Below are 72089 nucleotides of genomic sequence, written 5' to 3'. Positions count from 1 at the left end.
TTATTGTCAATGAAATTATTACTGATCAGGAGTTTAATGTACTGTGTTTAACCGAAACATGGATCAAACCAAATGAGTATGTCGCATTAAATGAAGCTAGTCCTCCTGGATACAGTTATATACACAAGCCTCATCTAAGTAGCAGAGGAGGAGGCCTTGCAGTTATTTATAATGATAATCTAAGCATCATACAAAAACTTTTCTTTATACAAACATAACATATGTAGCCACAAAAAAAGTCTACCCAGTCTAGCGCACTAATTATTATCTATAGACCCCCTGGGCTGCACTCTGAATTCCTCTGTGAATTTGCAGATTTCATCTCAAACCTTGTTATTTCTTTAGACAAACCTCTAATCGTCAGAGACTTTAACATTCACTTTAACATTCATTTTGATAACCCACAGGATCCTCTGAGAACAGTGTTCGTGTCCATTCTAGATTCAGTAGGGATTAATCAGACGGTCATAGGGCCCACTCATAATGGTGGCCACACCCTCGATCTTATACTAACATTCGGATTAAATGTAGGAAGTATAGTCACATTTCCACAATCTGAAGCTATCTCAGATCATTATCAAATGTCATTCTAAATGTTTCTTAGTAATAATATATGCACCTCGCCACGCTATCGTAATAAACGTACGTTTACGCCAGCTACTACGCAGAACTTTATCAATAATCTACCAGAGTTATCAACCTTGATTGGATCACTGTCACACCCCACAGAACATGATCAGGCAACTGAATCTTTAGAGTCAACATTTCACAACACGTTAGATAATATGGCCCCACTTAAAAGGAAAATAATCAGAGAGAAAAAACTAGCTCCCTGATATAATGAGCACACATGCACCTTAAAACTTACCACTTGAAAATTAGAACGTAAATGGCGCCAAACTAAATTTGTAGTATTCCAGTTAGCATGGAAGGAGAGCCTCCTGAGCTATAGAAAAGCTCTTAGTACCGCTAGATCAATGTATCTTTCCACCCTAATAGAAGACAACAAAAATAATCCTAGATTTTTATTTAATATTGTATCAAAACTAACTGGGAATAAGAGCACCTCGGAAACAGGCACACCATCAATATACAGTGGTGACGCCTTCATGAATTTTTTCAATAGCAAAACTGAAAAAATCAGGCAAACAATTCAGACCATAAATTTAAAACCAGATAATTTGATAACTAACACTATAGATAACAATATAACTGTATCAGATCAGTGATTAGAATGTTTTACTCCACTTCAAGCGACCGAATTAACCTCACTAATTTCCTCATCAAAATCACCAACTTGTGTATTAGATCCCTTACCTACACGTTTCCTCAAGCAGATAGTACCAGTAGTGATTGAACCTCTTCTAAAAATAATCAATTCCTCCCTTAGCACTGGCTACGTAGCTAAATCTTTTAAACTAGCAGTTATCAAACCCCTAATTAAAAAAACTGACCTTGACCCCTGTTCGTTGTCCAACTACAGGCCAATATCTAACCTTCCTTTTATCTCCAAGATCCTAGAAAAGGCTGTAGCACAGCAGTTATGCTCATACTTACATAGGAATAACAGTCATGAAATGTATCAGTCAGGATTTAGGCCTCATCACAGCACAGAGACAGCACTGGTTAAAGTTGCAAATGACCTATTACTGGCCTCTGATCAGGGTTGTGTCTCCTTGCTTGTGTTGCTTGACAGTGCAGCCTTTGGCACCATTGATTGTTGGAGAAATATTACTCTCCTTTAAGATAACCACTGTAGCAACCATGATAAAGAATGTAACAATAATGTATTCATTATTATAGGGGTGAATCGATGTAATCGTTTATATTAACAGTTATAACTATACAATCCTTTGTATTGTAAGAAACATCAAGTTCTCATTGTTCAAAAAGAAGATGCCTGTGTGGCCCTTTAGGAGACTGCATGTGAGATAAGGATGGCGCCTCTGCCAGAGTGTTGTGGTCAGTCATAATATATGGAGAAGGTGAAATATTCCAGGTTTCATGATATATCTTACTCCACTACTTAGCAGGGCAGTAAATATTGGTGACAACGTATGCTAAAGGTAAAGGAAATAAACAATAATAAAGTAACATAAAACAGCGATGAGAGGGGTCTGTGAAGATGGGCCGGCAGAGGTGCCCCACATACAAAGAGATAAGGTAATGTGTATCTTTTTTTTTTTGAGAAAATGTGTATAAAAACCGGTGCTTTGTGAGAAGGTGTCAGTCACTCCCCGGGACCTTACTCAGTTTGTTGTAGGCCTTTTGAACTATACAATAAACTTACACTGCATCTGACTCAATGTTAGACTCAGTCTCATTTGGCCCAGGCTGAGAATTTCATCCATATTTGATTGGCGAACCAGCCAGGAGTGGCACGGGGAAGCCGACAGCTTGGACGGATCTGCTCCTTGGATCGACGGTGGCCACATAGGAAAGGTAAGCAGAGCCTTTTTCCAAAATTCTGCATAAAATTGTCGAGACCAAGAGCAGTGGATCCACCCAGGCCGAGGCATTATCTAGTCTCTCCTCTAAAAGAATCTAAATTATAGCAGAGTCCGATGCAGTAATTTGTGAGTGTGAGATTGTGTGTGTGTGTGACTAACTCCTTTGTGTTGTTTAAGTAGAAGCTGTTTGTATTACATGTGCTGAGGGCCTGGTGTATGGAAGAAGGTGCTTGTTTTTCTGTTTGGGTGCGCTTCCAGTAGAAGCTTGGTTGTTTCCCGAACATTTCACTCGAGGAGTGGAATTGTAGGGAAATTAACCCACTGGATGACGTTGACCCCTTGGAGTCTAATCCAGTAGAAGCTTGGTAGCTTCCCGAAGGGCTCTGGCTTGGTGTCTACCGGGCAAGAGCAGACAGGGGGGCTATCCGCTGGAAGCAGACTCCCACCCGAGGCTGTCTGGGAGGTGACGTATTGCACGGTACCTGCCTCCCGGGCCTCGGACAAGCAGACTGGGAAACCTTGCGGTGTTAACAACCAGTCTGCTTAGGTAAATATCCAGCCCTCTGTGATTCCCCTTGGGGCAACGCACACTGGAGGGTGGTCTGGGGCCAACAGACCTTAAATGGGGCCCAGTCTTCTATCGGTGATTAGCACCACTCACACAACAGCACACACAAACACCATCCTGTGGATACTGCTCCCACTGTGTCGAGGAAGTGTATCAGTGGGAGGCCTGCACGGGCAGGAGCCCTTCATACTATTCTCCTTGATAGACTAGAAAATATTGTTGGCTTAGGTCCTACTTGACTGATCATTATCAGTTTGTTGATGTAAATGGTGACTTCTCTGCACATACTGAGGTAAAGTTTAGATTCACGCAAGGTTCTGTTTTAAGCCCACTGCTTTTTTCTTTATATATGCTACCTCTAGGTAATATTATTCATAAACACGGTATTATCTTCCACTGCTATGCTGATGACACACAGTTGTATGTCTCAGCGAAGCCAGACGAGAGACACCAGCTTAACAAAACTGAAGAATGTCTAAAGGATATTAGGCACTGCATGCTTACTAACTTCCTCTCACTTAACTCTAAAAAGACAGAAGTACTTGTGCTAGGATCACATGCAGCTAGCAGTAAGCTTTCCGATAACATAGTAACTCTGGATGGCCTTTCTCTTTCATCATGTGCGGCAGTAAAAGACCTTGGTGTAATTATAGACTCCAGTTTTTCATTTGAAGCTCATGTAGATAACATTACCAGGATAGCCTTCTTTCATCTTAGAAATATTAACAGGATAAGAAATGCATTGTCATCTCAAGATGCTGAAAAATTGGTTCATGCTTTCATTACCTCTAGGTTAGACTATTGTAATGCTTTACTGTCTGGATGTTCTAATAGGTGTATAAATAAGCTACAGTTAGTTCAGAATGCAGCAGCCAGAGTTCTTACTAGAACCAAAAGATATGATCACATCTCTCCTATCTTATCCACACTGCACTGGCTCCCAGTCAAATCTCGTATTGATTATAAAATTTTACTATTAACCTGTAGATCACTAAATGGTCTTGCGCCACAGTACCTGCGTGAACTGCACCACAGTACCTGCGAGGATATTTGTTGGTACCTTGAGTTGTGATGGCTACAGCAGGGGACAGAGCCTTCTCTTACAGAGCCCCACAGTTATGGAACAGCCTCCCAATTAATGTTCGAGACTCAGACACAGTCTCTATGTTTAAGTCAGGGCTGAAAACTTATCTGTTTAGCCAAGCCTTTTGCTAACAGCTCTTTACCAGGGTAAAGGAGCAGATCTGGAGGGTTCTCGGGCATAGAATGTTTGGTGAACTGGGATGTTTGGATGCTGTCGCCCCCCCACTCTAACATGTTCACTCAGGTTTGTGGACGGTGGAGTGGGTGGCCGCCTTGTGTCCCAGAGTTTCATCATGTCCGTATTACCTTCTAGCTCTCCCTTTTAACTATGCTGTAATAGCTAGTCTTGCTGGAGTCTCTGCCTGCACTTGGCACATGATGTATATTTTCCCTTAACCATTATGTGGAAATGAACGTCTAATAATGTCTCTCTCTCTCTTTCTTTCTCTCTCTCTCTCTGTCGAGCCACACATGCTACTTGCCACACATGCTACTCCTGAGATACCAGTGATCCTGATTCCTCCCGCCCTCTGGACTGATCCATCCTGGTGTTATCATCTTTCATCCCCCTGTCAGCATCACCATCCCCTTTGTTCATGCTCCAATTTACTTGCAATTGTAACTGCCCACTGGGTCAGCACCTATTGCACACCTGTCTGGCCAAGGAGGGGTCTCCTCTCTCTGTGGTCCTTCTCAAGTTTTCTCCCATTTTCCCATTTCCCTTTTGGGTTTTAGGGGAGTTTTTTCTTGCCCGCTATGAGGATTAAGTCAGGGGATGCTGTCCTGTTTTGATTTTGATTGTTGTGGCCTGTAAAGCACTTTGAGACTGTAAACAGTGATATTGGGCTCTAAATAAACTTGAAACTTGAAACTTAAACTAAGCTAGCTATAATCATGTCTCAGAAGAAGTCTAAAGTATGGTGGCATTTGAAACCTTTGATGACAACCCTAACAAAGTTTAATGCAAACTCTATATGCAAGAATTTGCTTATCATTCAACAACATCGAGCATGGCACACCACTTGAAATGGGTAAGGTACATAGCTAGGCAGACCTTGAAAAAGAGACTGATTTTTCATCTTAAAGATTTCAAAACTTAAATTACAATTGTTTAATTTGTTTATTTATTTGTTTACACTTAGCCTAAGATTTATTTATTATGTTTAAAGAGAAATACAGTAGCCTAATAAGCCTATGCTGTTGAAGACGAGAGGTTATTATTTCATAGCGGGAAATGGCGTGAATTTATTTTAAATGGTTTGTTTATTTGTTTAAACATTTATAATGTTTAACATGAAAAAAAATTATAAGAGCTTATTTAGACAGAAATACATGTATGCTGCCTGTCTCATTCTTCTGACAAATCCACATGGTATCCCAACATTATATGTTGGCAATTCAAATAGGCCACAATTCAAATCTTGCATCATATGCAACTGTCTTATGATTTTTGTAAATGTTCAAAAATATGTTCCCAGGACTCTGTTGCATTTGACTATGTTAATGTGGTCAAAATCATCACTGACACTCATGGCAATGGATTTTCTGATTGCTGGATAGTCTATATGAAAAAAAAAGGAACAAATAGTTGAATGTTCGTACTGAACAGCCAAATCTGATTCAACTGACAAAATTCTAAGTCTGGTACAGCCCTACTCATCATACTGAGAGAGACTATTTAATAATAGTCTTCATTCCTCTCACTGTAAAGTTACAGGAAGAGCATCAGGGGAACTAGGAAGAGATGTGACCATCCCTCTCTCTCTCTCTCTCTCTCTCTCTCTCTCTCGCTCTCTCTCTCTCCCATAAGCCAAACATCACTATACAGTCCATCTCTATATGACAGTCTGATGGGAGGTTTTATTTTGCTGGATTGCTGCCGTCATTTTTCTTTAGGTGCTAATAAATACTGTAAAAAGTGAAACGTCCATTTGAATCCCTGTCTCTGTTACATTCCCATGAATAGGTCAAGCCTTTTAACCACCTCAAACAAGCAATTACATACAACAACATATATGTGCACATTTACATATTTACACGTGTTCATGTACACGCACATATCTACATGTTTATCTCAGAGTTATAAATCCAGAAGCTCACGATAATGTGACCCTGTGGGGGCCATTTTGGAGAAAAGAAAAGGTTGGGACTTAATCTCGCCTGACTCTTCTCATGGAATATTATTTTAGATACAAAAGCATTACAGTCACACAACACAACTCACGTCAGTTAAATAACACTATGAATGCAGTTTCAGTACTGCACCCAAGAATTTAAATGACAATGTTGTTTTAAAAATAGGAAAGTTGAAGGTGCTGACTAATAGTGATGATCAACTCATAACACATGAACATCAGGACTATTGAACACTGCAGGATTTTTCTCACGACTATATGGATGGTATAGGGGTGTGTGTGTGTGTGTGTGTGTGTGTGCGCACACATACATCTACTTTTATACAAAAAAGAGGAGTAAAAGGAAAAAAGAAAAAAGAAAACTGCAGAAACTTCACTTGTGAGATGGACTTCTACCGCCTCATGAAACCACTTCCCAAAAGAGTAAGCACATATCCAAAGTTAGAGAACAATATTCAATGTTAAAACTGACAACATAAGAAAAGGCAACAGAAGGTATAAATGTACACTAGCTTCCATAGGTTACCAATGCTGCAGATCTAACTACAGTAAACACACAATTAAGTAAGTTTTGAAAATATCTACAGGGTCTGAATATTTTTGCAAGGCACAAACTGTCTGGCCCTATGTAGAGATAAATGACATTATTAGACCCTCCACAGGACCCTTGTAGTGAGAATATTAGTGACAACCATTTTTAGAGCCGTACCAAACAGAAGGGCACACAGTTGCTCACCTCCAGTTTAACTTCATAATGACCATGACTATGACCATAATGTCTTAATAAGGCACGAAACAGCTTTATTCATGACCAGTGTGGAGCTGCTGCTTCGGTCACTAAACCGATCAGTAAACCATAATCTAAAACACAAAGAGAAATCATACACTAAATATGACTAAAGCATGAAACTGCGTGATAGTTAAGATTCTTCTTTGGTCTAAATGTCTATAGAACTGTCCACTGCGATTTCTTTTAGATTATCTGAGAAATAAAACTATGATGAAATGATAAAAAAAACACAGGCAGTAATAAGAGAACAACATTCAACTTAAATCATATTCTTAAATGAAAGACTCAAAGTGCATCGCTTAGAACCAAAATGTGAAGATTCTGCTTAGTTGGTCCTGGGGAGACCAGTGCTTCTCTCACAAAGACACATGTAAATTCATTATCATGGGATGAGGACAGAAGCCATAATTCAGAACTCATGAGACATGAAACTGTTCGCTTTATTAAGAGAGTTTATTTAAGAAGTCACAAAACTTTCTTAATGTTCAGTCTGGGACAGGAGGTTGAGATGCTAAAACAACTTGATCTCCTTTTTTCTCTATCTCAGTGTGTTCCTGTGTCTCTGCCTCATTCACTCTCTTTTTCTTTCCTTTTCTCTTCAGAGAGATCACTGAGCAAACAAGCCTGAGTGTTATACTATAACCTGCTATCTCTCTCTCTCTCCTTTCTTTTTCTTTGTCTTTCTTTCCCCTGTCTATGTTAGCCAGACATCACTCTATCAAGCTGTATCTTTGTATTATGTCTTGCTTTTCCCAACTTGTGGTCTTAATTTTTCTCATAAACTCTGTTAGATCTTTTATTTATATCAGGTGATCATAAAACACAGTGAGCAGGTGAAACATCAGTCTGTCTCTCTATGTCTGTAAGATTCCCATTGAGGTGTGAAGCCTTTAAGCAGCCATAAAAGAAAAAAGAAACTATATGAAAATTATATGCGTTTATGTGATTATATCAGAGTGATAAATCTAGTGGGCACATATTCGCCTAAACGTGAATATGAATGTGTGTCTGTATGGGTCATTGTGATGTCATCAACAGGTCAGGACTCAACATAATCCTCTCTCTTCCATGTGTACAGCATCACTTACGGTTCTAAAGGAGTAGGACTAATGAAGTATTCATATTTTCTAACATGTTTCTGATAAGTCATTTATATGACAGTGTGGCTCTGACAATAAGTGTGCAGAAGAGACTGAATGAAAATGATTGAAAACCCACTGTACTTTATGAAGAGCACAACTGAACACTAGAGGATTCATTTTCTAACTGTGTTGACCTTTACCTCTTTAGCAGTACAGGAGGCAGTAATCAATCAACGGAAAACAATTTTAAACTAGAAAAGAGTGTCATTCATTCTTGGGAAAATTCTTGATTTGTTTTCTGACTACTCCCGAGGCACCTGAGAATCCAACCGCTGAGGTGTGTGTTGCGGCCCCCACTGCACTCGACACAGCTCCAGTTTTTCCAGAGTGTGTGGTGACTCGTGCCCAGGCTCATAAGCTTGGTGATTTAAGGGACCTTTCCGATTCTTTTTTAAACACGCCTTATGATTGGGTTAGCCCCTCCTCTAAATTGAACTGTGTGTCTGTTTCTGTTGATGTTACGCCAGATGAAAAAGATTTATGTTTGCCGCTTTACAAAAATCAGCCCGTCAGGGCTCAGCAAGCTGATGTTTCGATGACTACCCGTTTGTCGGCAGCTCAGCATAAGACTTATCCGGTTGAGAGAGGTGTATTGGGACGTGGATGGTCCCCTGTGTCTGGGCTGGAGTGCAATGTGGGGACTCATGTAGTTGTACTGAAAGTGTGTCATCCCCCATGTGTTAAGCTTATCCCACAATCACAGCTTGTCCAGCTCTGGCCATTTGGGGTTATTAAGCTTACAATGGGGTGCTCCGATATTTGTTATGGCCAGTTCTTTCCCCAATTTGCCGAGATACTACTTTACGGTGCATCTGAGTTGGCAATATGTGATGTCCCCCCCCCCCGTCTGGTGTGTTTTCCCCATATGTCTCTGTATCTTTAATGTGTTCAGTTGTAGGTTGTTGCTGAGGATTGGTCCACAGCCTGACGGCACCATTTTTAAAAAGATCCTGCTTCTGATGCTGGTTGCCCTCTTTTCCTGTTCTTGTCTGACCGTGCTGTGAAGCAATTGCTGTGGTTTTGATTGACAATTTGTCTTTATATTTCCTGATAGATATTTGTTGTATATATCGTAAATCTGTGTGTTCGTTGTGTGCAGTGTCTGACTGATGTTTGTTGTATATATTGTAAATAATTTCATGTGAACAGTCCGGGTAGTTGTAGAGATGAGAAGCCATTTTTGTTCGTTCACCTTTTCTCCTGTTTTTTTCATTAGGGATGTAGGTTAGTTATCTGTATTTTTTGTTTCTTTTATTTTGGGAAGTAGGTTATTTAGGTTGTAAATTATAGATTGTTGTGCTGTCGTTTTGGCCCTGACGCACTTCACTACCACCCCTTTGTAAATAAATCACTTTTTTTGTTTTAGACTGCATTCGCTGGCATGGGTCATCATTGGGAGTAGGGAAAAGGGGAGTCACTTTTATGGTTATACCCATTAACCCCTAGGCAGGGCATAACACATCGCATTAAACATTAAACTGACAGAGAGGTGATGAATGGAAAAGTTTTGAGATGGTACTCTTAAAGCTTTCTGCTGTATGTGTGAGGGTAATGAATACACATGCAAATACATGAAAAGGTTCATAAAAAAAATCTTACCTCAGCTGTGAGACGTATTGCAGACATTGAAGGAAACTCCTCACTTCACTCTCTCCATCTGACCAGTCTCTCAGCTCTACTGGTTTCTTCGCTCTTTGGAGTTTCAGCACTTCTAGGAAGAGGGAGGCCTTTCTCTTTGAGAGGTCTATGTTCAAGACTGCAGGAGCTGACTGGTAAACTGACTGAAATGCTGCAATAACACTCTTGCCTGTTTGAGTCTCTAAATACTTCAGTTGTGAATACAGATCCAGTAGGAAATCACACTGTTCAGAGCATTGAGTGACACTAAAAGTATAAGAGCTGTAAGTGCACACTGATGTTAACAGCTCCAGTGTCTTCTCTCCTGTCTGTCTCTCACACTCTGCTGCTGCATGAAAAAGATCTGCCAGAAACTGGGCTTCTTTAGAAACTTCTCTGAAAGGAAGAAATCTAAATAACACAGATAAAGAAGTATTATTAGTTACTATCCTAGTGTAGTGGTGTAATATCTGTGCAAAAGGATTTAAAAAGAGACCAGCTCAATAACTAATAGTCATTACAACTGTGTATGAAAAAACAGTGTAACTGAATAGAGCTGAAGTTACATAAATGAGAGATGGATTTGATTCAATACAGTCAAATATGTGTCAAAGATGGATTTGATTAAATATAGTGAAATATGTGTTAATTATATTAGTCTAGGATGACATATAACAACTGTTATATAACAACTTATTGCAACCGTATAACAACCGTTTCAATAAAAATAAACGACAAAAGAATTTTCATTTGTGATCAAAAAGACAGTTTGAAATTAAACTTTAGCTTTTCTAGAAAAAAAAGCCAACCTTAAGAGTTGCAACGATCTTTTGAACTGTAAAAAAAATTAAATAGAACAGAAATGTCTTATATGGGCATGCTATAGAAATACTGAATGAATATTCAATGGCATCAGTGCTAAAATTAGAATAAAAGAAATGAGAAAAAATGGTTTAGCTGGTCTAGACAACCTAGACTAAGTCTCAGGGGGTAAATCTCTGAAAGACTGAACACTGAAAAGTAACTGAGTGAATGATAAATTGGTGATTTAATGAATGGTGTAAGTTAGAAAAAAGAGGAAAAGAGTGAAATGTTAGCCTTTAAATCGAACTGAGTAAAGTACTTTTAAAAACAGAGATACTTACTTCAGCTTTAAGATGTAGGGCAGACATTGAAGGAAACTCCTCACTTCACTCTCTTCAACTGACCAGCCTCTCAGCTCTACTGGTTTCCTCACTGTTTGGAGTTTCAGCACTTCTAGGAAGAGGGAGGCCTTTCTCTCTGACAGGTCTATGTTCCAGACTGCAGGAGCTGACTGGTAAACTGGCTGTAATGCTGGAAGGACACTCCTGCCTGTTTGAGTCTCATAGTCCATCACATGCGAGTACAGATCCAGTAGGAAATCACATTCCTCATACTGTACATATGACAGTAGTGTGTCTATAGTTGTCTGTAGAGTTTCTCTCTGACAGAGAGCTGCTTGTAGACACAGATCCAGTATGAATGATCTCACTCTCTTTTCCCACTCCTCAGATGATTCTCTCTGATTGTGTGGTGGAGCAAAGCTGTAGAAACAGTAAAGGACTCAGTATGGGATGAAAAGAATGAGAGAAATGATATGAACTACAGAGCTGAACTGGTGCCCTTGAGAATACTGACCCCTGAATGTGTATTTATTTTAGTGGACCGTTTTCTGGCCAATTTGTGTGTGTGTGTGTGTGTGTGTGTGTGTGTGTGTGAAAGGCTCGGACATTTCTGGGTGCTTGCCATTTTAGGACTCACTTTTTCTGGTTGCAAGAGATGATGTATATAATTTGCTAGTTCTTTCTGCCATTGTGTAAATGGAACGGGTGCACAGGTTCAGCCCTAACCACAGTATAATTAGATTTATCTTCCTGTGATGATCAATCATCTCTTATTTCTTCCTGTGTGATCCAGTTTGTGAAATTCGAGTACTGAGTCAATGACGGAATGTAAGTGCGTTTTTCCTTCGTCGCCATGTTCATATTTCGTAAGTTTAGCCATACACTTCGATGTATCTAGCGAGATAGGAGATCTTGCTGATGTAGTCGCGATGTTGTAACGTTGTAATTGATTTGAGAAATATTAAGTTAGTGCGTTCTTCCTAGTGGTGGGCAAAGCGAAGCGTCATGAAACACTGAATCGTTCGAAGTAATTGTGACGGAAAATTCGAAAAAGTTTCGAAACAATCCAACACTCGTCTCCACGGTGACACCTACTGGCCTCTTTTGCAGTCGTCACATCTTGATAATGCTGTGAAACAGCTATTCAGACAAGCGTTGACAAATTCTCAATCATTTCAGTTGCTTTGTGTTTCAGTTTCAGGTTTAAGCCATGGCATTGTAGGAAGATAATCTATTGACAAAAGGCTGCTATGTTTACTGGGTTTTGTGGGTTTGAGTGTACTTTGTAGCTTATGAAGTATAGGTACTTTAAATGTGCTTTCTTTGGGGAACATCAGTAGTGGTGGCATGAGAGCTGAAAACAGAGGAAGCCCAAACCTCACCTTTAAATCTATCATTAATTTCCACCTGTCCCCCGTCCACCTGTTTGATTAACAATAAAACTAACGATTCAGAGAATAAGCAACACCAGTCGCGGAAATCGAGTAAATGATTACCATTTCGTGATAGTATTATTTCTCTTTACTGAGCTGTGTAGCATTTGTTATACCCACACGTTCTTTTAATTTGCGGATAATTGAACTTTTTGCTCTCTGCCTGACGTATGGGAATATCAGTATTAAATGCGCTAGTCTGATGTGCGCGATTCTGGTGTTTGCTCGTGAAACGCCGTGGGTTGTTTGAAGCTTGTGTGCTATATATAGCGAAAGCTGCAGCGTGAAATTGTTTAACAAGGATTACAATTATTTGAATACATATGTCAAAAGTAATCCCTCAAGTGTTTTACATTGTAGCTTTATTGTGTTACGAAATTCAAATGTAAAAAACGGATAAAATTATTGAATTCGATGTCAGTTTCTGAGAATAAACTTTTAGATTAGAAAAAACAGGATCTTTTATATGTATAATGCATCAGCGTTGAATCCAATGCACAATAAAGTTTATCGCTAGAATTTGGGGTTTCCAAATTGAAATGATCCCACACCAGAGATCTTACATTGATTTTCCATCTTAATATAGCCTATCAAACTATCTACACCTATCAAATTTCTATACTATCTGTTGCTATCACTCTCTAAATATTAATGTCACTATATCTACCCTAACTATTGGTCACTGTCTGTCTCTCACTATCCACAAGCCGATCAATCAATATGTATCATTCACTAAATCGCACTGTCAATAGCTGTATGTCGCTTTCTCTCAAAATCTCTGTCCTCTCACAACAACAGACACACAGACAAACACACTCACACACACATTCATACCTAGGGGCAATTTAGTGTCTCCAATTCACCTAACCTGCATGTCTTCGGACTGTGGGAGGAAACTGAAGCTCCAGGAGGAAACCCACAAAGACACGGGGAGAACATGCAAACTCCACACAGAAAGGACCTACACCAAATGTTTACTTATCAAAGAGTGGTTAGGAGTAGACAACTACAAAAAAACCCTAATAAAACAAAAACAAATAAAAACAGAGAGAAAAAAAGAGACTTAATCTGGATTCAAGGACCAGTCATGAGTACCCCTGCATCAAATTTGCCAGAAGATCACAATTACAACATTTACAACATCATATTAGAAATTTTGTTAAATTAATATAGAATGTTTGGGTACGACATGACTAGCTAATCTGCACTACATTAGGGATGGTAAGATTCACCGATAGGGTGGGGGGCTGAAGGAGGGGTTCGCCCAGAGCCCCATACAACCACCACTGCATCTTTGAATCAATAAAATACAATTTATTATAGATAATTATTAGTAGAGGCCCTATTGCTTAATTATCTAGAAATGTGACAATAATTTGTGACCAATAATTTTATATTTAGATTGATTCCTCCTCTCTAAACTGTTTCTCAAGCGTGCTCTCTTATCTCCACTGCTGTCAGTGGCCCATTCTCCTCAAGTCTCTCGGTACGAGGCGCAGATGTGGACAAAAGTAAAGCGAAAAACGTGAGGGGGAACGAACTCTTTCTGCGCGAGAGAGATCCAGATACCCGGCAAGAGAGGTCCAGTTAGCCTGCGAGAGCAACTGAAACCCCGCGAGGGGGATTGAAGCCCTCTAGTGGCAGGTCCAATGCCCCGCGCGCAACTGGTCAGAGTGAAAGTAGCTGGATGAGAGGGATCCAATGAACAGCGCGCACAGTCTACTGGACTGCGGAGACTATCTGGGCGGATCACAGATTATCATGGAGTTGCAGTGCTGGGAAAACAAATGTGCGAAGTAAAAATGGTATCTTTTTAGTTGATTTATGACTTGCTGTCTGCTTAAGAAGAACCAAAGAAATAAAATCAATCTGTGCCATGCTGAATTACACAGTATCATGTTCTCTTGCATCACATCATATCGCGTTGATCGAACTGTGTTGAATCAAATCATGCTCAATGGCACTGCATCAAATAGGGGTGAGTAATATATCGCAATTGTAGTTCCCTCATATGTATCTTTAATGCATCGGATCGTTGGCAATGCATCAAGATGTGTATCACATCAGTGATGGAGATTCACATCCCTACGCTACACGTGCGTGTGTGTGTGTGTGTGTGTGTGTGTGTGTGTGTGTGTGTGTGTGTGCGTACGCCTGTGTGCGTGTGTCTTTGTGTCTGTGTTTGCATCTGCTCTGGTGTGAGTTTCCTTCAAAATCTTGAACCTTAGAGATTAATGAGTCTGTTTATAATGAATATTACGATCACATAAGTGACTTTAATGTGCATTACCCAAAAGCATTCAAAGGTCAGTATTTTCTGAATGGTTTTTAAGTTGCTTTATTTTACTATGTGAAGTACCTTAGAGGCAAAACCATCATTAGTTGATAATCCAACAACTGATTGAGTGAAATCAGCAAAAAAAAATTTTCGCTTTTCAGTCTGCTGATCTGATTTTAACATGTTATAAATTATAGAAACAAACAATGGCAATTTATTCACTCAGCAAGTGCGTGTGTGTGTGTGTGTGTGTGTGTTTGCATTTATATTGCACTGAAGAGAATTCACATCTGTGTGCTGATTAAACTAAATTTAGGATGATTTACATCTGTGCTGAGATATTTGTGAAGTTCTGTGGATTATGATTGTAAAATAATTAAAATAATTGTCATGTTTTACCAGAGCTTTCTTTAAATTTCCATTAGTCTGCTGATTGTTTTGACTTTGATTTCTTGATACAAGTAATTCTTGTGAATAAACATTTATGTTTGTTTGATGCTGTAAACAGTAACAGAGGGTTTGAGTATATACCACGTTACCAACTTGAACTCCAAAAAGAAAAAAATCTGCACATTGAAGTACTAAAAAGCCCTATGTACATGTACAGTAGATAAGGGCAGCTATTATTCAACATTAATTAGGTATCACTGACATCACTCATCATTAGGGCTGCCCCCTGAAAGTCGACGAGTGGAATCATCTGTCGGAGACCCGTCAGTCGAATGAGAGTCAGTCGAGCTGTCTTTTTTTTTTCTTTGTCAGTAGGTGTGCATTACAATAACAGGATAAAACAGATAGAAGCTTACGAACGTGCACAGACGTAACATTTAATGAGGAATTATAAATAAGGGGAATCATAAATATATTTTTATTTTCTAACAGGGCTAGCCAGCGCACTTAGAAAAAAAAAATGCACGTGACATCATGCACTGGTGGTGAACTGCTGAGAGAAGCTGAAACCTGAGGTGGAGCGGTTGGTAAACTAAGCTAGCTATGTCTCAGTGTAAAAGTGTGCAGAAGAGACTGAATGAAAATGACTGAAAACACATAGTGCTTTATGAAGAGCACAACTGAAATACAGCAGCCTAATAAGCCTATCCTGTTGAAGATGAGAGGTTATTATTTCATAGTGGGAAATGGCGTGAATTCATTTTAAACGGTTTGTTTATTTGTTTATTTGTTTAAACATTTAAAATGTTTAACATGAAAAAAAAAAACTATAAGAGCTTATTTAGACAGAAATACATGTATGCTGCCTGTCTCATTCTTCCGACAAATCCACATGGTATCCCAACATTATATGTTGTCAATTCAAATAGGCCATAATTCAAATCTTGCATCATATGCAGCTGTCTTATGATTTTTGTAAATGTTCAAAAATATGTTCCCAGGACTCTGTTGCATTTGACTATGTTAATGTGGTCAAAATCATCACTGACACTCATGACAATGGATTTTCTGATTGCTGGATAGTCTATATGAAAAAGAAAGGAACAAACAGTCAAATGTTCGTACTGAACAGCCAAATCCCATTCAACTGACAAAATTCTCAGTCTGGTACAGCCCTGCTCATCATACTGAGAGCGACTATTTAATAACAGCCTCCATTCCTCTCACTGTAAAGTTACGGGGAGAGCATTACAGTCACACAACACAACTCACGTCAGTTAAATAACACTATGAATGCAGTTTCAGTACTGCAGCCAGGAATTTAAATGACAATGTTGTTTTAAAAATAGGAAAGCTGAAGGTGCTAACTAATAGAGATGATCAACTAATAAGACACGAACATCAGCACTATTAAACACTGCAGGACTTTTCTCAAGACTATATGGATGGTGTACGGTGTGAGTGTGTGTGTGTGTGCGCACGTGCACACACACACATACATCTATGTATATAAAAAAAAACAACTTCTGTAACCTCAGTTGTGAGACTTCTAACGTCTCGTGAAACTACCTTCCAAAACAGTAAGTGCATAACTAAAGTTAGAGTACAACATTCCATATTAAAACTGACAACATAAGAAAAGGCAACAGAAGGTGTGAATGTATACTAGCCTCCATAGGTTACTAATGCTGTAGATCTAACTACATTAGACACACAAATAAATCCAATTTAAATTTTAGTAAGTTTTGAAAATATTTACGGAGTCTGAATATTTTTGCAAGGCACAAACTGTCTGGCCCTATGCAGAGATAATGGCATTATTAGACCCTCTGCAGGACCCTTGTAGTGAGAATATTAGCGGCAACCATTTCTAGGGTCGTACCAAACAGAAGGGCACACAATTGCCCATCTCCAATTTCACTTCATAATGGGCATTACTATGATCCTAATGCCTTAATAAGGCAGACAACAGCTTTATTCATGACCAGTGTGGAGCTGCTGCTTTGGTCACTAAACCGATCAGTAAAACATAATCCAAAACACAAAAAGAAATCATACATTAAATATAACTAAAGCGTGAAACTGCATCAGCAATAGTTGAGATCCTTCTTTGGTACAATTTTTTATAGAACTGTCCTTAAGATTATCTGAGAAATAAATTAAATCATATTATTAAATGAAAGACTCAAAATGCATAGCTTTGATCCAAAATGTGAAGATTCTGCTTATTTGGTCCTGGGGAGACCAGTGCTTCTCTCACAAAGACACATGTAGATTCATTATTATGGGATGAGGACAGAGGCCATAATTCAGAACTCAAGAGATATGAAACTGTTCGCTTTACTAAGAGAGTTTATGTAAGAAGTCACAAAACTTTCTTAATGTTTAGTCTGGGACAGGAGGTTGAGATGCTAAAACAACTTGATCTCCTTTTTTCTCTATCTCAGTGTGTTCCTGTGTCTCTGCCTCATTCACTCTCTTTTTCTTTCCTTTTCTCTTCAGAGAGATCACTGAGCCAACAAACCAGAGTGTTATCCTGTAAACTGCTCTCTCTCACTCGCTCGCTCTCTCTCTCTCTCTCTCTCTCTCTCTCTCTCTCTCTCTCTTCTTTCTTTTGCTTTGTCTTTCTTTCCCCTGTCTATGTTAGCCAGACATCACTCTATTAAGTTGTATCTTTGTATTATGTTCTGCTTTTCTGACTTGTAGTCTTGATTTCTCTCATTAATTCTGTTAGATCTTTTTTTATATTAGGTGATCATAAAACATAGTGAGCAGGTGGAACATCAGTCTCTCTCTCTGTGTCTGTAAGAATCCTATTGAGCTGTGAAGCCTTTAAGCAACTAATAAATTTTTCATATTTTCTAACGTGTTTCTGAGAAATCATTTACACGACACTGTAGCCCTGACAATAAGCGTGCAGAGTAGACTGAATGAAAATTATTGAAAACACATGGTACTTTATGAAGAGCACAACTCAACACTAGAGGATTCATTTTCTAAATGTGTGAACCTTTACCTCTTCAGTACTACAGGAGGCAGTAATCAACCAATGGAAAACAATTTTAAACTAGAAAACAGTGTCTTTCATTCTTGGGAAACAATCATTCTCGAGAATGATTTGGCTGGAGGAAACTACTCCCGAGGCACCTGAGAATCCCACTCGACACAGCTCCAGTTTTTCCAGCGTGTGTGGTGACTCGCGCCCAGGCTCATAAGCTTGGTGATTTAACCAACCTTTCCAATTCTTTTTTAAACACGCCTGATGATTGGTCAGCCCCTCCTCTAAACTGAACGGAGTGTCTGTTTTGTTGATGTTACGTCAGATGAAAAAGATTTATGTTTGCCGCTTTACAAAAATCAGCCCGTCAGGGCTCAGCAAGCTGATGTTTCGTTGACTACCCATTTGTTGGCAGCTCAGCATAAGAAGAATGGCTCACAGCCTGTGACTTATCCGGTTGAGAGAGGTGTATTGGGACGTGGATGGTCCCCTGTGTCTGGGCTGGAGTGTAATGGGGGCACTCATGTAGTTGTACTGAAAGTGTGTCATCCCCCATGTGTTAAGCTTATCCCACAATCACAGCTTGTCCAGCTCTGGCCATTTGGGGTTATTAAGCTTACAATGGGGTGCTCCAATATTTATTATGGCCAGTTCTTTCCCCAACTTGCTGAGATACTATTTTACGGTGCATCTGAGTTGGCAATATATGATGTCACTGATGCTTTTACTAGAATCTAGAAGGCTGTGCTTAAGCTGCTGTTGCTGTTCTTTTGCGGGAGGGTGATCATGGTGTCAATTATCCTGTGCTATTTTTCAAAGAAATTTAATAACATCCACTAAACTACACCACAATCTCTTGACTACCACCCATTCATAAATAAATCACTTTTTTGTTTTGGACTGTATTCACTGGCACAGGTCATCACTAGGAGTAGGGAAAAGGGGAGTCACTTTTATGGTTATACCCAGTAACCCATAGGCTGGGCATAACACATCGCATTAAGCATTTAGCTGACAGAGAGGTGATGAAGGGAAACGTTTGGAGATGGTACTCTTAAAGCTCTCTGTTGTATGTGTGGGGGTAATGAATACACATGTAAATACATGAAAAGGTTCATAAAAAAATCTTACCTCAGCTGTGAGACATATTGCAGACAATGGAAGAAACTCCTCACTTCACTCTCTTCACCTGACCAGTCTCTCAGCTCCACTGGTTTCTTCACTCTTTGGAGTGTCAACACTTGTAGGAAGAAGGAGGCCTTTCTCTTTGAGAGGTCTATGTTCCAGACTGTAGGAGCTGACTGGTAAACTGGCTGTAATGCTGGAAGGACACTCCTGCCTGTTTGAGTCTCATAGTCTGTCACATGTGAGTACAGATCCAGCAGGAAATCACATTCCTCATACTCTACATATGACAGTAGTGTGTTTATAGTTGTCTGTAGAGTTTCTCTCTGACAGAGAGCTGCTTGTAGACACAAATCCAGTATGAATGATCTCACTCTCTTTTCCCACTCCTCAGATGATTCTCTCTGATTCTGCTGTCGATCGAATCTGTGGAAGCAGTGAAGGACTTCGTTTAAGATGATAGCAATGAGAATAATTAGAGATTATCCTGATTACAGAGCTGATACAGAAAAAAACACAGTTCATATAAACTATCCTTATAATTATACCAGAACACTCAGAATTATATCTTAACTTATATAACTTCCAGAACCACTGAGGAACAATAATATGTTTGAAAAGTTCCAGAGTGGTTTCTGGAAACTACACAGCACGGAAACAGCTCTCCTATGTGTGACAAATGACTTATTACTGGCTGCCGATTCTGGTCACTGCTCTATCTTAGTGCTGCTGGACTTAAGTGCAGCCTTCAACACCATAGAGCACAAAATTCTCATTGAGAGATCGAAGGAAATGGGCAGGAATTTCTGGAGCTGCTCTAGAATGGTTATCCCCTTTCCTGGAAAACAGGAAATTTTTTGTTTCGATCCAGGATTTCAAATCTTCAACAGCTAGTATCACCTGTGGACTGCCCGAGGATCTATTTTGTGACCAATTTTATTTTCACTGTACATGTTACCCCTTGGACATATCATTTGGCAACACAACATCATGTTGTTGTGTGGATGATATACAGTTATACATCTCGTTTAAACCACATGAACTGAACAATCTAGCCACACTGCATTCCCGTTTATCCAGGGTCAAGGACTGGATGGCAACTAACCTCTTACAATTTAATAGCAAAAAAACAGAGGTTTTGATCTGGTCCAGAGCATCACAAACTATATATACAGTCCTCCCTTGGTTCACTTAGTTCCAATGTTAAGCCTGTGACAAAGAGCCTTGGGGTAACTTTTGATAGCCACTTATCGTTTGAGCAGCATACCAAAAACATCAGTCAAGCTTGTTTTTACCAATTAAGCAAAATCTCCAAGATAAGACACATGCTCAATTTAAATGACACAGGAAAACTCATACATGCTTTTATATAATCACACCTGAACTACTGTAACTCTCGCTTTGCCTACATAAACGCTCACTCAGTCTCAAAATTGTAACATATCCAGAACTCAGCAGCCAGATTATTAACTAAATCTAGGAAGTCCTGCAATATCACCCAAGTTTTAGCTTCACTGTGCTGGTTGCCCATTAATTTAGTTTTTACGTTTTAAAATTTTATTAATTACCTACAAGGCCATCCATGGTCGGGCTCTGGAGTATATTAAAGAACTTCTAACACCTTACAGCCCAGCCAGGTCCCTATGATCAGCTGATTGTCCCACTGACCAAACTGAAAACCAAGGGTTATCATGCGTTTTCTGTTATGGCCCCTCGTCTTTGGAACAGCTTTCCTCTCAGCGTGGGATCGGCAGACTTCACTGCAGCTTTTAAGTGCCTCCTTAAAACTCATCTTTACAAGATGGCAAACACTTAACAACGCTTTTTACCACACCATTTTTATATTTGCTTTTTATATTTCTAATTTATGGTCTTTTATTTCATTTTATATATTTTATTTATTTCATTTCATTCATTCATTTATTTCATTCTTATCGTCAATACAAAGTTTAATTGTGCTCGTTTTTAGCATCATCATTTTTGGATTATTATATGCCCTTCCATATGTTTGGGACTTTTATCTATTTTAAATTCTAGTTTGCTCTTTACTGGCATTCTGCTTTATAGGAGATCATCTTTATATTTGCATCTTATGTGTTCATATATGTGGTTATTCCCTTACTCAAATTTTACCTGCCTTTCATGAGCTTATTTCTTTGTCTGCATTTTGCTTATTTATATGTGGGTACTTATTCTGTCCTTTGCAGTTTCACTTCCAATCAGCACTCATTGCTATATATATATTCTCTCACGTCTTAAACTTTGAATGTCTTACGGGGGGGGCTTATGTGGGATTCTGATCATTTTTACTCTGTAAATCCTTTAACCTTGAAAGCACTTTGTGCTTAAGCTTGAAAAGTGCTAAATAAATAAAATTATTATTATTATCAAAATTAAAATTATTACTATCAATATAAATATTTAACATCCATACGAGTCATCATTTAGCCATCATGGAATTATGGGAAAATAACATATTATGCTGATAAATTACATACTTCAGTTTCAGTTTAATAGTTAAACATAAGGGCATTGATTTATATATATATATATATACATGTGTATATATATATACATGAAACATGATCACTAAGAATTACATTAATGAAACATGATTACTCAGAAGTTGAGCATTGACTTCAATTAATGGTCAGACAACAATACACACCTTAGGATAGATATATGTGGCAGACACTGAAGAAAACTCCTCACTTCACTCTCTTCATGTGACCACCCACTCAGCTCTACTGGTTTCGCCTCTGTTTGGAGTTTCAGCACTTCTAGGAAGACAGAGACCTTTCTCTTTGAGAGGTCTATGTCCCAGACTGCAGGAGCTGACTGGTAAAGTGGCTGTATTGCTGGAAGGACACTCCTGCCTGTTTTAGTATCATAGTCTTTCACATGCAAGTACAGATCCAGAAGAAATGCACAACCATTTATGGAGGATTTATCAATATTTGACCAAAGTTTGTCCACAGTTGAAGCATGCGCGCTGTTACTCTTTTGATGGTAGAGAGTAGTTTGAAGAAACAGATCGAGTAGAAATGACTTCACTCTGTCTTCCCACTCTTTGAAAGATTCCATTGTCCTCTGTGAAGGCAATCTGCACCAAAAAAAAAAGAAAAAGTGTAACAAGAAACAAGAGGCATGAACAGTTGAGTGACTGATGGTCTAATTTACAATATTGTCACAGAGCGAAACTAGGGCAGGACGCAAGTGCAGAAACACAGGATTTATTTAACAAAACAGAGTTCAAACTGGGGTTGTCATAATGTACCAGTATTGACGATAACCGTGACATTTACAAAAATGAAATATTGATACCATGTTAATAATACACTTATGATAATATCGTAAAGTAGAAAGGCACTCAGAGAGCGCAGACCTCCGCCAAGGCCAATAGTCTCCTCTTCTATGATATTCAAATCTGCAACCGCAACCACTATATATGTCTCGATATATTTGCAAACCTATTACAACTAAAAAATCAGAATCAATGTTTAGGAAAACTAATTTATTATAAGAAACTATTAGCAATTATTATGCGCCCTCAATAACCTTTAAGTACTCTTATTTTGGTCATATCGACTTGGAAAATAGACAGTAGGGATAAATTGGATAATGCTTATTTCTTACATACCTGCTGCATTTATTTCTACAGTGATGTTTGAAGTGGCTGTTATATTTTGTGGTATGTTTAGTCATGGCACAGCATTCATTGTAATTAAGACAATTTAGAACAAAAAAATTAGAATGTATCATTGTGAAAGCTAATTTGTTGGAAGAAACAATTTGCTTATTCCTTACATACAATCTAAAAAATGCTGGGTTATTTTTTCAACCCAAAAGCTGGGTTGAGGCTGTTGATCCTTTTGTTGGGTTATTGTAACCCATTCTGGGTTGTTCTCTGCATCCCAGCAGCTGGGTTAGTGGTTGTAGATAGTGCCCCTCCCCTCCTCCTCCAGATTTGACATAATCTTACCCAGCCACTGGGTTGCTGGGATGAAACAACTCAGCCTTTGGGTCACATTACATTTAAAAGCACTGTTTTTTCAACAGATCGTTATTTTCCCGGGAAGACGACCACTGGTAGGAGGGAAAACTACCATTACAAAGACTGAGGTTTGTAATATTATGCTGTACTTATATAAACTCACCCTACTATAAAGGCAGCAGAATGACATGCTAATCATTGATTCCCAGTTCGCTGCCATCTTTCACTTGGCTAATTACAAACATAGCCTATCAACTCCCAAGCAGTTGAACAATCTAGCTAGCAGGCATTACAAGCTAATGTTTTCTTTGCATTAGCTAACTTTGTGTTTTTCCTGCAGCCTTTGTATGTACAAAGATGGACAACTTTGTCAAAGACAAACTGATGGAATGGCAACTTTCAGAGCTCATATAATTTTGCAGGTAAGCATTTTATTGTTGAAACTTTCGGCAATGGAATTGTACAATACTTATTAACCATACTTATTATAATACTTATTATAATACTTATAATGTGTACTGTGTGTCCATGTATAAGGGCTGAGGTGGGAGTGTATAGCTGTATGATTTGTGCCATTATGTGAACTACAACACTGTTTTCTGTTTGTTTTCTGCGTTTCAGATGAGGCAAAAGATGAGGACAGTTTTCTTCATTTAGATGAGGGCATCATTGCAAGTCTAATTCTGCTTATATCTTTTTTTAGAATCTAAACTCTTTGTAATGAGATAATGTATGACTTATGAGAATAAGCCTGAGATTATTCTGAACATAATAACATAACTGGTAAATCGAATAAACTCAACAAAGAGGTCAATATAAACCAGTATTGGGTTGATAGGCAAGACCAATTTTCTGGGTCATTTTAACCCAGCATCCTTGTCAGAATGAACCGGTATTTGGTTTGGTTAAGCAACCCAGCTTGCTAGTTTAAATGAGCAACCCATCTTGCTGAGTTACTTTAACCCAACGTGCGTTCTGTCCAATATTTAACCAGCACCTGGGTTAAAAACAACCCAATGCATCGACTACCGGGGCCTCAACGATATAACCATTAAGAACCGTTACCCTCTTCCCCTCATGACCTCAGCCTTTGAACTGCTACAGGAGGCATCAGTCTTCACCAAGCTGGATCTCCACAATGCTTACCACCTGGTCCGAATCCGTGAGGGGGATGAATGGAAGACAGCCTTCAGTACCACTTCTGACCATTATGAATACCTGGTCATGCCTTTTGGATTAACCAATGCACCTGCTGTGTTTCAGGCCCTGGTCAATGATGCTCTCAGGGATACGCTTAACCACTTTGTCTTTGTCTATCTGGAAGACATTCTGATTTTCTCCAAGTCCCTTACTGATCACGTTTCTCATGTCTGCAGGGTCCTCCAGCATCTACTGCAGAACCAGCTCTTTGTTAAAGCAGAAAAATGTGAGTTCCATCGGGATACAGTTTCTTTCCTCGGGTATGTAATCTCAGCTGGTGTTAGATTGGCCTACACCGACTAACCATCGGGAGCTTCAGCGTTTTCTGGGTTTTGGTAATTTTTACCGACGGTTCATTCATAATTATAGCACATTGGCTGCCCCCCTCACTGCCCTAACCTCTACAGTTGCCAAATTTTTCTGGTCCCCTGCAGCAGAAACAGCCTTCCGTGACCTGAGGCAGCGTTTTACCTCAGCCCCCATCCTGGCACTGGAGGAATGGAGGCATTGGTTGGAGGGGTCCTGTGTGCCATTCTTGGTCTGGACTTATCACAAGAACCTGGAATACATCCGCACCGCCAAAAGACTAAACCCCCGTCAGGCTCGCTGGTTCCTGTTCTTCTCCAGATTTAACTTCACTCTGTCCTACCGTCCTGGTTCTAAGAATATCAAACCTGATGCACTTTCCTGAAGGTTCAGTTCTCCAGAGAGTCCCCAAGAACCAGATACCATTCTTCCATCTACCTGTCTCCTGGGCGCTGCACAGTTGGACATAGAGTCCACTGTGTGCGCTGCCAAGTTGAACGAGGCAGGTCCCAGCCAGTGCCCCACTAACCATGTTTATGTTTCCAGCTCTGTCCGCTCACAGATCTTGCAGTGGGGTCATTCATCCCATCTGTCCTGCCATCCTGGAACCAGACGAACTAAGGCCTTCATTGGTCAGCGGTTCTGGTGGCCCTCCATGCATGATGACATCCATAACTTCGTTGCAACCTGCTCGGTCTGTGCCCAGAACAAGACCTCCAACCAGCCCCTGCTGGCCTGTTACAACCCTTGCCCGTTCCCAAGAGACCCTGGTCCCATATCTCGCTGGACTTTGTCACCAGTCTGCCTCCATCAGAGGGTAACACCACCATCCTCACCGTTGTGGATCGCTTCTCCAAGTCAGTACATTTCATTCCTCTCCCCAAACTTCCCTCTGCCAAAGAAACTGCTAGCCTCATGATACAGCATGTGTTCAGGTTGCATGGGCTACCCATTGATGTGGTGTCAGACAGGGGTCCACAATTCACTTCCAATTTCTGGAACGCGTTCTGTAAACTTCTTGATGCATCCGTCAGTTTGTCTTCAGGTTTTCATCCACAAATCAATGGCCAAACCGAGCAGGCTAACCAACAACTTGAGACGGTGTTCCGGTGCATGGCTTCCCAGAATCCTGCCTCCTGGAGCCAACAGTTACCCTGGGCAGAGTACGCCATCAACTCCCACACATCCTCATCAGACTTCCGCAGCCGACATCCGACTCCTTCTGCCACGACGCCTGGAGGCGTCCGTTAATGGGGGGGGGGGGGGGGGGGGGGGGGGGGGGGGTCGGTTACTGTCAATACTCCTGTCAGGACTTTGTCTTTTGGCTGCCCTGCTGGCCATTCTGGGTATTGTGTTGCCATGTGCCTTTGTTTGTGTCTAGTATTGCCATGTGCTTCTGTTTGTTCCTGTGTTTTCTTGTCCCCGCCCCTCACCTGATCTCTATTACTGCCTCATTTGCTTCCACCAACCACCTGTCCTTGAAGACAATGGTTCTGTGTATTCAAGTCTGTGCTGGTATCTGTTCTTTGTCAGAACCCACCTATCCCCCTAAGCTTAACCCCCCTTCCTTAAAAAAAAAAAAACCCTTTTCTTCTATCTATGTTTGTCTAAGAATTCCAGGGGCGCAATATGAAGGAGTAAATTGACGCTCACTCCTTTTAGCGATGTCTGCTTATGAGGTATTAGGAATCCAACTGATGCACTGATTGTAAGTCGCTTTGGTTAAAAGCGTCTGCTAAATGCTAAATTGTAAATTGTCAGGTTGTGACCGTTTGCCGTCTGTGCCTGCCTGTGTGAGTTGCCTGTGCCTGCCTGTGATTTGTAAGTTTTGCCATGTTCACCTGGACCTGTTTCTGCTTAACGGTTTGGATTTGGTTGCCCTGTGGATCTCTGGCTTTGACCTTGTTTGTACCCTGTTTCTGATCTTTTGACTAATGTCTTAGAATTTTTTGCTCTCTGGACTTCTTAGACCTTGGACTGGATGCTGTTTTTGAGATTGGCTTCTGATTTTTTGTTTCTGAATAAATCTTATTTTACCCAGTGGGTCTGCGATTGGGTCTTGGTCTGTCAAATCCTCACAATAGCGGCACAGCATTCACCATAATTACGACGGGTTTGGTCATACGCAGCAAATTCTGTTTACGTCCTATCTCGCAATGTTAACGAAAGTGAAAAGAATATCTGAATCCACCCCATGAGTTGGATCTGCTCCAAAATCTAATGGGTTCCCCCTTGGCCCATGCTACACCCTTTCACCAAGTTTATAGTTTGAGCGTAATTCATTTGCCAAGAAAGAGACAAAACACACAAACAAATATAAAGATGAATTTGATAGCATTATTATTATTATTTTGTTAAAAGTTTCTATAGTTATTGTGAATTCTTTTGGCCACGATAATCGTATAGTGAAAAATCTGATATCGTGACAGCCCTAGATCAAACAAAAGATCAGGCTTGGAGCAGGCTGGAAATAATGTTTACAGTGTATTTTGAATTTTTATATTTTTACATTACCAAAAAATTTAGCCATTACAAAACTGTAATTTTGAGACAAACTGATTTTTAGGGACACTAGCACTAATTGTTTTGCTGAAATATCCATTTGCTCCCCAAATATCTGATGAGATCTAATGAAACTCAACAAAAGTGCCAGGACCAGTGGATAGTGAAGATTTCCATAATACTGAAGATCCACCATTATTTTGCACCATTAGTGTCACATTCACTTCAATAGTTATCTTTACTCTCATATTCTCATCTTTACTCTCATATCCAAACCATTGTCACCAAGAGTGCTTTACAATTTTGGTCTCAAAATTGGAACACATGTTCCAGTTTTGATGTTGTTCAACAAATTTTGTACTTTCAGCTCGTTTCTTATTGACTACCATCAACAAGATTTTTTTTTTTTTTTTTTTGCAACTCTTTCTCTTTAGATAGTCAACTGTGGCCCTTAAATTGTGCATTTCTAGTGCATCCCAAACCATGTGTCTCAATGTGCATGGGGTCAGTATACTCTGGCATCATTTACTAAGCAGTTCATTTCTCAGAGGAAAATGGTCTACATGTATTTTGTGCCACTGATTAAGTAGTGCTGGGTGGTATACCCGTTCATCTGGTATACTGATTTTAATTTTCCATTCAGTATGAATTTTCCATATACTGCCATACCGTAGCATAACCGAAACTACAGCTGTAATGCTTCAAGAGGCAGCCAATTATATAACATTGTTCACTGCAAGAATTGCTATGGACCGCTGTGCAGGCTGTATTGAGAGGGGACCCCTATTAACTGTGATTAACGGTTATAACTATATAACAAAGCAATTCATACCCCAAAACTACTGATAGACATTTTACCCTATAGGCTCTATCGCTAATGGCACAAAACATTACAAAAATGCACTGTGCCATCAAGAAACAGAAAAAATGCTCAATACATTTTGGATAAGATGTTTAAATCGAAAGACGTAGCTTTGTGGAACGAATCGGGCTAAATTATTTTAAATGGCTCCGTTATTCCTGGCTCTCGCATATTTGATTTAGTAAAAAGTGTTACAGCGCCGCACATGGTGGGTGTCAAACACAGACTGCAAAGTTGGCGTGAATTCCTGAGAGCAATTGCGACTCTAAATATACCCCTATCCACCATGCCAAACACCTGTGTTAAAGATGAGATCAATTAATTTAAAAACACCAGATCATACGGCTATACAACGGGAACAAAATGTCCTGAAACCCCCATGTTTAGATCACCTCATCTGGACGATGCCACATGGCTTGACTTTTAATAGTACCCTGTTGTAAAATATGTTGCAGTTTATGTCTTGTTTGTTTTTATTATTTATTTTTATTTGTTTTACCAAAATCTCCCTGTAAAATGTGTTCTGTGCAGAGCTGTTTTGTGTATTTTGACATTTCTTAATAAACAGAATTTTGACACGCATGCGAAATTATCATACATAATTTGTCTTGGTTTATTATGCATTATTGTAGTACAGCTTGTAAAGCTTGTTCATAAACATTTTTCCCATTTGTACATGCTGAACACAGTTAAACGTATTAAAAATACACACACAGGGTTGTAATTTTTTCACAAATAGCAATACCATGTTATCGTTTTTAATCAAATTATCAGAATATCTGGACATTACATCTTCATAGTTTGATCCTTTTGACATGTGATAGAGGAAAAAAACACAGTTTTTGCCACACGTTACCGACATAAAATCTTGAACCTGTTTGTTTGAAAACTGTAGTCTTGTGCACATGGTTCTTAAAAACGTATAAATGTATGGTGGAAGCAGTTCGTGGTTGGGTTGGTTCCAAAGCTGTCAAAAAACACACCACACAATCCTCGCTGATGTAGACGGCTAACCAGTGTTTGCCGGGGAGATCTGAACTGTGAGTATTGATTATTATGGATGAAGGTAATTTTTGTAAAGGCTTATCCAGTAGCTGATCGCATGCTAACACACCGAGAAAATGGGTATTTGCGCAGATTTTGTCCATTACCGCCATCAGCTGAATGGTATTCATTCTCTATACTCGGGTTGAAGGGGTTTAGCGCGGAATTGCTGACCGTCTACGTAGGCGGCTAGAAACTCTAAATCATAATGTTTGAATGCAAAGGGATTCTTATCGTATGCACCCGTGGGTAGCGTTCCTAAAAAGAAATTTTCTTGGTTAGAAACACATGTACCGGTCGGTATGGAAAAAAAATTCACATGCACTCTATCGATGGGATATTTAGCCGTTGCTGTAAGTAATGCCTGAGCGTGACCTAGTCTTACAGCAGGGGAAACAGAAACTTTTTAACAAATAAGGTAAGAATGTTTATTTTGTATGCTACATTGTCATTGCGCATCAGACTGAATTCGGATCATTCGTATTTTAATACCGATGCCATTTAACATCAGTTTTTCTTGTTAGAATATATCGCTATGGATCGGTGGCAACAGCGCCACCATGTTGCTGGCATTTGTAAATGCAGCTGTCTTTGTCAGCCCATGATTTTCGCCACCAGGGTCCGTGAGGTCAATATGTCCTGCTGTGTCTTTGTAAAAGAGGCCGGCTAAGAACAGTGTTTCCAGGGTGTGTCGATCATAGCTGATTAAACATTCTATGATACTACGATAGGGGTATGTATTTGAACTCTGCGAGATCAACCTGTCCCCCAAGGACATATATACCTGAGAAAATACAGAGGCGCCAAGGTAGTTTATCAATCCAACGGGTGCACCGTCGGGGATGTTAGTCCCATCGGGTCTTGTGATTTTGAGTCGTATGTACAATAACATGTTGCTCAGATCAATACAGTCTTCACCATTCCCCGCAATGAAAAATTCCAAAGGTGCCGTATCTGATATGGCTGAAATTGGTGGCACTTCTACATGTGTTTTTTTTCTATTGTCGTCTGTTTCAAGGGCACTGTGAACAAGTCCAGCTTTGACTTGATGCACTTTTCTAACATGTCGTGTATCAGCGACATGATTAGAAGATGGTGTTAAAATCTCTTCCAGCTGATGTGCGTCCATGGTGTTTATCCCGCGATTTTGTTTTTGACACTGACAGCCTCTTAGGCTTCTCTTTGTTTTTCTTTGCATGTGGTGCTAACCTCGTACCGGGTGGTCTTTTCACAGATCTGCAGGGCATCACTAACAGGCCGGAACCATCCTGGTTGCTTGCATTGTTTCCACATGTCTAACAATGTTTTTAGCAGCACTCTTAAGATGCGGTTTAGCGATGCTGAACCCTTTTTTAAATAGAGGCGCGACCATTCCAAAAGGCCCTCGAAAAATACAGCAGATCCCCGTGCCATACATGGTAGGAGTACTCGCATAGCCAGGCAACAGGCCTCCGGCCTGATTTTGGTAATAAGGGATGTGTTGGGATATTTCGTTGTCAGGATACACCGACCGAGAGGAATTGCAAGGCAGTGTTACGTAAAGCCCGTCATCACCCATGGTCTTGTCTACCGTGAATGAAACAGCGTACAAAAAACAGCATTTTTAAAAGTGATTCTAAACATCAACCGCATCTTCTTCACAAACCCAACTGTTGAACTTGGAAGGCCATCCAAGCCATTTTACCAGAACTATGCTCTTTTTACCCATCTTCTTTCTTTCTAAAATCTTCTCAACTTTGAAAGTTTTATTTCAACCAACCTTTATTTCTTGCAAATCTTCTTCATAAAAACATCCATCTATTATATCGCCGCCATAATCTTTCAGCTTGTAGACGGGCAGGGTTCGCAGAATGTGCTCAGCTATGGTGAAAAATTTGTGCGTGTAGTTTTGCTCGTACTCCTTTGTAAAGGGGCCTCTCACTCTGGAAACCCTTACCACATCTCCAGTCTTGTATTTAAACACAACACTCTTGCCCTTTGCATCTTTCACGCCAAACAAAGTCTTAAATATGTTATTTTGGTTTTCTCTGGTGACGTCTGCAGGTCTCACCTTAATGCTCCGATGATAACTGTTGTTTTAGGAGGTGATTAAATCTTGCAATACATCTCTATATATATATATCGCTTAGAATTGACGGCTGTGAGATACCTCCACATTCTACCCGACGGGTTGTAGTAGTGTGGACATAGTCTCTATCGTTCCCTGGAGAAGACGATCCTGTTAGCATTTCAGGAGACTCAGACCCCGGTGTGTAAGTCAAATTCATTTTCCAAAGCTTCTCGCAAAATTCATCAAGCCAACAGCAGTCTTCAGGCATGGTTGTTTCATTTTCAAAACAATTAGCAAATATGTAGTAGCTTTTCTGTTGTGTTACACTATTCCACGCAGCGTTGTAGACACGTTCCAAACCAGCGACTTCAAGGTCTCTCCAAACTTTGTTTCTGAACAAACTCCAGTCTTTACCATGGAATGGTATGTGTATCGTGTCCTCTGTAAATGACTCCCCAGATTCAATGGTGTACAGCTTCACAGATTGCGCAAACTTGTCGAAAACATATCCAGCAGCGCGCCCATCAGACAACGGCCATTTGTATTCCACCGCTTCGTTCTCATTTTGAAGAAAATGAATCAAACTCTCGGATTTCCTCTTCTTTTTTGGCGCAAAAGTCATTTTGTCACCCGCCATAGCATCGTCGCTAATAGTGACAAGAGGCACCCTCTTCACACTCTTTGCCGCGCTAGATGCAGACATTTTTTAAACAGCTAACTCGTTAGACTTAGCTGTGAACACCAGGATACGTACAGAACACTATTTCCATGTCAAGTGTATTTATTACCAGTGGGACTGGTCCATACATGTCCTGACTACCCCTGTCAATCATGCCGGCTGAGGGAGGCCGAGAGGGGAGGGGTGTCCTCACAGGGGGTCATAAATCACTTTGATTGACAGTTTGACAAAGTATAGGATATATACTACTTGCACATTCCAACTGTTACCATCATCAAACCCATTTAATTTATTTCTATATGAAAAAATATTATAATAATATTTTTACTGGTATTATGTAGAGATCGTTCTACAGACGGCAGAGGCCATGGGACAGGCTTCTCACCTGGCATCAGTTTTTTTCATGGCTCTCTCCATGTGTGAATGATTATCAGTTGAATATTTGTTTAAATATTTGTAAATATGCACAGCTTCTAATATATGAGCTTGCGTTTATTTGTAACAGGCATGTGGCAGAGCAAACAGTGCGCAACTATTAAGAGTCACTCTCGTTCTTTCTCCATTACCGATGCAGCCGTGCTATAAAATTTGATAGAGATATGTCTTGTCAGGCGGACACTATGCAGCTTTCAAAAAGAAAAGGACATTTATTAACCTTTAGTGTTCTTTAGTAATTGCAGTTGAAGTTGTGTAAACTCTCTCCTTTTTCACCCTTTCCTTATCTCTTTCTATCATTCTCAGTCAGCCTCTCTATCCCCATCCCCTTTGATCCCAGTTCTCTCTTTTTATGGCCCAGGCCTTCCTGTGTTCAGAACCAATGCACACCAAAACAGAAACCCCTCACTGTAACACCTAACAGACACCAGGCTCGATGTTTTAGCGCAGCATCCCCCAGACCATTTGGTCAAATGCTGATAACATTTAATTGCGAGAGAGACTACATCAACTTGGGAGGTTAGTTCCTGATGAGAATGGAATTCGGACCATGCCACAGACCCCATCCGCATTGCCCCACTCGGGTGCAAACTATGTAAGACAAAACAAAAATTAAACTAAGCATATCACGTTATCAAAAAAGTATGCATATCGAGCCATAACCATTCCTATAGTCATAAAAGCGTGGTAGGATTTAAAAATAACCAGTAGCCAAGTCACGAGCAGCTAATTTTATGACCATTGGTGTGACTGTGCTGTTTTTAATGATAAAGAAACCATATTTGGTCTCGTTTGGAAGCATAAAATGCATGTCAGGGAGTTTCAAGGAGTGTCTCCTCCCTTCAGACAGAGACACCCCCAAAAAGGATAGCAGCACCCCCATCTGCACCAGATAAAATGCCAGACTCCCTCCCATCCTACAGTTCAGCTACGCTACAGTTCGGCTATGTAACAGTTCGACCTAGCGTCTACTGGGCTCCGGTTGTATCTCATACCTGAATGTAACTGGGCCTGCTCTTCTTCTTCCTCATCCCTTTTCTCTCCCTTCCTCACTGCCCTTTTTGTGTGTAAGAAACTCCACTAGAACATCACTCAGATAGTTCTTTTGGTTAAGCGTGCCTCTTCGTGAGCAAAGCCTCATACTTGCGTCGTTGTTCATTCATACATACTTTATGTTCCGAAATAAGGTTATGGTAACAGCTAAGTGATATTAATATTAAGTCTAATATTCACAGCGAACCATTAACCAGATTTTCCTCATACCATCGGCACAGCAGCCTTCAACTGAAATGACATCTAATCAATACTAAAAAGTGAAAACCAGTTTTAGGGAGGAAATACTTGATTCCTGCCAATCCCATCCTTTGACAGGAACTTTGCTGTTGGAGACTCCAGTAATTTGTGTGTTTGAAAACCATGAAGTCAATGAATGTCCCTATGAATCTACTGTAAAAATGCTAATGTTGGTTAGCATGTTATGAGATGGGTTTGCTTTTTTGTTTTTTGTTTTTCTAAAACTAACCGTAGGAAATAGGACTGTGAGAACAGTGATGTCCTCTGAAATTTGTTGGAAATACTCTACAATGACTTTGATTTATGCAAGTTTTTTTTTCTCTTCCAAAGCGAGCTATGAAAAGCTCTCAGATTTTCACAATGGCAGTGAATTCATGATGGTGAGTGGCAAACGAAAAGATACATCAAAGCAACCTTTAAGAGCAGGTCAACTGTTATTCTACAACGTCCTCTTCAGCATCATTGAAACAGAGTCTTGAATTGAATTGAAAGTAAATGTACAAATGTAACTGTAAATGAGTAAATGTTAATGCATAAATGTTGGAATGAATTGAATAGAACTAAATTAGTACTAAATTAGTGTGTACGTGTGTGTGTGTGTGTGTGTGTGTGTGTGTTTCCTAATTTTAATAAATGCTGGCTCTTTCCTCCTTTTTTTAAAGATATATTGATTGCTGGTCTGTCTGTTTTATCCCGCTTATATTGGATCTAGAGTGCATATGCAGACCAAACTGAAACTCACCCAGAGCATTACAGATTCTAAGACTCTAAACTGTAAGGCTAAGATATCAACTGTGGACATTGCTACCTGTTATCAGCCCACACCCTGTTATGGACGAGAAGTATAACAGACATCAGACACACACACATTTATATTATTATTATTATTATTATTATTATCATTATTATTATTATTATACTTAGTGGTAGGACCAACCTTAGCTGTGAAATATACATCAGGCATTGCAGGAAACTCTCCACTTCACTCTTTTCATTTGTCCAACCTCTCAGCTGCATTGGTTTCTTCTCTTTCTGGAGCTTCAGCACTTCTAAGAACAGGGAGGCCTTTCTCTCTGTCAGGTCTATATACCAGACTGCAAGAAACACAGAGGTTATAAGCCTGGTTAAACATCATGACAGCATTAAACACAGACAATTCTAGTATTGATATAATTCAGTATCAATATCACCACTGCAATCATATCTCATATGATAGCAGGCAGTGTGTTTAATGAGAACTGCTAAGAATAGTTTCTTTCCTGTCACTACAAAGCAAACTGCTAATATGTTTGTTGATAGGTTTGGTATTATTAAGATCAATGATTTATTGTATTTTCTAGGTCAATTCTCCTATCCTTTTCAAACTCGTTATCCATTTCAAACTTGTCTTCACTCTTTACAGTTACGGTTACTTTTTAAGATCTGAGCCCCAATTTAAGCAAAGCCAGCTTACTTTAACCTAACTTTAACATAAAAACACTGCATAACATTTATCTGTTACTGATAATAACTGCACATTTTGTAATTCCTGTAACATTTTCACCTTTGTTCAACAGGTATATTTACACTAGTTTTGGAAGGATATGTTTTGTAAACATTCATTTCATTAACATCACTTGTAATATCCCACTTCAAAATAATGGAACTGCTCTTCAGTTTATTGTATTATTTTAAAACATCTGACCGTTTGTAATAACTTGATTCTTCTGCAGTATAAAAGAGAGAAAAAGCAAATCCACTGGCATGTATCAGACTTGATTGATTTTTCATCAGACAAATTTTATTTCCAGATATTCCGAGCATTTTATTTATTATTAATTTATTCATTTACTGGGGGTCCAAGGAGCAAAACCTCTGGAACCCTTTTATTTTTAGTCTGTTCATTATTAATTTTATAAGTAGTGGTAGTAGTGGTAGTAATAGTAGTAGTAGTGGTGCTAGAAGTAGTTGTTTTTATTAGCTTAGTAGTTATTAGCAGTAGTAATATTATCAGTAGTAGTAGCAGCAGTAGTGTTGGTGGTATTGGTATCATTATTGCTTTTGTACTGTCTTTGTTGTTGTTGTTGTTGTTGTTGTTTTGTTTTGTCTTAAGTCTTCAACTGAAATAACATCTAATCTATACTAAAAAGTGAAAACCAGTTTTAGGGAGGAAATATTTGATTCCTGCCAATCCAATCCTTTGACAGGAACTTTGCTGTTGGAGACTCCAGTAATTTGTGTGTTTTGATACCATGAAGTTAATGAATGTCCCTATGAATCTACTGTAAAAATGCTAATGTTGGTTAGCATGTTATGAGATGGGTTTTTTGTTTTTTTGTTTTTTACTCTAAAACTAATCGTAGGAAACAGAAGTGTGAGAACAGTGATGTCCTCTGAAATTTGTTGGAAATACTCTAAAATGACTTTGATTTATGCAAGTTTTTTTTTTCTTCCAAAGCAAGCTATGAAAAGCTCTCAGATTTTCACAATGGCAGTGAATTCATGATGGGTACTGATGGATATCTGTTACTGATAATAACTGCACATTTTGTAATTCCTGTAACATTTTCACCTTTGTTCAACAGGTATATTTACACTAGTTTTGTTTTGGTTTTGATAGATCTCTCATTCCCCCATTTATTTATGCCATAGCGGATTTCCTAACATTTTGAATTCTATTTCTAAAACCCTTTTTATCCTTATATCTTTATATCCATATATCCAATCCTTATATCAGTCACCTTGGTCTTTCCATATAGTACACTTGTATAAAATTTGTCTGGGCTCTACTGTATTATTCAGACTTTTCAAACACTGTATTTCTGTTTTCAACTAGTGTATCTCTGCCTACTGTTATACTAGAACGTTACTTGTATCAGCTCTGCCACAAAATCCTTGTAAGTTATGATTTTGCCGAAATTTACTTTTGAGAATTCACCCTGGAATATATAAATATCACAGAATTATTAAAGTAATTTTTTAGAAAAAAAAATCTGGACTCTGAATCTCAATATCCATCAAACAAAAAAGCTCAATACTGCATTCTATATTGCGACCACATGCCAATAAACAGTAGTGGTCATAACCTTTTGGAAGAAGACAGCTATATCCAGTACATATTGTGCAATAGACACCAATCCTGGAATACATAGTCTCCAGGCCATTCCAAGCTCAACCAAAGCAAAATTTGTTTTGATTTTGCTAACTAGGTGGCAATGCAGACAGAAAATTAGTGACAACATTAAAAAAAAAAAAAAACAGCTAGTTTGCCTGATCAATTACCGTATACCGTACCAGTAAACTACCCCACAGCTAATTCCTCACTAAATGATACAAAAAAGGGAGGACTGGCCCTTTTTTGTGTTTTGTTGTGTTTTAAATTTTAACTGCTCAATCAAGTCAAAACAACCATTTCTATGCCAGAACTTTTTGTCATTTAAGTGGTTTGCATATAATTGTGTATTAAATACTTCAGAAAAAATTCTCTGCATGGGACATACAACCCAAAAGCTAATTTCATGTCGAACCCCCCATTCCCCATCCTCCCCTCATTTTCAGTTTCATTATTGTACTCAGAATTTTAGGTAAATGTAGACAATGTGCCATATGATGGAACTCACCATCCACAGGGATGTCTGTTTCCTCACTGGGTTCACTGGTGTCTCCCTCTCCATAGACAGCAGAGACTCTGACTCTGTAGCAAGCACTGTGAGGGAAAGTTACAGTACATTCACACTGAGGTCCCTCTGTTTGTTTAGAGGACCATCTATCCAATCCAGCTTCTTTACACCAAACCATGTAGTAGAGAACAGGTGAACCCTCCTCAGATTCAGGCCTCTGCCAGTCTAAACTGATGGTAGATTTGTTCAGCCTTCTTGCTTTAGGCTGTCCAGGCCTGAGTCTTGGCTGAGCCTGAAATGTAATGATTCTGCTGCAGTCACTCATTCTGCCATCATGGATAACGGAGTATCTGAGCTCATACTTGCTTCCTGCTTTTAAACCAAATAATGTATAAGTTCCCTCAGGACTAGAGACGTAAACAGAATCCCAGGCTTTAGTCCTAGGGGCAGCAGCACCACTGCTTACAGCTCTGTACTCAATTCTGTATCTCTCAGTGATTAAGTTCTGTGTTTTTTGTAGTCTCACTGTGACACTTGTTTGTTTTGTCTGTATTGTTACTGCTGGATCTGGTTTTACTCCAAGGTTTATACACTGGCTAACAACACTGCCAGCTTGGTAAAGCAAAATGGAGGATCCAAGGAAGACATCATTAGCTGTAGATGTGGCAATGTACTTTGTGGTCTCTGAATCCTCATTGTTGTCTTTGGAAGTTTTGAATAATTGTAGATCTGAGAGTATCTTCTGTGACCAGTCTGGGAGTTTGAATGGATGTGTTGTATAAAATCTATCCATTGAGAACCTGTTTACCAAATGGATGTACTGAGTCAGCACTTTAAGGAATGGATCTTTTCTCTCTAGTGAGGTAAGAGCAAAACAGAGCACCCTGTTTGTTTGTGGATCTCTTATGATTTGATTCAACTGCTTGTGTGATTTTATAATGGTGATATTGGCATCTCTGCAGTCATTCAAAGCCTTGATTTCTGTCTGTTTGTTATGGATCCACTGTTGTACATTCTGGGGACTGAATGGAGACCGATCATTCCTCTCAAGCATGTCTCTAAGATTCTCTTCTCCTTCCTTTCCTCCCTCTCGTATGGTCTGTATGCTAGTGGCTAAAGCTCCCTGGAACTCTGATTGATACTGCTTTAGAAGTTCGTAAAATTGAGTGAGTTTCTTCTGCAGAATAGGGAACCATGCCATCACACTAAGACTGGAGGACTCATCCATCAAATACTTAGACATCCTGATCCCATTCCTCAACTGTTCTACAACATTCACTGCTCTGTGCAACAAGTCATCACGGATTTCCCTCACTACCCGAACAAAAGTTGGGTCAATATTTTTCAGAGGACACAACCAGACCTTCAGAGGGACTGCAATGTCACCTTGGGATCCGAGTAGCTTTGGGAAGGACTTGTAGACTTTCACTGCAGTTTCAAAGTTCATGGGACTCTTGAAATCACCCACATCACTGTATAGAACACAGTCATAGAGCAAAGTGTTTAATCGCTCACTTTCAGTCAAACAGGATCCAAACAGGACTTCTTCCTTCACTGCACTGAAGGATGAAGTCATCTTCTTTATTACATTTTCCAGGCCTCCATTTTCATCACTGCTGTCACTGTCCTTTTTAAAGACAAAGAAAGCTTGAGCTCCATAGAGCACTGCCATGACCACATGCGTAGCTTTGTTTTGATTGGTCAGTCGGAGAGGAGCTTGACCTTGGATCAGGCTTTGGCTGAGCATTTCCAGTCTGGAAGTGGCTCTGTAGTGCAGAGTGACATGGTCCTGCTGTAGGGATCGAGGGGTGTGGTTAAGATACCCAGCAGCTCCACCCACTTCAATAAGTCCAGACAAAACAGTGGCTCTTAAAGGAAGAGACACATCCAGAGCTCTGAATCTTTCCTGCAATGAGTCTCCCACTAAAACCCTCACATCTGTGTGTGGCCAAGGCAGAGACAGTCTCAAAGAGGATATAACACCCTCATCCCACAGAAACTGATCTGAAAATGGAGAGGTTTTTGATTAGGGTGTGGTCTACTTTATATTCTTCCTAGCATGTAAAAACAAGAAATCAACATAATTTTCTTTTTATGACCACTTCCTGTCTTTTAAAAATGGGCCAGTTGAGTCCTTATTTGTTTGAGAATGCCCAAGATCCTCTTTACAAAGATGTGCATCAAATAATAAAGATTATTCCTCCCTGATTTATAACTGTCAGTAATCCCACAGTCTGAGGGATCATTAACAGTAACATCATAACAGTGAATTAACCATAACATTGAAAACCATGGAATGCTCAAGATGCTTGATGATGCTTACGCTTAAATGTCCTGAACTGCTACTGTGTCCCCCTCTCACACATTTAAATGGATATTAATATCAAAATCAGACTGTGTGCATAACATTTCTAGCACACTGTTTTAGTCCTCCATAGATTTACTTGCAATTATTCATCATTTATAAACTGGAACAGTGCTTTGTCCACTAGTTTACTGGTTATAGGTAATGGGATTGCTGGCAAATGGGATTACTGTGACTTTTAAGAAACTTTTACCTTTCTATAAATGTCTAGTATAAGTAGCATCCAGTGAAAAATTAGCTCTGTATTTGCATTAATTCAAAGTCTACCTAATCCACCTAAAGCAAACATTTTATTCAAGGATGCAATAAGTTATCCGTCTACTTATGCTGTTGAAGGGAGAGGCAATTTTCAGGATCTATGAATCCAAGATCTTTGGAAGTTACTATACTTACCTGAGAAGAATGAATCACTGCAGCAGTCATACAACATTCCAAGATTCAATGGACGACTAAGAGCAGCTACTTCAGTACAGTCAGATGTCCAGTCTAGAGAACAACAGGTAAAAAAAGTAATTTAACATCACAAGTATCAAAAGAACCACTACAACACGTATGGTCCGTTTACCTAAAGATTAGACTAGTGTTTTCATACATGTAAAGCTCTAAGGAAAAAGAAAAAAAAACATGATTTACAAAACTTGACCATTATTGGAGACTATAATTGCTTGGATTATTTAACATGTTAGAAAGTTAATAAAAATTGAGATAAAGACATTTAGTTCAATAATCCTCGATTCCAGAAACAAAATTAATACCATGGCAACCCTTCCGGGGTCAGAAGGTGCAGTCACACAATATCCACACAATGTAATGATAATAACAAATACCATTCCAGTATTACAGTTTTTGCCGATTGCTTACACACTGGAAGTGAATGCCTAGAGAAAAGCATCTTTCAGTCTTTCACAGGAGCCTGTATGAGAAAATTAAAAAGGTATACGAAATACTAAAGATAAAAGTGTTTTGTATAAAGTACATCAGTTTGTTGTTGCTGCTTTCAAAGAGTAATTCAAATGGTGCATGTGTGTATCACTTCGTTGCAAAAATGCCATTTTGAAAAAGGATTGTTAGGTTTTGATTGCAGAGACATTTTGACATAGAAGTGAGATGTTTATCTCCAAGTGTTGTGCCTTATTTGGCTTGTGTGTAGAGTTTTGACACAATGAGCAAAATTCCGCAACAGGTGTGTAAGCAATCATAAAAAACTGTAACTTCAGATATTTGTTCCAGTCATTTGTACAGCTTTGATAATAACACCATTGCTGTGAAAATGTTTACTTCCTACTTAAGACTCAAGCTCTGTTCAATCCAACACGTCCTGATCTGAGTCAAAATATCACAGAAAAACGTATCTTTTAAAAGACTTCCATTATTGAAACGAGATTGTTTGTGTCAGTATTATATTGTTTCTTCATCCTTAGAAGATCAGTTACATATAGGACACATTTCGCTTGGGTATTTTTTTCTGTTTCTGTTTGGTGTTATTGGCATCCTTAGTGAATATGGCCCATAATCCTCCAACATGTCATAAAACTCACCTGTAGGGACTGCCTCCTCAGGTCTTCTACAGAATCTCTTGGCTTGATATGAGAGCTCATCCACAGCCTTCCTCAAAGTCTGCAGAACATAAACACAGAAAAATGACCAAAATGAATTATCAGTGCCTCGTACCACTATGTTGTGATGGGGTTTCTGTGGATGGAAGCAGGTATTTCACCTTCAATCCTGCATGCCCTTTATTGGCCAGTATGCAAGAGAGTTACCCAAAATGCTTAATTACTGTAATTACCTGTAATGACAGTGAACTCAGCAATAAAATCTCTCTCTCTCTCTCTCTCTCTCTCTCTCTCTCTTTCTCTCTCTATCTATCTCTGAGTGTGTGTGTTTGTAATGGTTCCACATGGTAAAAATGGTCTACTTCCTGTTGAAGACCATGAATACATCAGTAGATTCTACACATGTATCAGATGATCTGGCTACCTCTTTCAGCTCAGAAATCTCTTCTTGTAGATCCATGTTCTCTTTCTTGGCTTCCCCACTTACAGCAGTAAACTGCTGGTCTCGAATAGGAGTGAACACCTGTAAAGAACAATAAAAAGGCAGCATTTTCAAATCTTAATGGTTTACAGTGGTCACAACACTGCACATGCTTTTCACTGTGGATCCACATTTTCTCACTTCTTCATATTCTCTACACAACTGTATTCATTACTATAATCCCACATATTTGAGAATAAAATCAGTGAAATTGATCCTGTAAAAGTACCAAGTGTTCTCCTACTCACCATATCATCCTCTTTTTTGGGATAAATAATCTCATGGTTTTTGTGCTCCTCCATGGCACATGAGCGACAAACAAAAACGTGGTCAGTCTTGCAGAAAACCTCCAGAGCTCTCTGGTGCTGCTGACAGAGTTTTTGTTCCAGGTTTTCATTCACCTCCACCAGACTGTGTCTCTGTAGTGCTGGTATTGTGTAGTGCTGTCTCACGTGATTCTCACAGAGAGAGACAATGCAGGTCAGACAGGACTTCACTGCCTTAAGTTTCCCCTCAGTGCAGAAATCACAGGCCACATCTCCAGGTCCAGCATAGCAGTGAGCAGGAAGAGCAGGACTGAAACCAGCCTGCTGGAGCTTCTGGACCACCAGTGCCAAGACTGAATTTGTGTAAAGCACAGGCCGGGTTCTGGATCTCTTCCTACACTGAGGACAGGCATAGCCTCCTGTCTGGTCTGGTTTATCCCAGTAGGTCTCAATGCATGTCCTGCAGTAACTGTGGCCACAGGGAATGGAGACTGGATTCTTCAGCACCTCTGTACACACTGAACACCTGAAGTGGTCTTCTGTCAGCAGACTGGCTGTCAGATCACTGTACAGAGAAGTATTAATGAGTCAATAAGCCTTAAACTAACTATTAAAACAGCAGTTTTTTAAGGAAACCAAAAGATAGAAATCATATTACCTGATATCTGGAGAATAGACTTCTTGTCTAAATGCAAGTGGTCTGTCCATGGATTGGTCACTCCTTAGTGATGGACATGGTAATGGTATCTTGTCCAGTTTAACCCTGACAGAAAACAAGTGGGATTTAAAGGGGAGGACTATTAAATAATGAATATCATAACAATCAATTCAGTTCAAGACACATAATTTCCAGCAACTAGCTTCATTACACTACTCTTGTCTTAAAGAATGTTGAACAGCCATCTCTTGTGTATGTGACTGGTAGATGCTGCACCTAAGATCTAAAGAGCACTGAACTTTCATATCTCTCTGCACTAAATGCTACTGGACGATCCATTGACTGGTTGCTTTTCATGGATAAGAGTGAGGGACCTGGTAATGTGAGTCAGTGTGGAAAAATGACATGATGTGTGGTTCTGAAACTGAAACTCTGTTTCTGATCCATCCTTTTCATAAGTGTCCAAGAATTTTTGTAGTAGATGAATAGTTAAGGTCTTAAACAAAAGACACAAAAAAGCCACTCATACCTTGGAAATCCTTTGCAGTATGCAACTGGTCGATCCTTTGATTGATCACTTTGTGGAGATAAACAGCCAGATGAGGGAGACACTGATTGTTCCAGCTGGTGCCTTTGGATTAGAAAACGAAATGAAGTAAATCGACAATCCCTTCTGTAAATGCTTCTGTAAATGTGACTGTGTCTACATCTCCCTGTCTCTTTCTCTCTCTCTCTCTCTCTATATATATATATTATATCTGCACGGCCGTCTTGCCTGTGTTAACATCAAGTTGAGTGCAGTTGGGTTTTTTTATGCTTTTCAAATAAAAAGTTTCATAGAAGTTTTATTGCAGAACAACAATGATACAAGCAAAATAAATGCAGTAGTAGTTAAACAGACTTATAGAAAAGCAACAATGAATGATTGGTGATGAAGATGGTAAGAGATGGTTGAAAAAAATAAGTTAAAAAAATCTGTGCTCTCCTTCACTGCAAACATTTCATTCCCACACATCTACACAAAGTATGTGCTATGCCTGTGACTCACTGTGAAAAGGCTAAAACAATATCTGTCCATATATTTCTATGATTTTCTTATCCCAAAAATGTTCGTAGCAATACTAACAAAATCTAAAAATATACCATTTTTTAAAACCACAAAAATAGCAGAATGATTAAGAAGTTACAACAGAACACTCTACCATGGTTTAAATTGTGACATTCTTAAACAGCAATTTTAAAAGTAACACACTTGTACTAGTTTACTCTCTTACCCGGTGAATGGAGACATTTCACTTCTGAATGTAATGGGTCGGTCCATGGACTGGTTGCTCCTCAGTGACAGACATGGTGATGGAATCTTCTGTGGTTCATCACTGAAGAGGATCAATGGAAACCGATGGGTCATAAATGAGCTCCGTGTTAGACACTACTTAAACTTCTGACAGTACAAATCTTTGACCTTACCCTTCACTGAATGCAATTGGTCGATCCATTGACTGGTCACTTTTCATGGACACACATGAAGGAGCAGGTGACATGACTCTCCCATGCTTGATTCTGAGTTTAAACAACAGTGATTCATCATGAAATGTCCATGGTAACGTAGACAAATTTTTAAAACACAACAACATAGACTACCATTCACACTCTGACACTTCTATCACAACTCTTATGTTGCATGTTGACCATGGAGGGATATAATACAGCAACAGACATTCTATTAAAAACACCAGGCTCTGAAAAATAACACAAAAAAAACAGGAAACCAAATGATGCATTGTTAAACAGCAATTTTGAATGTAACCCAGTATTCTTAGTTTACAACTTTACCTTGTTAATGGAGACATTTCACTTCTGAATGTAATAGGTCGGTCCATGGACTGGTTGCTCCTCAGTGACAGACATGGTGATGGAATCTTCTGTGGTTCATCACTGAAGAGGATCAATGGAAACCGATGGGTCATAAATGAGCTCCGTGTTAGACACCACTTAAACTTCTGACAGTACAAATCTTTGACCTTACCCTTCACTGAATGCAATTGGTCGATCCATTGACTGGTCACTTTTCATGGACACACATGAAGGAGCAGGTGACATGACTCTCCCATGCTTGATTCTGAGTTTAAACAACAGTGATTCATCATGAAATGTCCATGGTAACGTAGACAAATTTTTAAAACACAACAACATAGACTACCATTCACACTCTGACACTTCTATCACAACTCTTATGTTGCATGTTGACCATGGAGGGATATAATACAGCAACAGACATTCTATTAAAAACACCAGGCTCTGAAAAATAACACAAAAAAAACAGGAAACCAAATGATGCATTGTTAAACAGCAATTTTGAATGTAACCCAGTATTCTTAGTTTACAACTTTACCTTGTTAATGGAGACATTTCACTTCTGAATGTAATAGGTCGGTCCATGGACGTGATTCCCTCATGCTTGATTCTGAGTTTAAACAACAGTGATTCATCATGAAATGTCCACAATAGCATAGACAAATTTCCAACAATGCACTCTGAAATACACTACCATTCACACAGTGACACTTTGTATTACAGCTCTTACACTGGATGTTGTCTATGGACGCATATAACACATGGACAGACATTACATTAAAAAGGAATCACATAATTACGTCATTATGTGATTAATCCTATTCAGTAAGCTATCCCTCTTCACAGAGAAAATGATTTGTACCAGGGACAAATTATAAACAGCTTAGTTCTGCTATTAACTTTAAGTAACCCAAGCCCTTAAGTTGTAAATTTTCATTGTTCATGTTTCTGTTTACATTTAATTCAAAACATAAATTACAACACATATTTAAAGCTGTCAATAAGTACAACAAGTTTATCTCATAAACCAGTAGAACTTGAATCCACAGTACCGACTATAAACAGGTGAACTTCCTCAGTCCAAAACATCCAGTTTAGTCAAATAAACAAAAAGATTTCAAGAAAGAGTCCAAAGTGCTAGATTGACCATGTTACCTTAATCCTGAAGAGTGGGTTTGCTGTTTAAATGCAATGGGTCTGTCCATTGATTGATCACTATTTAATGACAGAGACGGTGATGGTGTCCTGTCTGATTTTGTACTGGAAATACATCAAAGAAAATTAATGTTAAGTGTTCAAATTGTCCTTCAGTCGCCAACACAAAGTTTACAAAAACCTGTTTACAATAATATTTGTCAATACATTTCAATAAAATATGATTTTTAATTCTGAAAATATCTGTAGGGCTACTGTCAGGATCAAAAGAGATACCAGGCTCTAAAAAATAACCCAAAGAAATTAGAGGAAACCAAGTAATGTATTATGTAACAGTATGTTTTGAATGTAACCGAGTTTTCTTAGTTTACAACTTTACCTTGTTAATGGAGAGCACATTCTATCTGTGAATGCAATGGGTCTGTCCATGGACTGGTTGCTCCTCATTGACAGACATGGTGACGTTGTCCTGTCTGGGTTCACCCTATAAGCACATGAAGACAAAAGAATATAAAACTCATATTAACAGAAACTACAAGCTAAAAAACTACAAGAGTGCAAGAGTGCAGCTTAAGAATCTGCTGATTTTTCATTACAACAGAAAACAATGCAGAACATTACATTTTTAGTTTCTGTGGTAGCCACAGAGAAAGCAGTGTTGGCTGTGTTCAACTTCTGCTACAGCAGTGCAAACAGCTCTAAGTGTGTCCATTATTCTCTTGCGATGATAACTCCACAATATATACTTTGCACTTTTTCCACCCTCTGTTTATTGTACTTAGTATGAACTCAGAGCCTTTATCCTCTGAAGTCTTGTTCTTGGAGAAAACTCTACTTACATAAGTTTGAAAAAAAAAATGGAGAAAATTGTCCTCCAAGTGGCTGAGTAAAAATAAAGTCATGCTTCCTTCACAATTTTTGAACATCTGAAGACTGTGACAAATACATACTTACAGGTGACAGGGCTCGTCTCCATCCATACTGTATTATAATGTTCTGGATCTGGAAATTCTCTTACATGTCACCGATTGAGGATGTATCGAAACATGAACTGGCGTTAAAAAAAAAAGGTTACATCAGAAAAAGAGTTTTAACTTAAAAATGAAAGAGAGAAAGGAAGAGAACAAATAATATGAAAAAGACAGTCATACATGTGCAAGCTTTACATAAGAATATGTGACAATTATCAAGTGCTTAACAAAAATCAACACCTCACAACTGCAAACAGTTCATAAATGTATCTCAAGTAAGATTGAGAAAATAATACTTTCACTGCTGTCACTTAGCAGTCAGTTAAGCAAACATCTGCTGCTGGGCTCTTATTTAATGGCAGAACAGTCAACTTATGTCAACATTCTATGCAATTCTGCACAAAACACCCCCCCCCCCCCCCCCCTCAAAAAAAACCAAAACGAAACAAAAACAAAAACAGAAGGACTGTAGACATCCTGTTGCAGAACACTTCCACCCTCCACTATCACTGTCAGAACACACGTTAAAAAGATCTGAGCTTATACCGGACACATGGCAACCGCTGACACGTGCTCTAAGACAAGTTGAACCACTGGGTGGAAGTTTTCACTACCTATAGGCAGCGCTGTTAAGGAAATTACGTGCTCTGATAAGGCGCCCATGAGAAGGACAAGGAAAACAGGTTTTACGCCATCTTGGTTTTTAAGTTTAACAACTGTTCTAACAAAATAAAAAAATGAAGAAAGTAGAGACCATACTCAGAGTAAACCCAGCATCTTATGATCTGAGAGACCATTCGCTGTAAAGAATCAAACACGTGGTTAACTTTTGATATGTTGTTGCACTAGCAGTTTAAGCCGGTAGTAGCTGACCACAAATTCATCGCATTATGTACACACGTGGCCATACAACACACATAATACATTTGACAAAATCATCGTGAAATTAACTGACATTCCACATTAAATAAATAATCCACATTATATGTGTAATGACATACAAGCTCAACAAGCTATTTCGTTGACGCAGCAACAGTAAGACTCTATTTTGAAAGAGTTTCGGCCTCTACTCGAGAATGCTCTCTGCTCAATATCAACAACTGTTATTAATATAAACATCAGATATAGGCCACAGTGCGGCAGTATAATACTGTAATAAACAAAATAAAAAGCGAACCTGTTCCTTTTCAGCTGAACATCGTATTTTACACATCCTCCCTGGTAAGAAAAAAAAACAGCGGCAGCTTCGAAGGGTGATCCCAATTTAGTTTCACTTTCGATTAAATAAGAACCACCCATAGAACGTTCTAACGTACTACCAGCACCTAATGTTGTGAGTTTTTTTTTTAAAGTACTCGTGCCTGCACCAAATAGCACCGGGGGAGGGGGGGGGGGCATACACATAAAACTATGTGTTGTGCTTACATGTGTCCTGACAGGGGGGCAGTGAAAGGCTACTCATTTTAATTTATTTCTAAAAGTGTGGAGTGAGAGAACAGCACGTAACCTGACAGTGACTTTTGCATGGTTGTGTCAAAATAAAAGACGCCTGCTCGGTACAACAACCAATCAGATTGTAGACATATTGAAACGTTTGCTTTTCATATTGCTAATTGTTTGCAGTTTTGGCAGAAATTTAGACACATATATCTGAAACAAAATTTTACCTCATCACTGTTTTGCGTAGGTTTTTTTCTCAGGAGAATTAGTTTGGTATATATTTTGTCTGTCACTCAAACACTCAGGTCGCCAGTCCATCGCAGGGCATGCACACATTCACACCTAGAGGCAATTTTTAATATCTCCAATTCACCTGACGTACATGTCTTTGGACTTTGGGAGGAAACTGGAGCTCCCAGGGGAGACTTCCAGACCCTATCCTGTGATGCACTGTACCTGTTGCTAACTTCTCCAGCTGCTCGTTCTGAAGAGTATGCCTTTCCTCCAGTTCATTTTTTGCCTTCCTCTTCCACTCTGTCTGCTGCTTATGAGAGTTTGCATGTGATCAAAGCAGACATAGGGTCATTTATAGTGAAAGTCATGGCTTTGACAAGTACGTGTTGTCTGATCAAATAAAGCTTGATATTTGATATACTGATATCTAATATCCTTTGTTTTTCAACTGAACTCTGTCCTATCATGAATTGTGCATGAACTCCCCACATGCATTACAAAATTTTTGAGGAGGCTGGATGCATGTGTAAGTGCCCAACTTTTATTTAGAACAAGGCAGGCCAGGAAACAGAGGTGCAGACAGGAACAAGGCAGGAATAAAAAATATATATATAATAATAACTAAGATTTACTAGATGTGCTCAAGTCCAATTACGTAGGGCCTTGTCAGACCATGACTTGTCAGACCAAGGTCCTGCCATGCTAAGTTTTCAGGTGTTTGCTCCATGTATCCAGTGTGTCAGAGCATCTGACAGAGAGAGGTAAACATGCATTTTGAGACCTTAATCCACCTGCAGGTGGCACTATTAGGCATCATGCTAAAGCTGACCTGAGCAGGCACCTTGGGGTGTTTGATTTCTTAGCAACACAAGGAACATTAGACCTGAAATTTACAAACCAAACTTTATTTGACTGCACAAAACAACATGTAATGATAAGCCACAGCTTGTACTGTCTCAACTGTAAATGATGCTCTGTCTGTGTATTTGATAGATGGTTTGATTGATGTAATATTATATTAGCTTCCTATATCATTTTAAGGAGATCGTGTTAACCTAATTTTCTGACTGAATTATATGATTCCTGCGTACAGCTGACAACAAATAAAAAACTGACTAAACAAGCAAAAGTGAAAATTGGCTTTGTTTTGATTGGTATTCAAATGCTATAACCATTACAAGTTGTCCACAAAACCTCTAATTCACAGTTAAGAAAATTCTCTCACTGAACCTGCCACCTTTGAAACAACACCCCCTTCATTTATTTAATTAATATGGCCATACAAAAATTAAATGAATCAGTCAGAAACAGCTTACAATATAAAATCACAAGGAATCAGCAGAATTACAAAACTGTAAAAATGAACAAACAAAAATAAATAAAAAAGGTTCAACTTTGCAGTAAGTGAGCCCTAAACATTTGTTAACATGGTTTGTACGTTAAATATTGTATACTGCTGTTATGAAAGCACAATTTCATATTGTATTTTTGTCTTTTTCCCCTGTTAAATTTAGGGAGAGAAGATTAATCTCCTTTTTTTTGGAAAATATTTAAAAATAGAGAATTCATCACTCATTCTGTTGCACAGGGGCAGCCTCTGACATGGAAAGGTACCAACTCCAACGGTTCCTTGTTTTCAAACTGCTACAATAAATGCCTGTATATTTTAAGTTCTTGCCATTCAGAGTGTGAAATAAAGGAAGAACTGCAGCATATCACTTTGTAAATGTTGCTTGACATAATTATAGATTTTGACTTAGCTAAATAAAAATAAATAAGAATCCACATATTAGTTCAGGCTACTATATACTGTACATCTATGCATCTTCACCGCATTACTTTTAGCACTTAGAGCAGTTTTGACCCTAAGAACCCTGCATAATGATTAGATGCACAATTATACCAGGGAGCTCAGAGGTGGTTGGTGCCTCTGCAGTTGCAGGAACCAGGACTGGAGAACCATAGGCATCAAGCACCTCCGTAATGACTCAATCTGGTTCCAGCTTCCCCGCAGCAACAAGATACAGAGCTGGGGCCCTCACTGCAAAAAAATTCCCCATCGCAACTGGATCTGGAAGCCCCACTGCAGATGGATCCAGAGCAGAATCCTTATCAGGATAGGAACAGGAGCTGGATCTTGGGCCACCAAGATGATGGGAACAGGGAACAAACAGGAAGAGCATGAATGCTGTAGTGTCATGGCAGCACTCAAACCCTGATCTCTCCAGTCCCAGGTGAAGACTCTTGTCCTGAGCCCATCAGGTGGCAGAAGTTTCCTGCTCCATCCTGGCCTCCAAGCTGTGCAATCAGCAGGGCTTCAAAGGTGGCGTGAAACTGGGGGGAAAAATTGGTCATGGGTTGAAGACCCAGGGAAGGCACGGTGTTGGAACTCAATTACATCATCTTCTCGCTCACACAGACTGGTTTCTCCACAGATTGAGCTCTCTAGGCGACTACAGCTCATGTCCACCCTCACCTTGGGAAATACAATGCAGACGGTAAGGCAAGCTGAGGAGGTAGCACAGCAGATAAGCCAGCAGGAGCAACAGGCAGCACTCAGCGTGCAGGAGGTGACACATAGGTCACCATTGAAGAGAGGTGGGAGACAACCTGTTAAAGAAAGGAGCAAGTCCACTCGAGGGATTCCAGGTGCCGCCAATGCGGGAATGAGAAGCACAAAACCCCAGCCAAATGCCCAGCATGAGAGTCTGAGTGAAGAAAATGTGGTAAAGAGGGTCATTTGGAGAGAAAATGCTTCTATAAGTGTGGAGAGCCACATAAGACTGACTCACTTGTAAGGAATAATTAGCCTCTAATAATGAGTGAGCACTAATCAGCCAATCAGTGACTGTCAAGAACTGTAAACCAATAATAATAATTAAAAAAAAAAAAAACAGCGGTAGAGTGTGGGACTTGGGTGACAACAGAGGGAAGAAGAACATGACAGGAGTATGTGTGGCTAGAGAAGCTGATGTTCGATTGTGATTATGCAACAAAAGTTTAGTAGCTGCAAAACAGAGTTGTGCAGCTGGCGTGTTTGAAGTGAACGAACTGTGCTGCAGTAGGGGTGGCATCATCGGTGAATGTGTTCGGCGAGTTTGGAAGTTTCTCCCAAACCTTTCTCCCACCTCCCTCCTCTGAGTATTCCCTGCCACTTGACTTCATCCACATTAGCACTTTTTTTTTCCTCAATAGCAGAGTAAAAGCAGTTTAAGAAGGATATTTTTTACAGAAAATAGGAATAAGGTTATTTTATTGTCCCAGGGCTCTTTGAAACGTACCAAGAAAACTCCAACAGTGTGAGAGAAGAAAGGGTGCATTTATTGATTGATCTGATTTAAGTTCATACTGTATCAAGGTGTTTGGAAACACAGTGAAGGTTTCTTCTCTTTTCAGTTTTTTGTTGTTGTTGTTGTTGTTGTTGTTGTTGTTCTGGAAACTACCTGCTGGGTTAAGTGTAAATACATTTGTTATTGCCATTCAACCAACTCTGTCTGCTGGCTAGAGAGAAAGGGAGGGAAGCTGTAAGGTGGGTACACATTCACTTAGGCCTATACCAGCACACAAAATGCAACACTTCAGGTCTGGCCTGTGACAGTCTAAAAATAAAACCTGAAGCCCACTCCTATTACTTGCAAATCGCATCGTAGTTTAGACACTAATTGTGTCAGGGAGACCCAGATCTAGCTCTCCTGCCATCTGAGTAGGACTAAATCATTACATGGGTACAGATTTACCCATTACATACGTCAGTGAGAGAAGCCACTTATAGTAAAGACACTGAGGAAAACTTCTATCCTGGAGCAGTAAGTAAAGTAAATCAGGGCAGTGTTGAGCACTGGACAGAACAAATAAATGTAGGACACACTCCAGTTAGATTTAGAATTGATACAGGAGCTGACGTCGCTGTAATGAACCTGAAGACATTCAGAGCACTCAGGCCAAAGAGAAACATAGAGCTACATAGCAACTCCAACGGCCTCTACTGGTGTAAGCTCCACTGAACTGCTCAGATGAGAACCACACTCCCTTCACTTAAAAGGAGTCTGGTCCCTAAGTGGCCAGGTAAAGACCTCATCAGACGCAGAGATGCGGAGGCTAAGCAACATCAGGCATTTTACTTCAACAGAAGACATGGAGTAAAAGACTTACCACTGTTACAACTGGGAGATCAAGTCCTGTTAAAGTTGGACAAGGACAAGACATGGAAAGGACCAGTGTCAGTCATCTGGGAGAGCTGTACTCAGCGCTCCTACCAAGTGAACTCACCGAGGGGAGGAGAGGTGAGAAGGAACAGGCTTGTGCCACCAAGAGCAGCAACAACGAACACAGATACTATGAGACAGCACAGAGTCAATAGAAATAGAAACACAACACCAGGACTCTTATCGGGGACAGAGTTAAAGTAAGAGACTTAATAGAAGCACATCAGAAGGTAGGATAGTGACATGGTTTGGTACAGTTTGTAAACCCATAGTAACTCTCTGAAAAGCTCCTAACCCTTGGACTGGCACCCATCCTCTGTAACTGGGTACTGAACTTTCTAACAGACAGACCCCAGTCAGTCAGAGTTGGCAGCTGCACATCGAGCACAAGACCTGTAAGCACTGGGACCCCCCAGGGCTGTGTGCTGAGCCCCCTGCTGTACACATTATTCATGCACGACTTTGTGGCCTCCAAGAACAACACCAGCATCATCAAGTTTGCTGATGACACAACAGTCATTGGACTGATCACTGGAGGGGACAAGATGGCATACAGGAGGGAGGTGGCAGATCTGGTAGCCTGGTGTCATGACAACAATCTCTCCTTTAAGGCAGACAAGACAAAGGAAATGATTGTTGACCCAAGGAGGAGGGGGGAGCTGCACACACTACTGCACACAGGTGAGACAGAGGTGGAGAGGGTGAAAACCTTCAAATTCCTTGCTGTTCACGTCAGTGAGGATCTTACCTGGTCTTACAACACGCAGCACATCCTCAGGAAGTCCCAGCAACGACTGTACTTTCTAAGAAGGCTGAGGAAATTCTGCATGCGAGCCAAAATTCTGGGCAACTTCTACAGGAGTACGATCGAGAGTGTCCTTACCAGCTCCATCACAGTCTGGTATGGACACTGCAGTGCTCAGGACAGGAAGGCACTCCAGCGTGTGGTTAAACCTGCACAGTCCATTTCAGGAGCAGCCTTCCCCCTGCTGCAGGACACTTACAACACCAGGGTCATCAGGAGGGCCCACAACTTCATCAGGGACAGTACACACCCCCAACATAACCTCTTCACACTTCTACCATCAGGCAAGCGCTATAGAAATGTGAAGTCCAGGACACCAAGACTGACAAACAGCTTACCCACAGGCAATCAGGCTTGTGAATGATTCTTTCACACAACCTCTTCGACTGGAGGATCACTGACTGACACACACACATTACTTAATGAACACTACTCAACTCCACAGACACAACATAGCTGTTATTGCTGCCGTCCCACTATTGTCATCTTGCAATAATGCACAAGTGCACTTTATGACCACTGCTCTCTGCCCCTTTGCACACACTGCACATGTAACTGTAACATTGAACATTCACTGTAACAAACTGCACATGTACTTAATGCTAATACTCTAACTACTTAGTTTACTTGTCATAGATCTACCTCTTTTTTTTTTCTTGTTTTGTCTCTTTTCTTGCTTATAAGATTTTCATATATATTTTTTATTCATACATGTCTGGTAACGGAGGATTAGCAAAGTAAGAATTTCATTGCACAGTGTAACTGCCTGTTTTGCTGTGCACATGACAATGAAACTCTTGAGACTGGATATGTAAGTGTAATATTATCCGGCTGATGAGGTAAATTGGAAACTCTAATATACATTGTCCTAAATAGGCAGAAAAGTTAAGAGGAATTAGAAATGTTATTGTCTATCCTGAAAAAAGGAGTCAATCTGTTGATTACTGGACTGTCACTTTAAGTTAGCAAATGCTATGTTTGTGTATGATACCTAAAGGTGTGAATGCTAAGGTACACATTAATGTTCAGTACGTCACAATTCTCGAGTAAAAGAGTTATTGTTTCTTTGTAACCTTGTAATCCAGAGGGAGGATAATTTGAGGAGGAGATGTCAAGGTATTGGGTAATATAAATAGACGGACAGACCATGTAGCCAATCAGAGAGAGCTACAATAAGCAGCTAAACTGTGACGAACAGTAAGCGAGGCATTAAAGTTAGTTGAAAATTTCGTGGACTGTTTATGTTATGATATTGTTGTGGAGTCAATAAACCCTTGTTCTGGGTACAGATAGGCTGTATCGGCCAGCAGTTAAGTTGACAGCCTCAGACCGCAGTGAAGTTCGCTTGAAATTAGACGTTCGCCTGACATTCACCACAGAGCTGGATCTCTATCCCATTAAAAGTTATATAAACTACTTACACAATATGGTATCCTTCCTTGTATTCAGCTGTGAAATTATAAATAGTGTTTGAACATGGCATTAAATGATAATGAATAACAACTCCAGGCATGTTGTTACATTTTACTGTTTATTCCACCGTTCGTTTCACATGGAGATGGAATTTCAAAATAAAAGCCTCTCGAATGTGCATGCATACTGAAGGGTCATTTGTGTGCTTCAAGTGGAATATCGGTGAAGTTTAAGGCCACGTATGGTCAACAAATTTTTAATATTTTATTTTGCGTTCAGTTTTCTTTACACAGCAGTAAAGGATTACCCATGACTGATGTTCTGAATAACAATAACTTTTAAAAACACATTTCGGGACCTCTCTGTTCAAAGGTTCGACCTAGTCGTAGTGACCAACCAGGCATCTAGACATTTCATTTCAACTTAGATTTCAGTAACTTATCATAAATGAACATAAATGTATGATTGTGAAATTTCTGAAGTCAGAATATATATCTAAAATGAATCTGGGTCAACTTCAAAGGTCAGGCCTGGTCCTGGATGTCGACATTTCATTTCATCTTAAATATCAATAACACCCTGGTATTGATGAAATAAACACATAAAGACAGTTCTGAAACTTCTCAGAAATTTGTGAAATCACATAACATGTGAACAAAGTGTTTTTGGGGTTAGTTGTAAAGGTCAGGGTAAGTCCCAGTGACCAACCAAAGGATGCAGACATTTCATTTCATCTTATATGTCCATAATACCGTGGTATTGATTAAATAAACATATAAATACCGTTGTGAAAGTTGTCAGGAATTTTTGACAACAGATTATATATCTTGTTGGGGTCAATTTCAAAGGTCAGGCCTAGTCCTACTGACCAACAAAAGGATGCAGACATTTAATTGCAGCTTGTATGTCAATAATACCCCTGCATTGATGAAATGAATACATAAATACATTTGTTTAATGTCAGTAATTTTCCTGTCTGACCGATGTTCATTTGGAGAAGTATATTATTTCATACTTGCAACCAAAAAGAAAACGAGTGCAGGCTAGCTGCCTGAGAGAGTCAAAAGGTCTTGCTTGCCACAACTCAGGTAAGCTGCATCCTCTCTCTCATCTACACATACGTTTGCACCACACACACACCAATGATCACATACACCTAAGGTTATCCTTTTTAGCTAAACATATGTAGAGTTCCCTAAACTCAGAGTAAAATTTGACTATTACATAGGTAGCAAGGTGTAGGACGAGGGGGAGCCAGAATGCACTTCAGGTCTATGTAGCATGACACGCCCTGTGCACCTCAGATTTGGGAATGCGTTCCTAATTTTCACTGCCGAGGAGGAATCTAAGGGAAGTGATCTTACACGAGGAGGATTAGGAATCCTAATCTAATGTGTCATTCTATACTGTTCACCTCCATTGTGTGGCATATACTTATCTCAGGAGAGAGAAGTGCCAGAGTTGGACCTGTTCCTGAGGAAGCTGTACCTGCAGACTAAGGGGTCATTCACTGAGCAACATACTACGCAACCTGCTTGCACTTACAGTCTAACGCCCTCATAAAAACAGCACTTTAGCAAGTTGAGACAAAATCAGACTACAAAGGTTTTACACTTTTCGTATACACACAGATATTTAAACTTCTGCTGACGTTATATAATTTCTACATTGTGTTTATTGAATGTGTTTTAGTATTGATAAGTTGAGCTGATCTGATGTTTCAGAAGAATAATATAGATAAGAAACGTACAGAACTACATAAACCCCTTAAGAACTGTCTCGTTCAGCTTAGCTATTTGACCAGACAGTGTCTCTGTGCATTACTTGAATTCAATTTCTATATCAAAACACTCAAATAATTTTGCCTCCATCTGTTCTTCTCAATTTCATATGGATTCTAACCTCACTTGGATTCTGAATAAATAAATCGAGATAGAATTGTCATGCTTCTGTTTCTTTTTCTCAACTAGCAGGAACTCAGATGTGAACAGGAAAGAAGTTAACAACAATAGTGTTAGAAACCCCTGAACCAGTTTAGACTGGCCATGCTTCAAATGGACTTTCAGAGTAGTGCAGTGTCACTCACACCTGTATGTATAGGCTGCTACACTGTAGACATTTTGAATATGAATATAACACAGGTTATTAGGAATTATGACCCTGAACTTCATATAATGAATCTTTGTTTTATTTGGCACCAAATAGTTCCTCTCATGAGTAACGAAAGTACTCACTCTTATCTGTGGGACAAAAATGGAAATGAAACTTTAAGAATTGTTTTAACAGTAAAACTAAAATGTTCAGCATTCAGTAAAAGTTTTAAGTTATGAGCTAGTTTTTGCAAGAGCAGAGCTGCACTGAGAGAAACACATTCCCCGGATTTTGTTTCGGTCCTAATACAACACGCCTAGGCCTCCGTACCGCAATGAGGTGCATCTTGGTGGAACTGGAAGGAAACCGTTCACATAACAATCCTGCAGGAGGGGAACTATCCACCTTGTTCTAGATCGTAACTGTTATTTACTTCCTCACGTTCAACGCAAAAACAGTAAGTAACACATCAACCTGGCAATACCCTACAAAGCTAAACAGCTAATCCTGGGGGGTATCCCAAAAAGCAGGTTTAGTGAAAACTCAGAGTTAGTTAAATCAGAGAAAGTAGTGAACCTCATAATAGAAGAGCCCTATGGCTTCATTTTCCTAGCAAAACAAAGCCTTAGGCCTCCTCTAGTGGGAGGTTTACGACTTATTCTGACTTAACTAACTCAGAGTTTTCACTAAACCCACTTTCTGGAATACCTGCATGGTGTGAAATAATAGTTAGTGAAAACAAATATTAGGAATTTTGGCGAAATGTTATCCAGTTTTATTGTTGGCAAACAGAAAAAAACCCCAAAAACAAAACAAACAAACAAACAAAAAACAGTGATGAGTCATGAAAAATTGAACAAAAGTGGTTCTAATAAAACTAAACCAACCTCGCTATCAGGGCTTCGGATCTGCATTTAATGAACATATTCACTCGAGCAACATATTTATCATGTTTACTGGAGCGCTCAGTTTATATTACACTGTTTTCTGACATTTTAGTTGCTGTAATGATGTGGTTTATTATGAGGGTAGATATGACAGATTTTAACGTTGCCTGGCGTTGTTTGGAGCAAGGTCACTGTTTGGTTAGAGCCTTCGATTGACAATCATACATTGATACGAAGCCTATTTCTGCAACGCCCTAACAGCGCGTGTTGGCAATCACGGGTTACGCGTGAATGCAGTTTAGTCATTTCATTGGTCGTAGACAAAAAATGTTAATCTCTGTTTGGAGCACAGAACTATCAATCAAGAGTTCTTATCGCTGATTGGTTAGAATATGTCATATCCGCCAGATGACTCGTCGTTGTTCTCCTCCCCCGTTGACACTGACCGTCGAAGTAGACTGAAAAGAGATACCAGTGTGATATACTCATTTTAGCAGTACAGTAGGATTTGTAGACTCTTTTAGATAGCAATGGATGATTTCGACATGCTTAACGCACCACAGCCCAACGCAGGAAACGGCGTTGGAGCAGATGAGGATCCGGCGGCTGCTTTCTTGGCCCAACAAGAGAGCGAAATCGCAGGGATAGAGAACGATGAAGGTTTCAGCATCCTGGACAGCGGAGAGGTCCCCGCTTCGCTCAGCAATAATCTGACAGATCAAGACGGTAATGCTTAGTTATCATCAACCAGCCTGTTTGTTAAATCAGATATATCATAGTTGTGGAAATAACTGCCTCTGGACTTCACTCAAGATTAGATCTGTATGGGCCGTATCTACTTAACGGCGCTTTGCTTTTGCCATTCAGAGGTGTTTGTCAGTTAGCTTGATGGTTGCTATGCTTGTTGAAAATTAACGAGCTTGTAGGTTAGCTTCGATTATATGTGTTTAGTCTACATGTTTGCAGTCATAAATAAGCGATAATATGACAAAACTAATATAAATGTTATTTGATGGATGAGTTCAATTTTACTAATAATTCGCAGATTGTTTACATCTAACAATGTTATTCAGTGGTTAGTAGCTTAATGGCTAGTGAGATGGCCCCTGAAGTCTATTCATTGCAATGCAGCCGGTTAGCTTGCGTCGAAGCGTCAGGAAATCTGACAAAACAGGAAATAGGTGACGTTATGGATAGAGTTCCCATGTTAATTTACTGAGCGATTTTGGCAAGTTAAAAAGTTCTAAATGTCGCTTCCGAAAATCATTAATGAAGTCAGGTAAATAATTTTTAATTTGTCGTCAGATCTTAACGTCATACTCTCAAAACGTTATACATTTTTACAGTGTACTGACCTTTGGACCACAGGCCTCTCAAACTGATTTTCCACCAGCTATGTCCGAAGCAGCATGTGAAATGACTGTTAAAAGGACTGATTGTTTTAAGGACTCCGTTGTCACAAATGAGGTTGAAACGTTATGCCCTAAACTATCGTTTTCCGGCTCCAAGAACAAATTATTTGGTCAGTATATACTGTTTAACAGGTGGTACCCGGATATAGTTTACAACATTTTTTGTGTGTGCATGACCCAACTTTCATTTATACTCATTGAGTGGTCAGTAAGACTAGACCTATTTCTTTTGGATAGACTAGACCCGCGTTTAATTCACTTCATTGACTCTGTTGCCATTCTGACGGTATTGTTTAAATAAATGATGAAGGGGGATGTTGTTTCGAAGGTGACGGATTCTCTGAGACTTGAGCCAAACAATAAGCTGTTTTTCTTAACAGTGAGCCAGAGGTTTTGTGGACAACTGGAGCATGACTCACTAATATGCATTTTTAGTTTTACATATTTTTTTTTTCTCCACCAGTTTGTTGTCTTTTAATGTACAGTTTTGCATGTAGTAGTTGAAAACTCAGGACTGATCAAACAGACAACTTTGTATCGAGTGCTCAGAAGTTCTGTGTACCACATATGTATCTCACAACCACAGAAATGTATGTGTACATCAAATAATATGTCAGTGGTGTAAAAAAAAAAAAAAATTAGGTTAAAGGGATTTGATGGAGTCAGCAATGCCTGTGACTCAAAAGGGGGTGGAGTCTAAGTATTGGATCACTTCCTGAAAGCAGACTGATAAGGAGCTCATTCAGCATTTCAGCTTTGGCAAGCTGTTATTAATTTGTTCTTTTCCCTTCAGTCAGATCAAAGCTGAATGTCTTTTCGAAACCAGAAATTGTTTTCTGTCGTTTTCTTTCCCTCGGTCTTCAGCCTCCACGGAATATCACTTGTGTTCTCTGTTTGTGGCGCCACTGTTATCACCATGGTAATATGATCCAACCAATCCGGGCAGGTCTACTGAAAGGGACGGACATCTATGAGAGCTGTTTTTTTTTTTTTCTTTAGGTCTTCTGTTTTTGATGAATTGATGTTTGAAATTGGTTTTGATGTCTTTACCATACAAATTTGTAAGTTGAGTTTTCTTGTTTTTTGTACTTACTGCAGGTGGAGCAGTTAACGGAGAACTTCACGGGGTAAGACACTGTAAACAGTCCGATTCATATGTATACACCATTCTCGATTCAACAGTTTCATTTGAGATGGTCCCATACTTATTTTCTGTTTTGTGTTGTTTTGCTTCATGACCAAAATCTATCGAGTTAAAACGAACATTTGTCATTTTGGTCTAGATTTTACAGATTTGCTTAAGTCTGTTGTTCTCACGTCTGGTTGCAGTGAACATATATTTATTAACTGTGTATATTATTTTTATATGTATGTAGCTAAAATACCAATTTTACAACAGTGGAAAAACTTCAGTCAAATACATCTGAAGTGAAGTCAAACACATCACACAACTAATCCTTTTACACACACGCACACACACACACGCACGCATGTATGTGTGTATGTATATGTGTGTGTGTGTGCATAAATATTGACCCGTATCTGTACAGTTACAGTAAGTGTTACCCTGGCAACCGTTGCCCTGGCATTGTGTTCCGTAGGAAAGTAACGGGCCCTCAGATGCGTATGCGGCCATCTCCAACGCAGACCGTCTGCAGGCAGAACCAGAGAGCCTGCGCAAGTGGAGGGAGGAGCAGCGGGAGAGACTGGAGGTGTTGGGTAAGAGGACCAAGATTGTCAGGAATTCTGCTGCATGTGTACAGACAATCGTTACCACATAGGCACAACTCTATTCGATATCTGATAGCAGTCTACGCATCATTCTGGCCCCGTTAAGACGGATCATGTTGGATAAAAAAAAAACAAAAAAAAAAAAAACAAAGGAGAGTTAGACCTGAAATTTATAAGTCAACTCGGTTTGAGACAAAACATCGAGTAATGCTAAGCCGCGGCATGGACCGCGGCTTGGACCCGGTGAATGACCCTCTTCTCTGTCTGATTTGGTCAGATGCAAACTCTCGTAAGCAGGAGGCGGAGTGGAAGGAGAAGGCGAAAAAGGAGCTGGAGGAATGGCATACTCGTCAGAACGAGCAGCTGGAGAAGACCAAAGTCAACAACAGGTATAGTGCATTATGGGATAGGTCCTGGAAGTTGAGAGTAGACATCATACAAGACCATCCCTGCATGTTGTTGCAAAGACATTTTTTTTTGACTGCCTATTTATATTGTCGTAGTACTTAATTGAGAAATTGTATAACTGACCTGGAGTAACAGTATGTCCAGACTAAACAGAATGCACCCATTGGTCAGTTACAGAAATGCTTGAAATTTGAACGGTTCCGACAGCATGTTGTTTTTTTATAATAGATTATCTGTGTGATTATATGTCTGTAACAATAGCAAAAGAAAGAAATGAACCGTGAAAATGGAAGATTTTGACAAAGCTCTGCTTGAGAAAATGGGCCATTGTAATGTAATCTCTCCTTCATCCTTCAATGTAACACGTGGCAGTTTTTTCCAAATTGTCCTCTGACCTCTAGGGCTGGGCGATACAGCATCATTCTCAAAAGTACCAGAATAGTCCCAAGGACAATATGATTTTGTCATATCACGACTATTGTGACATACGCATGACTGAACACACATGTAAGAAAATATGTTTAAAAAAAAATATATGTTTAAAAAAAAAAAAAAAGAGTTAAAAAACTAAATAAACTATAATAGAATTATAATTTCAAAAATAATGAAATAAGTAACAACAGTAAAAAGATTGATATTCATCTCTGTTGCTCGACCAGACTGTTGTTAGGAGTCGCATTGGGACGTAATTACAGCTACCCGTGATGTATAACGACAAGAGTAGAAAGAAACAAGCATGGCCGAGTGCCGCTGACACGGGGAAGGAATTAATCCTAAGGGGGGGGGGGGGGGGGGCGCCATTCCAGTAGAGTGGAGGTGGTTCAGCTACAGAAGCTGGGGCTCAAAACAAACCATGTTTTTTTTTTTCTTGTCAGAGAATCTAAAACCCTGACGTATCCCAGCTGGATATTTCCTGTCTTATCTGATTCGACTAAAAATGAGGCTTTGTCTTCGGCTTGTTCGGCAACGGCGCATTCTGCCTCGTTTAAACGCTAATGTATTTTGTGCTACTGTTCACGTTTACTCTGACGTTTTAACACTTCGCACATCTGATGGTGGCGTAGTGGTTGCCGCTGTCGCCTTGCGAGGAAAAGGTTGTTGGTTTGAGTCCCGGTCCTGGCCCTTCTCTGCATGGAGTTTGCATGCTCTCCTTGTGTTCTTATGGGGGTACTTTGGTTAACCACCGGGCGGGCGGGCCGGCGTGGGTTAATCCCATAGACAAAGACATGCACATCAGGGACCAGATGCTCCTACACCCCCTGATCAGGGTAGCAGCCCAGTTCTGGAGTTGGTCCCCGGGCACTGCCCACTGCTCCTAAGTACTTAGCATGGGTTACAGTTCCATATGTGAGGATCAATGAAGGGTAATATAATTTGTTTTAATTTAAGAAAAGTTAATAGTCGTTCCAGTCGATAAAACTATTTCAAGTATAATTCAACTTTTTAAAGCAATTTTTCCGCCAAATTTTTTTATATCCTCATGAATGTTGTTTTTTTGTAAAAATATCTTTACCTATTATTTGAAGTCGTATCGCCCACCCCTGCTGAGGCCTGCGTTTAATGTCCCTTTGCGAAAATGTTGTTGTATGTTTGAGTCCTTTCCGTCAGTCTGTGTTTGCGTCTATCGTTTTTATGCGTCTTTGTCTCTGTTAATATATGCGTGTATCTCAACGTCCCTGTGTATATTTTGTATGTGTGTTTATCTACTCTATTTTACCAACAGTGTGTCTGCTTTTTTTTTTTTCTTTTGCTCTTAACATGTGCGCGTGTGTACGGGCGTATGCATTTGTGTGTGTGTGTGTTTATTCTCCTTTTTACCGCTCTCTCTCTTCTCTCCCGCTTTGCTGCTCTCCTCTGGGACTCCTCTGTGTCCAGGGTGCTGGACGAAGATTTCTACAAACAGCCCTTCTCTGAGCTGATTGGTTATGTGTATGTTTGCTAAACTAACATCCTTTCTTTTTCTCATGCACCTTACATAAACACTCATTTTTTTCCTTTGCTAATCCCCCCCCCCCCCCCCCCCCCCCCCCCCGATCCTTTTCATGAATGGTGTTTGATTAACATGCGTTTATCTTAATTTATCTGTGAAAACCTAGACTGTAAATTTAGCTTGTTAAAGACAAAAAAAAGACACTTTTTTGTGGTTCATATGAAGAGACTGAAGAATTACCATGCATGTAATCCCAGTGGGTGTACACTTTTTTCCCTTGTTTTAATTTGGAAAAACCTAAAACCAAAAATCAGCCATTTTGTGTTTCAGTCACCTACCCATTCATTTTTTTTGCATTCATTCTTTCATGTTTGTGAGTTGTTGATTGCTACCAAGTTTTTTGTCACAGTATTTTTTAATTTGTGGTGTTGTGCTCATATGACATTATATTTAATTTTTTTTTTGATGCTATTCCGTAATATAATAGTTTTTTCACACATTAAGTCATGCAAGATGTATCAACATTAAAAGCATTTGTTTTCAGATGCCTCACAACATAGTTAAATTTTAAACTCTCATTTTGAAGTGTTAGATTTGTTTAGATTTTTTTTTTTGTATAAAAATACTTCATAGAAGATAATATTCTGTCTGAATTTGATGTGGTAGCAGTAGAATAGCTGATTTGTTTAAAGCAACTAAGTCTCCATCTTAGTTTGGACTAAGGATTATTACGAGTCCGTGAGTCCTAATCTGTCACCCTTAGACCTCTATTCAAATTTCTTCTCTATTCTATTTTCCCATTTTCCTTAATAAAGAAGTCAAGTTGAGTAGCTAGAATACCTAAATTAGCTTTGCCTTAAAATATGCAAATCCCGTTTTCTAATACTGGGGAAAAAATAAATTTTTTTTCCTAATACTTTTTTTTTGGTTTTTGTTTAAGAAAGGGTGACTAGTTCTTTTCTAGTATACAGCAGCTGTTTGGTTTATACTGGCTGCTTACCGGACACCTAGTTGCTTCGAACTTCAGGTTTTTGTAAATCATTTGTTTCTAGAAGCTACCGTGTGCCATAGAATGAGAGCAGCTGTTGTTGGCTTGAAATGCCCTCTTAGCTTGGCACCCCCCTCATAGCTACCCATGAAACTCAAAAAGTAATCTACAGAGAGTAGATTGTTCAAACATGCCAACTCAGCCACTGTCGCCAAATGCTACTCAACTGCCGGTTGAGGTTGCTTAAGCCTGCTAGTGGCAAACGTCAATGACAGCTGCAAGCTAAGCTGACTAGACCTCTTTCAGTGATGACTTTTGGAAAAGTGCATGCTGGCTTTGGTCATCTGCATAAATCTCATTTATTTTCATTTCTATATATCTGACTTCTGATCTGTTTCTCCTTGTTTTCTTTCTCTATGCACCTTTAAGCACACACATTAATCATCCTTGCTACCGCCTAGACCAGTTAAGTAAAAAAACAGAAAAGAATAAAAATACATATATATATATCCATATCTATTTACAAGAAAAAAGAGAATTTTTTTTTATCAGCAAAATAATACACACAGTTTGAAATTGCTAATGTCTTTCTCAGTATTTATATATTTATTTGTTTGTTTATTTGTTTGTTTTTATTTGTTTGTTCGTTTATTTTAAATCCACTGCCTAATTAGATTCTGGATGTCCTTTTGTGGTGATGTGTTGGTCCACTAGTCCTGTGCGTATTTGTAGTTTGTTGTGACAGTGAAATATCTCCGCATTGGCTTTTCATTCCCATTTTGCTGTGTATATGGTGATGTTTTAGCTTAGAGGTTTTCTCAACTCTACTGAATTGAGTATTTGGCAGTGGAAGTCAGATTTCTGTCCTGGTTGAGTGGGGTGGACTTGGTGTGTCACACCACTAGGTTTGTCACACCACTAGGTTTGCACGTAGTTTGGATACTTTGCACCGTGACAATGAAGTTTCGACATTTTTGTTGTTGTTGTTGTTGTTGTTTTGTTTTTACGTAAATCTTGCAGTTGTCACTAGAGATTCTGTGACTTAAAAAGAAAAACAGACTGTGACTTGCCAAGAAGTTGGTGAATTATTTTACGTGCACAAAACAAACAAAAAAAAAACACCTGGCTTTCTGGTCGCTATTTATGCATGGCATATTTGGCCTTTGCAAAATAATTTGGTGGTTAAAAAAACCTAACTTGCCAAAAACATATGTAACAGTTCAGTGGAAATCCGTAGAATATTCAATGCTCAGAATATTCTTAAGAAAAGGACACATGCAAGTTAGGAATTCTTCTCTCCACTCTTTGCAAAATCTCCTTTTTAACCAACCAAATTTCCTGACTTACTGTCACCAACTGTCTGAAAACCCTCACTTGGCTGGAAGAAATAAAATATATATATATTTTTTTTTCATGATTAGGATGGGGGCATGCTATATTTATATATATAATAATCCCCAACTGATCATCTGTTATTGATGTGGTCACTTTAAGAATGTTTTCTCAATGGATGTTTTAATTGGCTGGAATGGACTACTGAGTTTAGCCTCACGGAATCTGCTACCACACTGTCTTCCATAATCCCAGAAGGTCATCTCCATGACAAATCAAATGACCATTTGTGAGGTCCGGGAACAAATCTCGACCGCTCTGTTGAGCGTGTGCTCAGTTTAAATTGGTATCTCGAAGTGGGAAGAGCGTTTGCTGCATGTACTGTACCTTCCCTCCATCCTCGGTCTTGATCACCCTCGGATCCCAAAGACTGCGATCGGCGTACCGCGGCCAATAACGCGCATTGCGATCCGATATAAGTTTTTACAGTCGTGGATTTGTCCCGGAGGTTGTGGGAAGTGTGAGACAGTGTGGTCGGTGGGTGTTCCAGAGGGCTACGGACTTTGCTTTGTCTCTGACTGATCTTGCTGTGTCTCGCAGGGCGGCAGAAGAGGCCATGGTGTCTGAGCTGGACGAGAACAACCCAGGCACGGAGTGGGAGCGCGTGGCGCGGCTCTGTGACTTCAACCCCAAGTCCAACAAGCAGGCCAAGGACGTGTCGCGCATGCGCTCGGTCCTCATTTCCCTCAAGCAGTCGCCCCTGGTCCGTTAGGTTATCCGCCCGCAAAACCCCCGCCTCCCAGTGGAACCACAACTCCCACAAGCCTCTAGGGCCTTACCCTCATTCCCAGCGATGCCCCAGAGTGTCTTTGGTGTCTTGTTTTCCGAATGGTTTTGAAACCCGTTTCCATCAGTATATAAAAATATATATATGAGAAGTTTTTGATCTATTTTTTTTTTTTTTTTCCTCCAGTGTTTATTCTTTTAAGGACCAAACAACTCCGTAAATGTGTGTTTAATGTGTTTTGTTTTTTTCCTCCCTCAGTAGAGCCAGTGTGTGTGGCATTGTGACCTTATCAATCTATGCATCCCCCTTTTTTTGCAACTCTCCAGGAATAAAGTAATAAATGTGACGTGTATGTCGTATACAGGTGTTGGATGTACCCCATGTTCATGTATCTATGTACATAATGATGACTGGCTCCATGTACACTAATATGTATGACACAGAAATAGAACTAGTTGTCTTAAGAGCAGAGCTGAAAACTAATTGTTTATTCATATTGTCCACTCGATTTCAATATCATTAAAAGTATCTGAAACCTTGAATTTGTGCTGTGAAGTATGTTTAGGAGGTGTGTTTGGATGTCTGTTTTTACCCATTTAATGAACATTTCCGTGTTATAACTCAAGGATTTTGAAAATAAAACTGTTTTGCAGAAATCCATTAAATCTCAGGGCGAACAGATGTTGATTATTTTCTTGTACTGTTGGCAGTGAAATAATTCAACAATAAGTTGCAGGAGGAGATCCAAACTAAACTTGTGTTCGTCATACAGGGCAGTTGAGATAATGGACAAATAAAAGTCAGTCACAGCTATAGTAAATGACCCCCATGCAAAATGATTATGAAATAAGTTTCAGAAATGTTTCACCTCATACCAAAAGCGTCGACGTACCTGTACAAATTTTCAGTGTATCTAAAGCCTGCTGGGGTGTGGTGGTGAAAAGGTATCTTTCTGTTGCAGAAGCATTGCAGTCACTGTTAGGCTGCGGCACTCTTACTAAAAATATATGGCGTGTCAAATATACTGTTAATGTAAGCTTGACTACGCCACCTCTTAGGAATATTGGCACATGGATGTCCTAGTAATCCCAGACAGCCCCTCGATTCATCATAGCATCTCTGATCAGCTTGGCTCATCTTCACCACTACCATGTAAGTTCACCAAGAACTCTGGGGGTGATTTTAGACAACCAACTGGGCCTCACAGACCACATTACAGCCCTGCAGATTCACTCTATGCAACACTGGGAGAATAAAACCATATCTGTCAGAGTATGCAGTTGAACTCCTTGTCCAGGTTCTTGGAATCTCATGATTGGACTATATGCAGCTCTCTTCTGATGGGTGTATCAGCATAGGCTGCCGAACTGCTGTAGACGATTCAAAATGATGTGGCACAAGTACTCTTCAATCAGCAAAAGCAAGCCCATGTCACACCCCTCATTTTGACCAGCTATCCCTGTATCTGCCCACATCAAGTCTGTCCCTGATGCTGGCTTTCAGATCACCCAGTGGAACCCCACCTGCGTACATCGGGTCACTCATTAAGTCCTATGTTCCATCCTACCCACTGCGTTCTCCAAGGGAACAGCGTTTAGTGATTCCATCACTGCGCACCAGAAAGTCACAAACTGAACCGTTTGTATGTGTGGTTCTTCGAAGACAGAATGTGTTGCCCAATTCCACACAGTTAGCTGACTCCCTTGCAATCTTCAGGAAGCCACTAAAGACTCTTCTTTTCTGTGAAATTTACCTCAAACTACATACTCACTCCCACAATTTTTTTTTTTTTTAAGAATTTTGGTTCAGACTCTTGGCCCTTCTGCTTTAAGGGAAGTAGAATCATTATAACTTTTTTTTTTTATTGATGTAAATGCACAATAGAATTTAATGGTTAATATCCATGATTGGCTGTTTCTTAAATTGGAATATATTTCAATATTCAAATATGTTTGTATACAGTTTCATTTGGATGGCCTCCATTCTACTGTATCTGATATAGTTCATTTTATTATTATTATGGCTAAATACAGTATCCACACTTGTATGTGCAAAGGCATTGACCTCTTGTGTCTTCTTTGTTACAGCCCCTGGCAATTCTCAGACTCTCCACTAGAGGTTGTCATGCCAATGGTATAGAGCAGCGTTTCTTAAACTCTGGTCCACGGACCGGCAGCGGGGTGGGTCCAAGCCCCCTTCCAGGTCCAAGCCCCCTTGACTGAACTTCTTGCTTTGAAAATAGTAACAATTGTAACTGCCGGTCCGCAGAGCCCTCCCAAATAATGTTCGGTGCTTCTGTCACTCACCATGTCGCAGTCCAGCCTGGTCCTTCCATTGCTTAGCCACGTTTTCCCTCTCTCCCGTTTTGTGTTCTGTTCCCTGGGTTCCACTCCACATATTTGTTTTTGCACCTATCACCTGCCTTCCCTCTGTTCACCTGTTCACCATTCTCTCATTAGTCTGTGTTTTAAAAGCCTTGCCTCACCACTCATTTCTTGCCAGATTATCCTCGCCACTTTTGGAAGGTTCTCTTGCGGTTTCATGTATGTTTTTCTGACTCTTGCTCATGTTTTTGATTTCTGCCTGTTTCCTGGATTTTGCTTTTGCCTTGCCCTTTTGGTTTTTTGTGATTGCCTGGACTGTTTTTGCCCTCCTCGCCTTTGACCTGTGCCTGCTGACTCTTGATTACTGCTTTGCCCTCCTCTGTACCTCTGCCTTCTGTATTGGACTGACCTCTAGTTATTTTGAACTCTGTCTGGACTCTAACCACGTTTTGCCTGATCCCCATTTTGTCTGACTTTACTACTAACACTGCCCACTGTTTTCTGTTTTTGCTGGAATTTTTTTATCATTAAAATCACCTTTTTCAATACAATCTCTCAATATTCTGTATCCCAGGCCTCACAGGCCGTGACACACTAGGTGAAAATAGTAACATTTTGTTCAAGACTCTAGAATGTTAAGCGTCCATGCCCGTGAGAACTTGCTTAAAATGTTATTATTTTCACCTGGCAAGTGACAGAAGCACCAAGCATAATTTGACTGGCGCAGTGGGGGGGGTTTGCGGGGCGGGAGTTTCCTGTTGCGGACCGGCATGTCATAGTTTGAGAAACGTGGGTATAGAAAAATTCTGGTTAATGGTTCACTGTGAGTATTACACTTAATACTAATATAACTTAGCTAGAACCACAACCTTATTGAGAACCTGAACCCAGTGAAATTACAGTTATTCTGAAAACCTATATTTATAGCTCAGTGCTCTGAACACTGAACCTAGAAATTTTTCAAAATAACTCTTCAATTAGCTTTAACATAACTAATATCATTAAAGTAGCAAACACAATAATGCTCTTTGATTTCAATACTTCTAGCTTACTTAATTCCTGGACCAACACATTCAGTATACTTGGAAACGATTTATTACATCCTCAAAGAGTAGAAATGTAAATGCTAATGTAAATGTTTTTTGCAACAACCCAATTCAAACAGTGCAGAATAAATGTTGAATAGATGGGTATTTAGGTGAAACTAAGGCACATCCACCATACACACACATACAACAGCATTTAAACTACACTCGGAGGACAAACAAGAGATACACAGTTAGAACAATGCCCTCAATACCTTAAGTATACCTAAATGTAACAACTTTTCGTGTATATGAATTATTACCAGAGATGAGGACTCAACTTGGACTTGAGTTGCACTCAAGTTGCACACACAGTGACTTGAGATTTGACTTGAGAGTCATCTTCAAAAGACTTGCAACTCGACACGGGCTTGAGATTTGGGACTCGTGAACAACCTTTATTTTATTTTTTCGCCGCATTAAGTACATGTCTGACAAGCTGGATGTCATTTCCTCCCTTATTATCATGCGTAACTTTAAGCATGTGCGTGGCCACAGATGACAGTAAGCTGCAGCAACAACACTGTGACCATGACAAGCACACCTGCAGCTGCTGTGCCATTTGTGATAAGCTTTGGCTATAATGCCTTCACGCAACAAAAGAATGAGTAAATGCAAGGCACACGGTATCAAAATAAAGGATGCTGGATCGACCACATCCAATTTTGTCAGGCACCTCAACATGCTCCCAGATAGGTTAGTCAGCCACTTGGTAATATGAAAGACAATTTAACATTAGCACCTATGGATGGTTAGCAAACATGTCAGCACAGCAGCTGTCAAACATTAGCTTGTTACTAGCTTCGTAGCTAAGGGAGGTAACTTGATTAGACTGGCATTCGCTGAACATTTTGAAAAGATGAGTGAGGGTTTGTTTTCTTGCCACACTTGTTGACATAGAGTGCTGGCTTTGCTATGTAAAATGGTTGGGTAGCTTATTCATCCATGTTGATAATTGATGCTCAACAAAGACAAACAACACTATGTGTGTGTGCGGAACAAAAAATAGCAAAAATGTTGCAAAATACAGTTATTAACTTTTTAAAGGAAAGCTTTCATTGTGCGTGTGTGTGTGTGTGTGTGTGTGTGTGTGTGTGTGTTTCATATTGCATTGCAATAGCCTGTTCAAAGTGATCATTTACCAAACAACTAATCCATGCTGATACTGTATGCTAATAAATAATGGAGTGATGATAATGCATTACATGCTTTGAATTCCTTACATATAGCAATGCAGTGTTCTAAGCAGACCGGATGGTATGCAGCAGATGATAGAATGCTCATTACAACCATAAGAGACTTGAGACTTGGCTTGGACTTGCCCTCAAAGACTTGAGAACTTAACTTGGATGTGAATAAAATGAGTTGTGAGCATCTTTGGTTAGTACTCACGAAAAGGCTCTCTTATCCAAAAGAAACTATCTGAGTGATGTTCTAGTAGAGTCACTCACATCAGTGGTTCTCAGTCCTTCTCCTGGGGTACCCCTGCTCTGCACCTTTTCAATCTTTCCCTGCTCTACCTACCTGACTGAACTCATCAGTGGCACTTTTGATTGACTGAGCACACCTGATTTACCTGATTTAATCAAGAGCATATTAATCATACTAAACAGGTGTGTTCAGAGCAAGGTTAGACAGAAGATATACGGAGCAGGGGTCCCCCAGGAGCAGGACTGAGAACCACTGACTTACACTAAGGGTAGTGAGGAACGAAGAGGAAAAGGGAAGATAAGCAGGCCCAGCCACATCCAGGTGTGAGAGACCAGAGTTACTGACGTTGACCATAGGAGACCATGAGCAAGTTTTGTGTCCTTAGTTTAAAACGACTTGGCGCCAAACTCTACAAGGAGTACATTGAGGGCTTAAGACCGGTTGCATTCGCTAGCAGAAAGCTGAAACAGTCTGAAAGAAATTACCCAATCCATCGCTTAGAGTTTCTGTCTCAAAGTGAGCTCTGGTGGATAAATTCCACAATTACCTCTATGGAGCCAGATTCACCGTAAGCACTGAAAATGACCCCCTCACATATACGCTCACAACTGTGAAGCTCAATGCTGTAGGACACAGATGGCTTGCTGCCTTATTCACATATGATTTTGATATCCAGAACTAACCACTTAGGCACAACATAGATGCTGACCTGTTGTTGAGAAATATGACAGATGCAGGGACCACACAAGAATGGGAGACCACACCAGAGGTGGGTGTGAAGTCCATCAGCCAACAAATCTGTGTCTCTGGGATCCATTAAGAGACCACCAAGGTATTTGGATCAGTTAGGAGCCTCTCCTGAATGTGTTCCAGATATTTACGCTTTCCCAACAAACTTGGAGTCCAAGTCCTTCAGACAGTGGTCAAAGCAGGAGCTGATAAATGTTCACAAAGATGATGCTGTGGTAGGACCTGTTATTCAAGCAGTCAGACATGGAAAATGGCCTGAGGATACTGAACTCAGCCTAGAACTGTCTCACATGATACAATAGATGGGGAAGCTGATGATGAAAGATGATTTACTTCATCGTCTGAGTAAGCGATCCTCTGGAGAAGTTGCAACTCAGCTCACCCTACCACGGGACTACTGAGCTGTGGTACT

At 39.7% G+C, this 72089-nt stretch overlaps 3 protein-coding genes across 3 annotated transcripts; 1 reads left to right on the top strand and 2 right to left on the bottom strand.

Annotated features, from left to right (window-relative positions):
- Nucleotides 1-29189: 29189 nt before the first annotated feature.
- On the bottom strand, nt 29190-41546 carry LOC115823732 (neoverrucotoxin subunit alpha-like). The gene is made up of 7 exons (XM_030787760.1): nt 41464-41546; nt 41022-41100; nt 39877-39969; nt 37119-39122; nt 34524-34613; nt 30491-30628; nt 29190-29320 (listed from the first exon to the last, which is right to left on the bottom strand). Exons 1-7 carry the CDS (start codon nt 41497-41499, stop codon nt 29190-29192), a joined length of 2571 nt encoding a protein of 856 aa, XP_030643620.1. The 5' UTR covers nt 41500-41546.
- Nucleotides 41547-41657: 111 nt separating this feature from the next.
- Nucleotides 41658-44911, bottom strand: LOC115823731 (uncharacterized). Its single transcript, XM_030787758.1, has 8 exons — nt 44837-44911; nt 44471-44563; nt 44278-44379; nt 43912-44004; nt 43719-43820; nt 42974-43075; nt 42445-42549; nt 41658-42351 (listed from the first exon to the last, which is right to left on the bottom strand). Exons 1-8 carry the CDS (start codon nt 44881-44883, stop codon nt 41658-41660), a joined length of 1338 nt encoding a protein of 445 aa, XP_030643618.1. The 5' UTR covers nt 44884-44911.
- Nucleotides 44912-57935: 13024 nt separating this feature from the next.
- Nucleotides 57936-66629, top strand: clta (clathrin, light chain A). Its single transcript, XM_030788218.1, has 5 exons — nt 57936-58225; nt 60010-60038; nt 60513-60630; nt 60920-61031; nt 65901-66629. The coding sequence occupies exons 1-5, from the start codon at nt 58030-58032 to the stop codon at nt 66070-66072; spliced, it is 627 nt and encodes a 208-aa protein (XP_030644078.1). The 5' UTR covers nt 57936-58029; the 3' UTR covers nt 66073-66629.
- Nucleotides 66630-72089: the final 5460 nt, after the last annotated feature.

The sequence above is a fragment of the Chanos chanos genome, chromosome 11, assembly GCF_902362185.1.
Source record: "Chanos chanos chromosome 11, fChaCha1.1, whole genome shotgun sequence".
Taxonomy (NCBI): domain Eukaryota; kingdom Metazoa; phylum Chordata; class Actinopteri; order Gonorynchiformes; family Chanidae; genus Chanos; species Chanos chanos.
Note: the sequence above shows the minus strand (reverse complement) of the source record. Positions and strands in the feature narration are given on the sequence as shown.

Bases quoted from the DNA above. Each gene is read 5' to 3' on its own strand.
- LOC115823732 (XM_030787760.1), bottom strand. From the start codon at position 41,499: ATGGATCTACAAGAAGAGATTTCTGAGCTGAAAGAG. The intron at 39,970-41,021 runs GTGAGTTTTATG...GTTGTTCTCTAG, and splicing joins TGAGGAGGCAGTCCCTACAG to ACTGGACATCTGACTGTACT. The intron at 34,614-37,118 runs GTGAGTTCCATC...TGTTTCTTGCAG, and splicing joins AACAGACATCCCTGTGGATG to TCTGGTATATAGACCTGACA.
- LOC115823731 (XM_030787758.1), bottom strand. From the start codon at position 44,883: ATGGACCGACCTATTACATTCAGAAGTGAAATGTCTCCATTAACAAG. The intron at 44,380-44,470 runs GTAAGGTCAAAG...GATCCTCTTCAG, and splicing joins CCAATTGCATTCAGTGAAGG to TGATGAACCACAGAAGATTC. The intron at 42,550-42,973 runs GTATGAGTGGCT...GTTTTCTGTCAG, and splicing joins TACTGCAAAGGATTTCCAAG to GGTTAAACTGGACAAGATAC.
- clta (XM_030788218.1), top strand. From the start codon at position 58,030: ATGGATGATTTCGACATGCTTAACGCACCACAGCCCAACGCAGGAAAC. The intron at 60,039-60,512 runs GTAAGACACTGT...TGTGTTCCGTAG, and splicing joins TTAACGGAGAACTTCACGGG to GAAAGTAACGGGCCCTCAGA. The intron at 61,032-65,900 runs GTATAGTGCATT...TGTGTCTCGCAG, and splicing joins AAGACCAAAGTCAACAACAG to GGCGGCAGAAGAGGCCATGG.